Raw genomic sequence first — 72089 nt, forward strand, 5'->3', positions numbered from 1 at the left:
GTATGGCCCCTTTGCATTTCAATTATAGCCAAATCAAACCCCCTTTTAGGTCCTAACTCCCAAATTTAGCTAACAGGCTGGTCAGGGGTGTGCCAGCATCTTGATTTCTGGGCATGACCATTAGCCTGTCATGGCCTTCCCTAATTTCCCCTCTATTGCACTCACACTTACTCCTAGTCTCTAAGTTCTGCCCCCCTTCTATGAGCCTTGCCTTGGGACCTTGAGTTCCCTCTGAACTTGGACATTTGAGGGCTGGCCCTTCCACACTGCACTATAATCTGTTTCATCAATGATATTCGGGGTGTAAGCATTGCCTGGAACTCTTGAAGTTCCTTAGAACTTTGACACATCCCAAATAAGGGAAAGGCTTTGAAGAATCCGATCCTGGAAGTTGGTTTATCTCATATTATTAGACTTTGAGTCTGGATTAGGCTGATTAGATGTAGATGTAATCACTGATGTATTTTTTTTTATTTCTTCTGATTTGTTTGGTCTGTAATGAACTTTGTAATAACTGCTGGGGTATAGTGAAAAAGGGATGGGATTGAATGCATGCCAAAGGGGTAGATACCATGTCTATAGGATATTTACTCTGTCAACTTCTGCATTTTCACATAGAAATCCTGTTCATAGGATTATTACTTCAAATTCTGCATTTTTCACATAGAAATCATGTTCATAGGATTATTCCCTTCAGTTCTGCATTTTTCACATAGAAATCATGTTCATAGGATTATTACTTTCTGATTCTGCATTTTCATATAGATATCATGTCTATAGGATATTTACACTTTCAAATTCTGCATTTTTTTCACATAGATACCATGCTCATAGGTTTTTTTCTGCACTTTAATACCATGTCAATAAATCGATGATGAAGCTCTGCATATTGTATAGGTAATATGCCTACAGGACTTCCTGCATTTTGCAAGTGCATCTGTCACTAGGCAAATCTGCTTATAGGAATTAAAATTACTAATTACATATAGATGACCTGCCTATAGGATCTCTGCATGGCAAAAAACAACGGTAAAATCAGTAGCACCTAGAAAGCATGCCTATAGGAACTATCAACTAACCTGAATCGCCCACTCGCTCCTAAGTCTAAAATCATTGGTAATTTGTCTAACACTCGCAGAGCTTATGATCTTGTAACCAACAATTCTTTTCTGCAATCAGTTTATTCCTCCCATCTCTGAATTAATAGATATCATGCCTATAGGTCTCGTTTAACACACATGCAATAGTTAAGCAATTAATTAATTGTCAGTTTTCGACAACTACATCTAAGCAGGACTAATTTGGACTCCTTATCTGGGAAATATGTGGTAAATCAACTTATCAGGCGCGCTAATTTAATTCAGGACCTAATCAGTATGTGTAAGGCATGCTAAACTACGTGCTTCTCTTCAATTTTAGGAGGTTTATTTGGGCCATATTTGCTTACTTGCTCTCCCTAATTTGCTGTATATGTTTTGAATGTCGCCTTAGAATTTTATCCTTTGAAACTCTCAAAATCCCCCCAGCCTCCTTCCCTTTAGGCTTAGTAGTCCTGTATGCCTCCGGGACTGATAGGATTGGGACGGGTAATAGCATGCAATAAGTAACGATACCATTCCGTGCTTAATACCTTAACGGGGTGGGAAGGGTAGACATGGAGATGGCGATCACACGATAACACCATGCGTACGATTGGCTACCGGTGTTGTGTGGATGATCCATGTGTTTTACAAACCTAGAACCCCCCTTCCTTTGTGTAACTTCATTAATATCAATAGATTCATGTCTTTGTTTTAGCTACTTAAAACTTCTCCTCAATTTTACTACATTATTCTTTTCTCTGTTTATTCATGTCTTGATTAATTTTCTGCACTTAGACCCTCCCTCAAACAAATTGTGAGACCATCTAGACCTTAATTTCAACATGCGTGTTACATACCTATTTGCAACCCTTATGTGTGAAATTATTTGTATACTTGTTTGCATTAAAGTCACAACATAGCATGGCCGGGAACCACACTAGTGGATCTTGAGGGGTGCCTAACACCTTCCCTTCGACATAATTTCTAGCCCTTACCCGAACTCTGGTTTTGAAATTCAAAACTCTTGGTGTCCTAATGCACTTAATCATTAGGTGGCGACTCTTCAATTCCAAAAAAAAAAACTCAACTCCCAAACGGGAATAGAGTTGTCTTCCCAAATGTCGTAAACCCGATTTCGCGAGAAAAAGGGGGCGTCGCCAACAGTCTTAGACTCTTCCCCCTGAATCTCAAACCCATCCTCACCTCCTTCGATAATAACCCTTCATTATCTATGGAAAGCATGTTCTCTATTGCTTCTTTCTCTTGTACACCCACGGAAAACTCAGGAGAGGAAGGAGGGTTACCTGTGGACACAAGATCAGGAGTAGTCTTTGTTGAGTCAACATTCTCGGAACCATTAGTTTGATATACCTTTGACCCTTTTTCCATAGGAGAAATTGAAATTTCCTGATTTTCTTCTTTGTCAGCAGTACTCTTCTCATCCCCTTTTTTTGGCGAAATAGGAGGAGAGCTCGGGGCTACAAACCTTTTAGGAGTCGAGATTTTGCGACTCCTATAAGAACCAAAACTTGATTGTGTAGGAGAGGAGACGGAATGTAGGGGTGACTCTTCCCTAGGGTTTTGTCTAGTGGTGGTGTTAAAGGAGGAGTCTAATATCGGCATTTGAACGGCTGAGGACCCAATGGGGGTGTCACTAGGGACACTGGAAGTTTCATGATTTTCAGCCAAGGAGAGGAGTGATGAGTTGAGGAGAAGAGATGGGTAGTTTGAAAGAGAGAAAGAAGAAGGAAGGTTTTAGCATTTGATGTGAGGAGATGTGATAGTGATGGAAGCATTTAAGATTGATGAGGGACCGGTTAGGAAAAGGCGCTAGTTTTGGGAGTCGGGTCGATTTCTAATGGGTGAGACGTTTGGGTTCAGAAAATGCAAGGAAAAGAAACTCACACATTGATGGCGGGCACTTATTTTAACCGTCCAAAAATTATGCATGTGAGAACAGAGAAACTACTAACCTGGTCAGGAGAACCAGGATCCCTGACTAATCTTGCATCTGTAAACTTTGCCCTTTTTACTAGCGCGTATTGCATCAACTGCCTATTTGCTCTGTAATCATCATGCGTGTCTACCTGTAACGGTATAGATATGAGTTAGACTTTGACAGAAAACACTTTTTAGCTAATTTTACCTGAACATTTCTTTCATAGCCAATCATCGAGGGACCAGGTTCTCAGTTGGGTTTTATCGACCCTAGTGCCAGGTGATTTTTCTCAAAGTGTTCTCTGCTTAGAGCTTTGGTGAATATATCATCAATCTGATCTTCTATGCTGTAGGATTTCAGTCATATGAGCCCCTTTTAAACATTGTCTCTAAGGAAATGATGGTGTACATCAATGTGCTTGGTCCTCTTATGTTGGACTGGATTTTTGACCATGTTGAGTGCTTTTGTATTGTCATATAAGAAAGGCACACAATCTGAGAACACTCCAAAGTCTTCCAACTGCTGCTTGATCCACAGCAATTGAGCACAACAAGAAGTAGCTGCTACATATTATGCTTCTGTAGTTGAGAGTTCTACTGTGTTTTACTTCTTCGTACCCCATGAGATTAGGCAAGAACCCAGAAAATGTGCCAGTCCAGACGTGCTTTTCCTGTCCACCAGATATCATGCATAATCAGTGTCAGCAAACCCAATAAGATCAAAGTTGTCACCTGAGGGTTAGTAGAGAACTAGGTCCTGCGTTCCTTTGAGATATCTCAATATTCTCTAAGCAGCCTTCAGATGAGATTCCTTTGGATTGGACAGAAACCTTGCAAAAAGACGCACGCTGAAACAATGTCCGGTCTGCTTGCAGTGAGATACAAGAGTGACCCTATGATCCCTCTATACATGGTCTGGTTTACAGGGGAACCGGGTTCATCCATGTCTAGACGAGTGGCTGTGGCAATAGGAGTGTCAATAACTTTTGATGCTTCCATGTCAAACCTTTTCAGCAGCTCCTTGATGTACTTCTGCTGGCTTATCAATGTTCCCTTTTGAGATTGCTTCACTTTAAGTCTTAGGGAAAAATTTAATTCTCCCATCATGCTCATCTCGAACTCACTCCCCATGAGTTTTGCAAATTCTTCACAAAGAGAGTCAGTTATGGCTCCAAAAATGATATCATCAACATATACCTGAACAATGAGCGGGTTCCTCCTTCGTTTCTTCAGAAAAAGAGTGTTTGTCAATTTTCCCTCTTGTAAAGCCATTTTCTAGAAGGAATTTTGACAACCTTTCATACCAAGCCCGGGGATCCTGCTTTAGCCCATACAATGCCTTGTCCAGTTTGAACACATGCTCAGGATGGTCACACTCAAATCCAGGAGGCTGCTTGACATAGACTTCTTCTTTTAGGTAGCCATTTAGAAATTCAATTCTGACATCCATTTGGAACAGTGTGAACTCCATATGAGATGCAAAGGCAATAAGAATTCTAATGGCTTCCATTCGAGCAACTAGAGAAAATGTTTCATCATAGTCAATCCCTTCTTCTTGATTGTAGCCTTGAACTACAAGCCTTGCCTTGTTTCTTATTGTATTTCCAAACTCATCAAGTTTGTTCCTGAATACCCACCTGGTCCATATGATAGTTTGATCTGCAGGTCAAGGAACAAGGTGCCATACCTTGTAACTTTCAAATTGATGCAGCTCCTCTTGCATTGTTGTGATCCAGTCTGCATCTTTCAGTGCTTCTTTGATATTTTTGGGCTCTATTTGGGAAAGAAAGGCTGAAAAGGCAAGTGAGTTTCTTGCTTTTGATCTGGTTTGAATTCTTGAGTCAAGAGGGGTGATTATGTTGCAAGAGGATGTGAGCTTTTGTGCTTCCAATTTGGTACCTGAATCTCATCGGCAGAGGACCCAGGTATGTTTGATTGAGGTTCTTAGGCGCTTCTTACTTCAGCAAGTGGAGTACCTTGGACTGCATCAAAACTCTATTTTAAGCTTCAGTTGGTGTGATCATGGGACCAGGTTCCTCTCCAATAGATGGAGGTGTACTTGCATCATCTTTATTGGATTCTTTCATATCACTCATCATGTCTGCTTTTCCGATTGCCATGCCAATAACTTCTCCTGGAATAGATAAGGGTTCTCCATCTTGATCAACATGTATGTCCTTTTCACAAGCGAGGTGATATTCATTAAAGATCACGTGTATAATTTCCTCAACACATTGAGTCCTTTTGTTGTATACTTTGTAAGCTTTGCTTTGAGATGAGTATCCCAAAAAGATTCCTTCATCACTTTTGGCATCGAATTTTTCAAGAGCTTCCTTTCCATTGTTGAGAACAAAGCATTTACAACCAAAAGTCCATATATGTGTCAGCTTGGGCTTTCTTCCATTCAACAGTTCATATGGAGTTTTGTTTAGAAGGGACCTGATCATGCACCTGTTCACCAAGTAGCAAGTAGTGTTGACAACTTCTGCCCAGAAATTCTTTGCAATCCTACTATCAATCAACATTGTCCTTGCCATGTCTTCAAGAGTTCTATTCTTCCTCTCCACAATACCATTTTGTTGAGGTGTTCTTGGAGCTGATTGTGAGTGATACCATTTTCAGAACAGAACTCATCAAACTTGGCATTATCAAACTCTATCCCATGACCAGACCTGATGCAAGCTACCTTATTACCCATCTTCACTTGGATCTTTTTGACAAAAGGAACGAACACTTCAAAAGTTCCATCCTTGTGTTTACCGTGAAAATGGTAACGACAATTAAATTTATGAAATGGGACTCTAAAAATACGTGATCTATTCCCAAGCTAGTTTGTTTGAGCAGATGATGCTAGTATTATGAATTTTAGCGGGGGGGGGGGGGGGGGATAAAGGAGATAACGACCAAACCGAGGGGCCTGCTGCCCGGGCGTAAGCTTGGTCGATTAGGACTTCGAGGTCGACCTCGAGTTTGAGCTCGGGTTGTCGGGGACACTCGGGAGTAGTATAACAACTAGAGATATAATCAAAAGAAGCTAGTTATAACCGAGATTGAGTCTGTACGATGAAGAACACATATAAAATGAAGAACATGTATAGAGGCAAAGGATATCGAGGTATCCTAAGTATCAATGAGAGTTAATAAGTTTTAGCAAGAAGAGAGAGAGAGAGAGAGAGAGAGAGAGAGAGAGAGATATTATTTCACTTTGTAGAATTGTGGGAGCAACCTCAGTCCCTTACAAGGTAGGGCGAATCCCCTTTATATCGGAGAGGAAACATAGTTACGCATACATGTATATCTAATTTACAAAATATGGAGATGTGATGGCTTGAATCGACACCCCAGCATAGGCTAGGGATAGGCCGGTCCTATCAGACTCAACCGCGTGTCTTGAGGTCTTCCCCCATTTGTCTTTCTCTCGGCCTTGAATCGGACCTCGACAAGCCTTGAAGGAGTGGAATAAGTTGTGACTTCATATCATCGAGGTCTCGAGATATCTTCCCGAGGTGGCTTCATGCTCTGGGGTCTCGAGGTACCTCCACGAGATGTCTTCATGGTGGGAAATCGGGCGCTCTGATTTCACCACGTACAGATAGTCTCTGCGTTTCTCAGAACAAAGCGATGGGAAATGGTTATGACCATTAACTCCTCGAATTCCTCATGGCGATAGTGCATTGGCGATCCGTGTCGTGGCGCAATCTTTTGTGATAGATGGAATATCCCATGGACTCCTGCTCAATACTCTGCCACTTCCGTTCTTCAAGGTAAAAGGTGCTGCCGTCGATTTGGTTTTTTAAGGATGCAATAATTGCATTCGTCGGTCAGTTTTCCAGAGCCTCGACGACCGTGTTGCTGCCCCTATAAATGGGGTGCCTTGGAGTTGTTTTTCCTATCCCGGTATCTTCATCAGCATGCTTTGCCTATTCCTTCTTGTCATCTTCTTCTACCTTTGAATATCATGCTTTGGGCTTATAGCCTCAAGACCGTTAGGAGGAGTTCCCTTAAGCTGTGCTATGGCCCTTCGTCGGGACGTCCCTTTGTCGAGCATAGTCGCGTTGTCCCGCTATGGTCGTTGGCCTGTTGGAATTTTCTGCTGCCTTTGGCCCGAGGTGGCGATGGACGGGGAATTGGCCTTCCCCTTATGTAGACAGTCGTTCGATTTATGCACCGCTACTCACTCTCCTACCCGAGCATGGTGTGGCACCTCCTCCTTACGGATTTTTCTTTCCCGAGGGATAAGGTGGCCCTCTCGATCGTTGAGGTTGAAGCCCGTCGAATTCCAACTTTTGTGATGGATTTTTAGTATTTTATGTTTTGATGATCTAACAAACTTGTCATGAAGAACCAGATAGAGCACCTGGCGCACAGGACATACATTTCATGTAAACTAATCTAAGCCTGAAAATCAGCAAAGGGAGAAACACAACAGGGACCTGATGATCTGGCTCTTTAGGGTTCTCCGACATAAGCAAGTCAGTGACAGTACGCGATCAAGATAAAGAGGAACACAACAGGGACCTACTGCTTCAGGGTTCTCTGACAAAAAGTACAAGTCAAGTACACAACTGGAACTTGAGAAGAGAAAGTGACCATCTGGCAACAGTGCAACATACTAAGGATTTTTCTGACAATCTTGTTTCTTGGAATAATTTCACCAAGAGAGTGAAGCTCATTAATTATAGAGGTGAACCGAGTTTACATATCTTGGATGGATTCATCATCTTTCATTCTGAAGAGCTTGTATTCAATTGTGAGCATGTCGATATTGGATTGCCTAACCTGTGTTGTTCCTTCGTGAGCTGTCTGGAGAGCCTCCCAGATTTCTTTTGCTGATTGACATGCCGATATCCTGTTATATTCACCAGGATCAATGCCACAAACAAGAATTTTCTTTGCACGAAATTCTTTTCTATGGCCTTTTGATCAGCGTCATTGAATTCCTTCATCGTCTTGGAAATGGCTATACCCTTGTAGGATTTCAACTCCACTACTGAGCAACTTTCATATTACAACCTATGTGAATTAACCTCTTAAGCCCTCACTAACTTGTAACACTCTATTACAAGCCACTTTGTAATAACTCTATTACAAAGACTTTACAACTCGACTAACTCTAGTCAAGACACAAACACAAGGGTTTATGATTTACAAAGGGTTTCCTATGTAATGCATCTAAATAAGCTAAGTAGGAATTATTATTGAAGAACTATCACAAGTTACAACTAAACTAAGGCCATACAATAACTTGATATGGGGAATTGGTCCGTAGCAGTGTTGTTCTTTGTTCTTGATGCACTTGAAAATCGTCTGATTGATGATCAATGAGCGTGAGAGTGCTTGAGTGAATTCTCTAAGTGTTCAAGTGATTTGTTTTACCTTCCTTGATGTTAATAATACATTTTTGACATCACTTGGGATGATTTAATCAAGGTAGGTAAAAGATACTCCCCATTAAGTTGACCGTTGCACTATTTCTGCAGTATAGCGTGTGTAGGCAGCAACTTTATAGCTGGGGCAGTTGACTTGTGCAGTTTCCTAGGGAAATGGTAGCTTTATGTTCCCTCTGCTTTTCCTCTGACTTTGAAGAGTTGAACCATATCCCAAGTTGGAACCTTTTGATCTTAAGGTCTTGAGAATATGTAACAGATTCCTTACCTGGTTCTTGACAGTAAGTTTGTTTGATCTTTAAAACATATATAAGGTACTTGTAACCTATCAGTACGCAATTAATGCAAGAAAAAATAAGTAACAAATAAGCGTGGATTCATGAAAGGAACGGATAAATTAAGTCAAAAGAATGATTAAATGACAAGTAACAACTATGGCATAGAAGTCAAATAAAGGCATGTAGCAGTTAAGGCATATAAGTCAAATAAAGGCATGCAACAATTAAGGCATGAAACAAAATATCATCAAATAAATGAAAATATGAAAATAAATATAATGACGGCGTGTATACACTCGACACCTCACATATACGCTGTTTTTCCACATAGTTGACATGACACCTAGTTCAAGAATTCCCTATTCCCTCAAGGTTAGACCCAACACTTACCTCACTCCACAAATCAAGTAATCAATCAACCGCGGCCTTGACTTTTGAACAAGCCTCTAAACCAACCGAATCTAGCAAATTATCGATCGAATGATTCAAAACATGCTTTAGGAACTATCTATTATTGAAAGAGGTTCAATTTTGATCATTTTTAAAAAGTCAAGCACGGACCCGCTTGGTCAAAACCCGAGGTTTGGACTAAAATCCGGTTACTCATTCACCCCCGAGCCCGGTTATGTGGTTTTTTCGAAATCTTACCCATATTCGAGGTCTAAATCTCAAATTTACAAAATTCTCAATTTCTACCAAAATCCCTAATTTCTACCATGAAAATCCTAAGTTTGATGTTGAAATCTCATGAAATGTAATAGGTAATTGAAAAGAAATGAATTAAAGTTACTTACCAATAAATTTGGGAAGAAAAGCCTCTTAGAGTGTTTAGGGTTGACAAATGGTGTAAATGAGCTAAGTCCCTATTTTTTCCTCTTTTACCCAGCTGCAGATGTCGCAATTGCGAAGTCATGTCTGCAATTGCGAACGTTGCAAATGCGAGACAAGAGTCAAAAATGCGAACCATGCCTCAGAAGAACAGAATTCGCAAATCCGACAAATTGATCGCAAATGCAAATAACCATCCTTCGCAAATGAGGCCAATATCTTCGCAATTGCGAACAAATCCTAGTTTGCCAGGCATCGCAAATGCGACCAAGTGATCGCAAAAGCGATCATGTGTTATTCGCAATTGCGAAATATTTCCTCGCAAATCGAGGTTAACCAATCCCGGGCCCTGCTCGCAAATGCAAACTTTTGCCCGCAAAAGCGAGGCTCGCAAATGCGAGCCAGATCTTGCAAATTCGAGCCAAACCTCGCAAATGCAAGCTAGACCTTGAAAATGCAAGATCTGAATCAAAACACCAGAGATGGAAGGACACCAGCCAACTTCAAACCATCTAAATTCATACAAACGTGTCCGAAATTACCCAAGCCCCTCGAGCTCCAAACCAAACATGCACACTAGGGTAATAACATCATACAAACATGCTCGCACAATTAAATCACTAAAATAATATCTAAATCTACAAATCAACCCTAAAAAAGAAAGTAATTTCAAAGTAAACTCAAGAACAACTAGAATCACATCTAGGTGCCTGAATCATGTCAAAACAATTACAAATTGCACCTAATTATGCAAACAAGGTTCAAAATAAATACAGACCTATTTCAAGTTTCAACATCAAATCCAAACCCGATTGCCATGAAGTCATCTTATAGTCAAACTTAGGATATTTCCAAACTTTCAAAATATTAGCTTTCGGCAAAATGAGTCAAATCAACCTATGGACCTCCAATTTCAATTTCGGGCATATGCCCAAGTCTAAAAAGCGATACGAACCACGCATGCAAAACAAGAAATATTAATTGAAGCTAACGGTGGTCTAGAAACACAAAATAAGGGCTAGTGCTCAAAACGACCTATCGGATCGTCACAGTAATATTATACACACTTTTTCAGAAAAGAGTCCTTATTTAAAGTTTAAGCCCGAACCAGGTAACCCTTCAGGGGGAATGCACCTTGGTAGCTTTGACTATCCTATCCGCTCTTTGGTTTATCACCGGTCTAATTAAATTAATTGCACATGAGTATGATCTTCTCGGGGTCAGGGTTCCTTTTACCGGGACCCCTTAGAGGAAGAGCCAAACAGGGGGGAGAACGAGTAGGAGAAATAGAGGTTTGGGCTCCAGAAGGATTTGGGGTTGCTCATATGTTACATGAGATGCTTACTTATTAATCAAATCATATTAGAGCTCGCCAGGAAGTAATTAGTGCTACTACATCACTGGGGGAACAATACCTAATCCCGAATATGCTCCAGAATCTTTTCGATTGCTCGTTCAAGAACTACGATATTTAGTTCTGGAACTGAATCATTTTCTTGCATCTTAGAATCAACCGTATGAATTTTTTTTTGGTCGAACGAACCACATTTTATAGATACCCCAGCAAAAAAAGCTCCTATTACAACTTCAAGGCGATCCTCCTAAGTAGAAAAAGCCTACTCAAGAAACTAGAGAAAGAAAAAACACATACTTTAGTATCTTTAGCCTCCTATTCTCTTTTTCTATACATCTTATACCTCATTTCTATACCTCATTTCTCTCTAATAAGTGTTCTATCCAAATCCTGTCTTCCTTTCCTTTCTTTTTCTACGTGAATTCACTCATTCTATACTTTGTCTACATTCTTATCAGCTGCTGAACAACTTGTGGTCCTGGGACTCTTTGATTCCATAATGCATCATTCCTTGCTAACTATATGTGATAGATAACTGCTGGAATTGCAGCGTAGATTATGGACCTGCTCATTTTTCCCTGTGCTCTTCTCGCTGCTTTTGTCCATATACTCTCTATTTCAAGCTGTTGTATTTTGATTTTCATCCACTTGAGTACTTCTGTAATACATTTTCTGGAGAAATCACATTCAAAGTATAAATGTTTCATTGTTTCTCTGCATTCTCCACATAGTAGACATGTATCATCTTGACATATTCCCATTGTTTCTAGCCTCTCCCTATTCAGTGATCTTTGATGCATTGCCACCCAGCTCATAAATTGATGCTTAGGTACATTCACTCTATTCCATACCTCCCTCACATATTTCCATTCTTCCCCCTCTCCTTTCTCCACCAGTACCCACTATTTGTAGTATATATCCCTGGTTTGCAATCCAACAATTATGTATATACCCCCGATTTGAATTTGTTCTTGATTACACACAATTTCTTCCAATACCAGCAGCTATTTGTTGGGGGTTCATATTGCCACCATTCTTGGTCTTTTAAATATACATTACTCACCCACTTAACCCATAGGTTATCCGCTATATTTGTCACATTCCATACATATTTGGCCACTGCTGCTTCATGCCATATGATGTACTCTGTCATCCCCAGACTACTTTCCTTCTTTGGTCGACATACTACGTCGCATGCAATTAGTGGAGTCTTGTTTGTGTTTTCTTGTCCAGTCCATAGAAAATTTCTGCATATGGCCATCATCCGCTTCATCATTTTTCTGGGCAGGAGAAACATTAATGCCTAGTAGGTCTTTACATGTCGCAGGACTAAGTTTATTAATTGAACTCTTCCAGCATACGACAGGTTCTTTGAGCCCCATGTTTTCACCCTACTTGTCATCTTCTCCATCAGTATTTCATATTCTAATGCTAGAATTTTCTTTGATGAGATTGGGACCCCTAGATATCTGAATTGTAACTCTCCTTTCTCAACCTGTAATCTCACATATGTCTGGAGAAAACCATACACTGTACTTTACAATGAATTATTTGTTCTTCAACAAAACAAACATTTACATTGAAAGCCATTGGCTTCCAAACTAATCAAATTCTCCCTCCTGGATGTGCAGTTACATTTGTTGTAAACGACCAACCATTACAAAGATTAAGAGCTGCTTTGTGAGCCTTTTTTTCTCTTAATATTTATTTTTAGGAGTCCAAATAGGCTGACATTGGAGTTATGAATGAACGCCTGCATCTCCTTCTGCTTATCGGTTCTATTTAGACCCCTCGTGTTCCAGAATCCAATCCTATCCATTGGGGTAAAGGTTTCCCTCGCCCCTACCATATCCAGGGCATGTACCATTCTTATTCATGTCTTGAACAACTAGTCTATTGAGCTCAAGACTCTCCCATGCTTCTTCTGTGTTTAAACTAGCTAAAGTGTTACTTGTTGATGTACCACCTTTCTCAACTCTACTTTTCTGTAGATTTGGTAATTGCTTGTTATTCCTTCCTTCCACTTTTCATGTTTTGCATTTTGCCCAACTTTTGTTCCTTGCCCATGTGTTGTCTGATTTTTTGATTTAGTTTCATGATTTGTCTTCTCCCTTATTGGTTTTTGATGGTTAGTCCCATGTTAGTAGGGCACTGCTGCTGGTTCTCTTGTTTCTCTTCTCTACTCCCTTGGATTGTCTTTGCCATTTCTTCTCTTTGTTGCTTTCTGCAATTCATTATGTCATGCCCAACATTCTTGCATTTTGTACATAACACAGGCTTCCATTCATACTCTACCCTTTGCTCAACAACCCTTCCATATTCATTTTCAAACATCACCCCCGTAGGGTATTCTTAGTTCCGAGGAATTTTGACTAATACTCTTGCAAATGTCATTTTATCCCTGTTAGTCGTTGCTTTGTCTGCCCTCAATGGAGTCCTAATAAGACTTGCAATTTTAGCCAAGGCACTCTTCCCCCAGTATTTGATGTCTAGTCCTACAGCCTTATCCATATTGGTACCCTGTCTACCTTCTCTTTTGTAACATCATAGTCTGCTTTCCATAGCTTCACCACAATAGGTTTCGTATCAACATTTGCACTCAATCTCACTAGGAACTCCCCACGATTCACTTGGGCAATCTTAGCAATTCCCTTTCCTTTCCAAGTTCTTTTGAAATATCTTTCCATAACCATTTGTGGAGGATTAGGCTTCATAACATAGCATATTACAGCAGTGGACCAATATTCAATTTTATCCTTGACATCATCATACATAATTTTAACATTTATTTTGGAACTAGAACAAGCATTCACTGTTAGATTGTATCATTCTATCGGAATTGGTGATCCTACTACATGACTTTATGAATTAGGCAAATTAGGGCCTAGGGTTTGAACTTTACCACTTATAGGATATTCACACTTTTCATCTTTTTCGCATCTGCCGATTGGGGAATTCCCATCCTCCCTTCCAAATTGCTTTGATTCAGTCCTCCAGCTTGTTGGCTTCGTCCTCCAGTTTTCGATTTTCTTGTCATATTCAGTTATGGCTGAGAAAAAATCTTATCCTAGGGAGAGAAAGTCCCTCCTCCCCCCGACACCAATATTACTTTATAGTATTATATAATATTATATTCGGGTATTTCTAGTGAAGTTTATCCTTTTAAGGAGCTTCAACCGTATCAAACTTCTACGATAGTTTTATACATAAAATTTCAATTAAGTGAAGAGAAAAAGTAATTTTATTTATTGCACTTAATTTTCTTTTTTAAATCACGCTTGGATAGCCAATAAATTCTATTGGATTAGTTAGTAACTCTCATGATAGTGATATATGAAAAAACTGACTAAATGCATAAAAGGGACAAGGACATAGAAAAAGATAAGAAACCCAGCATTAATTAGTCTTGTGGAATAAACGAAAAATCTGATTGTAAGTACCAATAATTTTTCTATTCAGATTGAACTTAAAAAATAGTAGAAAGGTCATTGGCATGACTATATCTTGTGTTAAGTCAATTGTAATTAGAAAATTTTGTATGGTCATAAAATGTGACAGCTCCTATGTACAATTTCCTCAAGTGACAAATGATGACGAAGAAATTACAAATATCAGTGGGTTAAATTTATAGCTATAATATTGAAAGCAAATTATGCCTCATCCGAGATTTTTCTTTATAATAGATGTGCTTTTTGTCTGATATTAATAATTCTATGTTTAGTTTTCTTTTTACTGCAAAAGTTGATCTTATTGATCATATTGTATGATTTTCCCTTACCATCTATAATAAAATTCTGCATTTTGCCATTTCTAAGTAATTTCCGCATCAAATCATGCAAGTTTACCATCATCTTTTTATTTAATCATTTAAATCGAATTACGAGTATTGGTGTGGGAACTTTAATATTTTTCTTTTTGTTGGTCAAAGCGAACTATTGTATATTAACCAGTAAGGCCATTACAGACATAATTAGTGCTATCAAAAGCACTTAATTAAGTTGTCAAGTTTACAAATACTAGTCGATCTCATATTTATCTAGCAATATTTGTTCCATCTTATCTTTTACTCATATGCATAATAGTATTAAGTTGTCAAGTTGGGCCAAGTATTTACAAATACTAGTCGATCTCATATTTATCTAGCAATATTTTTTCCATCTTTATCTTTTACTCATCATATGAATAATAGTAACACAAAGGTGGAACTGGAAGATACATAAATGTATAAAGAAACACAGTTCAGGAAATTAGAATATGCATGGTTCTTTCTAAAAGCCATCCCAAGTCGTAATTTTTTACTTAAATTTTTAGGTTTTTCATTAAATAATTTTAGATAATACACTAAATGTGTAAGAGCCAAACTTTTCTGATAGAACGATAATAACTAGTTTCATCATGGAAAATTTTGTAATTTTCGTGAACTCAATAAAAAACATAGGAAGTTTCTATAAATTAACGCAGTCCTCAAGTGAGACCTTACACAATTTATAAGAACTTTTCTCCTAGTTATTTCCAAGTTTTTTTTTTCTTTTCTTTTTTTCATAATTCTTTTTTATCTCGTGCAAATTGTATTTACTAGTGCTGTTCATAAAATAAGAGAAATTTTAAAGGTAGATATCACAATTTAATATTGAGCTTTTATTGAATGGCTAATACTGAAATTTCAAACGATCTAGCTTAGAAGTTATAACCTACGTAGTTTACCAAACGATTGTCTAGCTAATAGAATCCTTCAACAGAAAACTATAGTAATCGTTTATAAAATTTAGTTTGATAGGAAAATATGGAATATTTAAATATCTTATTACGTCATTACCATACATATAATAATAGGTGGCGTGGCTGCATTTAGAACTGTCAAATCTGTAGGCTCAAACAAGTTGCTCAGAAAAACCAAAAAAACAAGTGCACAATTAACACGCTAAAGAACAGTTCTAAGTAATTCATTTGTTGACTGTTGACTCAGACAAAGTCTCTCTTGACACCTCCTTCATAGTACTTGTATTATATTCTCAGTATAAGTACTTCCAATATCTGAACGATAATTCGCATCTTTCACAACTACACAGTACTTTTAATCTTTCATTTTCCTCTCGTTGCTATCTTAAGTTTAAGAATATTCAAAAAAACATTCAAGTTTTTAAGTTATGAATCCCTCAGCTCCAAGTGATTATGTTTCAAAATCTCCACTGCCTGATTACGGCGAAAAACCGACAACTGGAATCCCTATGGCAGCAGCGAGCTATGCCCCTCAGTTTCAAGCTAATCATAATCCTGGAACTTGGTCCACTGGACTCTGTGACTGTTTCTCTGATGTCTCTAACTGTACGTTTTTTTTTTTTTTTTTTTTTTTTTTTTTTTTTTTGTGCATATTTGCGTGATTTTTTTCCATGTATGATGATGATATTATTATTGGAATTCTTTTCCTTAGTTTCTGATTATTTTTTCCAGGTTGCATAACTTGCTGGTGTCCCTGTATTACATTTGGACAGATTGCAGAGATCGTTGATAAAGGAACAACTTGTAAGCAACAATAAATTAAACCATTAGAGTAGGAGTAACAATTATTTTGTTTGTCGTTTTTCCGCCCAAAAAAATGGGCAATATGAATTTATTATTTGTCATTATTATTAATTTCCAAGTTACGTGCCGGGTTATACTTGAATTCTATGCACGGATAATACGAAATATCTACATAGCCATTTAAAAGACAATTACATGTCACACTCTATAATACACATTGATTGATAACTTAAAAATTGATAAATAATCTGCTATTGTTGACCGTGCATATAAACTAAATGCTTCTAAATTATTGCACAATATAAAAGTGCTTCGCTAGCATGTTTTGTTTTATTGTATATATGGTACTAAAATTCATTCAATTATTTAACCTTACTATGTCATGGATTAACAAAAATCGATTGAAGAGAGCTCTCCAATTCTAGGGAATGATGCGAAAGAGAATGAAAACGTTAGTAGAAAAAAATAGAAGAAAAATAAACCAAAAGAATAAATAATTGAGTATGATATCTTCTTCTGCTCTCCTTTTTGTTTTTCTGACAAAAATGATGCTGTTTAGTGGGAAAATTTTATTTTGTATCTCATACAACTGACACTAGTCGTATGAGGCATCTGTTTTATTTCACAATTTTGTGGACCCAAGTTTTTGTGAATCCAGAAGTGTAAGATTGGGGTCTACCAATTTGTGAAACAAAAAGGAGCCTCACACAACTAATGTCAATTGTATGAGACACACAATAAAACTTCTCCTGTCTAGTGGGGGAGCTATCCTTGTCAATGGGCAGTCAATCAATTGACATCTCTTCACTGAAAAAATTTCCTGCGTAAATAGATACTCCCTCCGTTTCATATTATTTGAGGTAGTTTGACTCGGCACGGAGTTTGGAAAAAAGAAGAAGACTTTTGAAACTTGTGGTCTTAAAAGCTTAAGGGGTAAAAGGTTGGTGGAGCCATGCCATCTGTAAGGGTAAAATGAAAAGTTTAAAGTTGAATTATTATCAAATTTAGAATTGTGTCATTTGTTTTGGAACAGACTAAAAAGGAAAGTATCTTATCTAATATGAAACGGAGGGAGTAAAAAATATACACTAATTCTCTTAACTTCATGGTGTATTTACTTTTTATATTTCAACTCCTGTTATTAAACTTTGACTCCGCCACTAATTGTGATGGTGTTGGTTGCAGCTTGTGGGGCAAGTGGAGCTCTTTATTGCCTAATAGAAGCATTCACAGGGTGTGGATGCATATATTCATGCTTCTATCGCACAAAGATGAGGAAACAATACATGTTGCCAGAGGGCAGTTGTGGAGACTGTATGCTTCATTTCTGCTGTGAATGGTGTGCTTTGTGCCAAGAGTACCGTGAGCTTAAACACCGTGGCTTTGACATGTCTATTGGTAAATATTCCTCCACCAAAACAAATTCTGTATTTCATTTTATTTGACTTTTTCTTCTTTTTACTTTCTTCAAGAAGATGAAATGTATTTTAGTTTCTTTAGTGACATGATCTTATATCCATAGATTCATTTCTTTCTTATACTTTGTAGCCGGCGAGTCAAACAACCACTATATCTTCTTATTAAAAAAAGAATGACACTGTATCAAATTTCAATTTTTTTTTTTTTTTTTAATTTAAACTTCTCACTTCACATGTAGTGGTTTAGCTTGTTCATATATTCATAGAAAATATCACGGTAAGTTTAAGACTATATGTTTTAAGAATATACTTTTGGTATGTATCAAAAACAATTTTCCTTTTTTTTTCTTAAACAACACATTCAGTCAAACAACTACTCTATCTTCTTATTTTTATCTAAAATTGATGAGATACTTATCGTTCTTGTTTTACAACATACAGGTTGGCAGGCAAATATGGAGAACCAAAACAAAGGAATCGGAATGGCTCCCGTAGTTCAAGGAGGAATGACTCGATAAATGGATGACTTCCTTTGACTTGTTCAGTGTGATATATTGCTCTCTTTTATTTCGTTTTTCTTTTACTTATTGGGGGAGGATATCAGTTGCAAGATGTAATATTGGTTGTCGAGTGATGTATAATATGAATATTTTCTTTACTGTTCTTCTTTTTCCTGTTGTCTTTTATATTCTTTTCCACTTTCTATGATAATCTTCTTTACTGAATACTTGTAAGACTTGTACTAATACCAATCTTTTGGTGTGGATGAACAATGCAGGAATGTAAAAATAAACGTTGGAAAATTTCCTTTTCTGTATTGATTGAATTGATTTTGCTGTACAGGGATGATGTATAAATACAAGGAAAAAGAATCTAGGGTAAAACAGAAGAGCCAAATGGCATTCTCTAATTGACTACTCTATAACTAACTTTTATTCTCTATAACTAAAAAGAAGATAAATACAAAAGGTAAAATAATTACAATATCTTATCTTCTAGAAGAGTTGGGCTTCTAGTTGTTTTTCAGCGGTAGTCCAGTAATGAGCCCAAATAGAATAAGGCCCAGTAGAAATGAGGCCCAAGTCCAAATCTTCTTTGCAGATCAAAACATAAGTTTTTCGGACAAAACAAAGCAAGGCTATCCTTAGAATCATCGAACACTTCATCGTCTTCTCTAAGTTGTCTCAGAAATTAGGGTAACATCAACACCCCCCCCCCCCCAAGTTGGAGGGGGAGGTACGAACACCCAACTTGCCCAATAGATTCCGATGGAGAGGACCTGTGAGGGGTTTAGTGAAGAGATCTGCAAGCTGAGAGTTAGATCGAACAAAGGAAAGAGAGATAAGTCCAGCAAGAAACTGTTGTCGCACAAAGTGGCAGTCGATTTCGACATGCTTGGTGCGTTCATGGAAGACTGGGTTCTTCGCGATGTGAAGTGCAGCTTGGCTATCAGAATGAAGAGGAACAGGTAAAGAAATGGGGATAGAGAGATCCTCAAAAAGACGAACCAACCAAGTGAGTTCAGCTACTACCTGTCTCATGGAACGATATTCTGCCTCAGCAGAACTAAGAGAAATGGAAGTTTGTTTCTTGGACTTCCAAGAAATGGGGGAAGAACCCAGCGAAATGTAGAAGCCACTGACTGACCGGCGAGTTTCAGGGCAAGTACCCCAATCAGAGTCACAAAAGGCGAGAAGCTGGAATGAAGGTGAGGCAGACATAAAAAGTCCAAGACTTGGGTCTTTTAAGAGATAACGGAGGACTCGATAAGCAGCATCGAGATGTGGTTGGCGTGGGTCTTGCATGTATTGACTGAGATGCTGGACAGTGAAAGACAAATCAGGCCTGGTGTGGGTAAGATAATTAAGCTTACCCAGAAGATGACGATATAGAGTCGGATCCGGCACAGGATCCCCTGTTTTGGCTAGAAATTTGATAGAAGAATCAAGAGGTGAGGAGGCAGGAGTCAAGTGCAAAGACGAAAATTCCTGCAAGAGATCCAAAGTGAACTTCCGCTGGGATAAAATCAATCCTTCAGGTTCTCGAATGACTTCCATCCCAAGAAAAAAATGTAAGAAACCAAGATCCTTAATTTTGAATTCCTGATGTATGTAGTTCAGCTTCATCATTACCTGTGAATAAAATGTCGTCTACATACACCGCAACAATAGAGATAGAACAACCTGTCCTTTTGAAAAATAATGAATAACCATTCAAAGAATGAGTGAAACCTTTAAAACGCAAGGCTGTAGTGAGCTTGTAGGATAAATTCTTGTTATTTTTATATAATTGAGCCGTAGTATTTTCTCTATTTGTTCAACTACGTGTTTGTTGTAGTTAATTGACAGGATCCTCAATTAGTTGTGCCTATTTAGTGTGCATAACTCGGGAGAGAGTGCATATTTAGGTAGTTGTTGAACAACATCACTCCCAAAGTATAAGAGGGATCTATAACTGCGGGTTTAAAGGCGGGATTAGGGATAACGAAGCCTTGGGTGCAATCTAAAGTGAGCTGTAATAAACAAAGCCAGCTAGCGTAACTCGGGAGAGTGCGTCTAGTAAATTGTGGTAATTACTCGGGAGAGAGTTACGACAGTCAGAGCGCTCATGATCAGTAGAGAATACTTAGGCGAATTTATAAAAAATGTAGCAGGAAGGATTCCGACAATTGGGGAAATCATAACTCTAGACCTCCTTAATCTTGACTCCAATCCTTATCCTTGTTAATTGATAGTTTTACGGCTTTCTAGATTTGTTAGTTAATTAGATAAAAATAAACATTATAATCTTTATAATTAGAAAATTGTTTGGACTTGTGTTTCTTAGCGATATTGAACAACTATAGCTAAGCCTTAGTTCTCTGTGGGATTCGACTCCGGACTTGTAAACCGGATTATATTTGCAACGATCGCTTAGTCCTTTTTATAAGGCATAGTTGGGCGTGATCAGCCAACATTTCCAGCAATTGTGGAATATGAAAGTATCATCATAACAAAACATGCCCCAAATGTTATTGAAGTAGGCAAAGTTTTCCAAGACAAGCAAACAATTGTCAGTAATGACCGCAGAAGCTGTAATGCTTCAATAATTCTCACAAGTCCAATTATAGTTCGTTAGCCACCCGAAATCCATACGAGGCCCTTCGGACCTCAATTAAATATACCAACAAGTCCTCAAATACGATACGAACTTAGTCGAACCTTCAAATCACATCAAATAGCGCTCAAAACACGAATCGCATCCCAATTTAAGCTTAATGAACTTTAAAACTTCAAACTTCTACAACTGATGCCGAAACTTATTAAAACACGTCCGTTTGAAGCCAAATTTTGTACACAAGTCACATTTGATATTACAGACCTACTCCAACTTTCAAAATCGAAATCGGACCCCCGATATCAAAAAGTCCACTCCCGGTCAAACTTCCCAAAAATCCAAATTTCGCCATTTCAAGCCAAATTCAACTACAGACCTCCAATTCACAATCCGGACGCACTATCAAGCCCAAAATCACCCACGGAGCTAACGAAACCGACGAAACTCCATTCCAACCACGGTCAAATTCCTAGAACTTAAGCTTTCATTTTAGGCACTAAGTGTCCCATTTCACTCCAAAACTAAAAATAAACTCTCCCCGCAAGTCACATAAGCATAAAATGAAACATAGGAAACAATAGATAGGATATCGCGGCTAATATTTTCAAATCTATCGGGCGGGTCGTTACACTAGACTCTCCAAATAGTGATTGTGTCACATATTACGGAACAAGTAGATTAGTTGACTAGAAAAACAAGTCACAGTGCGTAATTACACTCAAATCAAATTTCTAATCAGGTGGCTTTCCAAATACAAACTAAATCCTCGACATAAACAGACATGTAAGGCAAAATCCTGAAGTACTGTTTTGAAAATACCCCTATAAATAATTGAGGCAAGTATAGTAGGAGCTTGAGTAAAATGGAGGCAAGTTCCGGAAAAAGCAATAGTCACAAAACTACATAGTATTAAATTTTGTTCTCCAATGCCGTACCTAACGTTCCTGGTCTACAATCTACTCTCAAATGGCGCATTAAAAGATACGAAAACTCTTGAGAAAAAGCCAAATAAAAACCCCAAAAAGTAAAAAGTATATCAGAAACCAAAACACTACACACAGTCACAGGGTCCTTCTTTTTCTTTACTTTTCTTGATAAAGGCAGCACTACCCATTTGTCTGCTGGAAATGATGATGTGAAAGGGAAAATGGAGAAAGCAGAGGAGGAGCTAGAGAGAAGGAGCAAGTTCTTGAACAGTTTGATACTGAAAAAGAAGGCAATAGTAGTTGAGGAGAAACAGGAGCATGAGCATTTGAATGTGCGAGTGAGAGCCTCAGATATGCCTCTTTCTCTCCAAAATCATGCCTTTAGGTGTGCAAGAGATAATCTTGATGCTACTATGGCTTCGGGGTCGAAGCTCGACAGTAAACGCCTTGCTCTCCTTCTCAAAAAGGTACTTCTACTTGGCTTCTCAATTCTCAAGTTTGTGGTTTTCTTGGATTTTACATTCTGGGTTTTCGTTTGGTTTGCCAATTTCCACTGAATGTGTGTTTAAAGTTTCTATGTTGATAGTTGTATGTTGGATGGAGAAAGCTTGTTCAGGTTGCTCACTTGATCTATGGCTGTTTTTTCTTCCGCTGCGATAAATAAAAATGATAATCTTTTTAAGGTTCAATGTTTTTTAAAAAGGATAAGTTACTATTAGGATCTTCTGCAATTATACCCAAAGTGGTCTTCAGTGTCAGCTTTTGCTATCTGAGGTTGCTGACTCCACTAGGGAATTCGAAAATTTTGATAGGATTAAGTATGAGTTAATTTTCTGTGGTGTGGCTAATAATTTTCAAAGTTTGTTTACGAAATAATGACCGATTTATTGTTTAATTAACGAAATGAGAGTTGAAAAAGAACCAAGAAGACCCGATTTTCTTCTGAATGTCGATTGATCGATAAGTCTAAAGTTGTTCTAGTCAGCTCTGGGTGAGTTAGATTTAATTTTCAAAATGAAAAAGCTAAGGTTAGAGATTTCGTGTTCCCAAATTAGATTTGAGGAAACAGACATGCATTTTCTACTAGATCTTTGAACTGATTGCATATTGGCTCGGTGATCTGCAGAGCTTATGTCCATCTATCAACAAGCTTGATTAGGAAAAATTGTAGTAGTAGGATACATCACATGAATATATAATAGGATAGTGCAAATGACCTAATACACCATCTTAATTTGGACAGGAAGATGCAACAGATAAACTGTCATAAAAAACATAAAATGAGAACAAAATAAGCATTTCTATACAAATCTCAGCAAAGAATAAATGAGCGGGAGCAGCCCTATACTCGGTCAAGTTCAAACAGAATATGACAAATTCAAGATATCTCAGCTACATTATAGGCAACAACCCTATACTTCGCCTCTGCTGAGAATTTAGAAATTGTTTCTTGTTCTTCAGACACAAAGATATAAGATTGGAGCCCAGAAACACTGCAAAACACAGTACCAGAACATTGACTAATAGGATATCCGACTCAGTTTTCATCTGAATAAATGACAACCTAGAAACTGGATGGGAAAGCACTATGGAAAGACCAAAGGTGATGGTTCCTTTTCCCTATAAGCACGTCGAAATACACTTCTCGCATGCAGAGAAGTTCAATGAGAACCATGCATAACAAACTAGAGACAAGATTCACAGTATATGCAATATCAGGACAAGTCAAATATTGTTGGTGCTATGATATTAATTGGAGTAGGATATATCATATACATGCATAATAGATTAGTCTAATTAATTAGGTGGCCTAACATATACTCCCTTTGTTTCAATTTATGTGACACTTTTCGCTTTTCGAGATTCAAACTATGTGCACTTTGACCAACATTTCAAATTACATTTTTTCATCATATTGATACAAGAAGAGCAAATTACAACACTTTTTGTATAGTTTTTTTATATCTAAGTTTTACCTTTAATATATTGAGTTAATCTTATCCAATTTTGCTTCAAATATTAGTCAAATTGACTCTCAATAAACAAAAAGTGTCACATAAATTGAAACGGAGGGAGTAGTTGTTTGAGGGTGCCTCCTTGTTGGGTTATTTGATAGAGAACAGAGAGCAAAGTTCATGATAAACTGATACATATTATTTCTGTCATTCAAGGTCGGATATTTATAAGAAGAAAACTACAGCTTCCTTCTTTTTATTGCTAACTTTTGGACTTGTTACAACTGAATTTTGAAAAATACAAAATAACAGCTAATGTTAAATTATTCAAAGAATTGAGCTAACTTCATGCTGAATGATCTCCATTGCTGGAACAAATATGCTTACTCTTCACAACTATCGGCATACCGTTAGAATTTTACTTCATTATTAGGTATAAAGGAAGGCAAGGGTAGCTGGGAATTTGAAAACAAAGAGCAATATTCCTGAGAAACTGATATTCTCTATCTATTCAAAGTCAGAAATTTATAGGAAGAAAAACACTCTTTCTGTTTTTTGTTGTCATCTTGTGGACTTGTTTCGACTGATTCTGCAAAAAAGTTCGAAATGATTGTGCTAACTTTTTCCACGTATCGAGCTAAGCTTGTTCCAAAGTGTGAGCTCCTGGTAAAAAATTCACTATTGGAACTGTATCCCTGCTGTTCGATCCTCCTTTTCAGCTTATTTGCTTGGACGAAAACTGTGATTTCAAGGGCTTATCTGCTGTAGGTTGCACATTGACCCATTTCTTGAACCACCTTGATCCAACTCATCATACAAAGCAAGTTTCAGATTTGTTGGATCGTGTCCTTTTCATTGATTCAGCCTATTTAACCCTCCCGAATGTGATCTGACCTGCACATTTTTCACCAACTTCATATGAAGGGATCTGAAAACATGATTCTTGAAAGGTTGTTTTTTAGTTTCATTGCCATAAAATAGGTTAATATCACATGAGCTAATCAATTCAAAACACTATATCTGACCAAATAAATAGGAAAATTTTGCTTTAAACATGTTTAATTGTACTTGCTTTCATGATATATAATATTCCACATATTTATTCATTCTTTTTAGAAATTCATCATCCCGATATTCCATAAATGTGTGATATAAGTCTAAAAACAATTTGCACCTTAGCAAAAAGAAACAGAAAGTATATTGATAAAAACTTGCGTAAGCTGCAGTTTTGGCAAAACTTAGCGTTGGCCGGATTTTAGACATAGCCGTATCCAATGCCAAAGACATAGCGTTGGCCGGATTTTAGCGTTGGCATTGGCATTGGATACGGCTATGTACTATCCCCAAATACAAAGGATTTTTTTTGGGGATAGTACATAGCCGTATCCAATGCCAAAGACATAATAGTAAAAGCCTCCTGGTTTATATTTCGTCGTGTGTTCTACAGGATCCAATATTTTATGTTTTGGGTGATCAAAGAAGGATTTAAAGAAGTGCTCTACTTCTGGGAAACACTGAGGAAGCACTAGCAGTTGGACGTGGGAGTTCATGATATACACCAATTTCAGCCGAAAATGTTCCAAATCTACTAATAAATGTTAATAACTTGTTGTAACGAGCAATCTTGATTTTTGCCAGAGAAATTAATGTGAAATGACCTCTCCTGAATAAGTTTGCGCCTTTGCGGTAGTAGTCTTAATGGAACATAAGTTTGTCGACTTATCCAAGTACTCTCTCCATTCCAATTTGTGTGACATTATTTCCTTGTTAGTCCATTTGAAGAAGAATGACACATTTATATATTTGGAAACATAACTTTAAACTTCCGTTTTAGCCTTAATGAGAATGTTATGACATATTTAAGACTTTAAGTTTCAAAAGTCTTAAAGCCGTTAATGTTATGGCATGTTTAAGACCATAAGTTTCAAAATTTCTTTTTTCATTTATTTATTAAACTCCGTCTTGAAATGGAGGTGTACGAAAAGTAAGCACTTGATGACGGATTATAAACTAAAACATCATGTGAAGGTTTTGGAATCCTTTTTCTTTTACCGTCACACAAAGTTATGGCATGTTTAAGACCACAAGTTTCAAATGTCTTTCTTTCTTTATTAACCTCCGTCTAGAAACGGAGGGTGTACAAAATAAGAATGATGACAGATAATAAGCTCAACATCATGTGAAGGCTAGTTCCGAAACCCCTCTACAGGTCTTAATTAACATATAGTTGTATGCGAAAGTATTATTAGGCTATTTGGGCATAGCAAGCTTTTAGAAGGGTGTTTCTTCAATCAAGAGCTGGTAGATGACACTCAGTGAAGAGAAATATTCCTATTTTATTCTTTAGTGATCTGTGCTTGTTCTTAATACAAGTTATCCATCTATGAGACAACTTCACAATTTTTGCTTATGATGGCATGGAAATTGTCAGTTTATATGCTTTCTATTCTTGTTCGTCATTAATTCATTATATTTGCAACACCTGAAGGCTAATGAACTAAGATGTCAAAACAGACTTCTACACTCTCATGTAACATTTGTACAAAGTAAATGGAGTGAATCATGTAAAATCTTACAACTTAAGCTAAGTCCAACTTAAAAAGGTCCAAAAATGACTTATTTAGGATTTCTCCTTGATGTTTTAAACCTCACCGATTAAACGGCTTCACAAATTAAAGAATTCAAGTTTTTCATGGACCTGCAGGACTGAAATACGACAGTGTAGCATCAGTAACTAAACTGTTGTCACTGAACTTAATCTTCCCAGCAGAAGGGAGGAGAGGCAATGAAATGATTATTTCATAAATTCAGAGTGATGATGATAATCTCATAACTGATGCAGTAATTCCCTGAAAAATGGTTCTTTTATTCTGCTATTTGCTTGCTTTTAGTAACTTCGTTCATTAGGAATAATTTTATCCATGATTCAACTTAAAATACATTGGCTTCAATATCATCCTCTCTGTTACAATGTCCCACATTGGTTGAGGAATGAGCTGTTATCTCTGTAAATGATATTGGACAATACTCACCTCACGAGCTAGCTTTGGGGTAAGTTAGACCCAAGATCCATTCTTTGTATCAGAGTCAGACCCATCCTTATTCTTGATTTACCCAATATTGGAACTCCTATTTAATATTGATCATGCTCCAAATGTCCCACTTTTGTGTATGGGCTATTAGAATGTCTCACATTGGTTGATGAATCGCTGTCTCTTTATATGATCTTAGTCGTTGTCTCTTTATGAGCTAGTTTGTGGGGTTGAATTAGGTCGTACAAGGCACCTGAGGCATCTAAGTCTTGTTTTTGAAATCATCTTTAATTCTTAATTGATGGTCAGTCCTATTTGTTCGTTTGAGGCTTCTTCTTATCTGTCAATGAAGTTTCAATCTTCTTTCATTGTAAGATAGTTGACACCAATTATTTGTTAAGCATTGAATGCTAATCAAAACTCACTTGTTGTTGGCTTTGCAGGAATTTGACTCATCATATGGTCCAGCTTGGCATTGTATCGTGGGAACTAGCTTTGGTTCGTATGTCACACATTCCATAGGAGGTTTCTTGTACTTCTCCATCGATAAGGTCTATGTTCTTCTATTCAGGACTGCTGTCGAACCTTTAGATCATTGACAGTACAGTGCTTGAATTCTACTTTGTGATTTCTGAAACGCCAATTTAGAAGTTTCGCCTGGAAATGCGCATGTTAAATGCATTCTTTGTTATTGTGTTTGGTGAGTGCCTTATAAACGTGTGAAGAGTTATATGGACTAGCACAGGCGGTTAAAAAGAGTATTTCCTATTTCTATGGAGTAAGAAGCAGCACCAGGACAAGGGTCATATTTCCAGAAGACCACAAGTATTTACCACGCCAAAATCCTTAACTTGTCCTTAATATTTATGAGTTTAATTTTATACATCGAGCGAGTGAGTGCTTTTACGCTATCAGGCTATTTAAAAGTAAGTTACTCCATAATAAACGTGAACTGATAACATAGAAAGATGCTATAAAACAGTTGAATAGTGTTTGGTCGTTTGGTTTACCACATCAACAGTAGGAATTCCTCGATAAAATTCCTGCGCAGGTGATACAATGTTTGACTGGTTTGTACCGAAAAAAAAAAAAAATCGTCACATAACTTAATTCAGGGTTTAGTTGGCCTTATTAAACTGTATCGGAAATTTTTGTATTAACTATTGTTGGGCTAAAACGGCGCAATGACACTCTTAACATGGTGTGATATTGTCCGCTTTGGGCCAAACCCGCACGGTTTTTCCTAAAAGGCCTCACACCATTAAGTGATACCTACACCTTATGTGTAGACTCCCAATCTTTTCAGCTACCAATGTTGGACTAAGTTCCACGTGGTCCGGTACCACGATTCACGGGTCAATTTTCGAGATTTACTGTGTGCCACCCACATTGTTAGAGTATTATGGCAACCGAAGCCCGCAATTAGCTTCTTCTTGTGTGTGCACAATGTTAGAGTATTATGGCAACCGAAGCCCGCAACTAGCTTCTTCTTGTGTGTGCATCGCCCTGCAGCATCACTCCGCCATCTCCATACTCGTACTGCTAAACCCGGGCTCTGATACTAGTTGTTGGGCTAAAACGGCGCAATGACACTTTTAACATGATCTCCATACTCGTTCTGCTGAATCTGGGCTCTGATACCAGTTGTTGGGCTAAAACGGCCCAATGACAATCTTAACATGATGTGATATTGTCTGCTTTAGGCCAAGCCCGCACGATTTCCCTAAATGGCCTCACACTATTAAGAGATCTCTACACCTTATATGTAGACTCCTAATCTTTTTAGCTACCAATGTGAGACTTTGTTCGCACACCCAACAACTATAATTGTCATTGTCATCGAGAAATTCCTTAACCGTGTAATAATTTTGACATAATTATGCATAAATAAAGAATCCAACGAAAAATCCCTTAACGTACACAATTTAAACAAATAAATTTATCAAATATCCCTCAATTACATCTCTAATGAGACGCAGGACATTTAAATTGGTATTGACATGTCGCCGACCCACAAGTTTCAATTGGTGTACATGATGACAAGTATATCCAAGTTAACGTGTGAAAATATTTCTCTTTTCTCATTCTAGCAAATATCAACACACAACTTGCTTCCTCCATATATCGCCCTTTCACTTAAGCTTCATTCCTAGAAATTAAATATCTTCAAAACCAACACTTATTTTTAGCATACATACCATGGACATGCAAATTTCACAACCTATACCAGAGGGGGAAGAACACAACACAGCAATGATAAAAAATCCTTTAGAATCAGGGGAATCACCCCATGAAGCTATGTTCTTGGTGTTGGCCTATCTCCCTTTATTTGAACTTCTGTCTATGACTCAAGTTTGCAGGTCATTAAGAGATGCTTTAAGAGATGACATACTGCCATGGCTGAATATCGTTGTCGAAAAGCCATTAAATACTCATCTTTCTGATGATTTTCTGGTAAAAATGACGTCCAAGGCAAATAGCCGTCTGAAAATTCTTGCTCTCATAAATTGCTTTAAGATAACGGATGATGGGCTGCTACAAGTCATTGCCAGTAATCCTCATATCAGCAAGGTATGTTAGTTTGTTTGTAAGGAAATGGTAATGGATAAGATATGGTTGGTGGAGTCTTTTTTAATATCTTCCCCTTTTCTCCTTGTTTTTTAAAAAAAATTAAAAAAAACAAAAATAGAGTAGTAGTTAACTAATCAAGTGTGCTGAATAATGAATTTCAGTTGCAATTTCTGTTATATTGTAAAAACTCGTCTTTTTAAATCTTGATTCTTGAAGTGCACACAGTTTTCTTGAAATTCTTTGATGAGTCAGAACCATATCCATGCTTGAATGATGTCAACTCTAGATTTTCCCGGCCGACGAAAGGAAAAAAAATCTCCATTCCAGTCTTCATTTTTTTCCCAAACTCGGTTCTAGTCAATCCACGTCACATAAATTGAATGTGAGGCAGTAAGAAAGAAGGTAGTATAAATTACATCTGCCCTGAATTCTATGTTCTTTTCCACCTTTTTCCCAGCTCTACTTACGAGGGTGCACAGGCTTAACCATTGAGGGAGTACTTGGAGCGGTGAAGTTACTTACCAAGGGTAACCACAAGTTAAAGAGCTTAAGTATTTCTGGCATCTATAATGTGAAGAGAGAGGACTTCGAAACACTTGGTCATCTAATGGGAATAAACCAGATGCAAGAGAAAGAAGGAACAAAGAACTTGTACCACAGGCGAAACAAATCATCCACTTTTAGACAAGAATCTCAGCCTTCAATCGACGTAGATATCTGTCCGAAATGTGGCGAAGTAAGAGAAATCTTTGACTGTCCTAGAAATTCTTGTATAAGGAGAAAGCAGCTTATAGAGTGCAGGGGCTGCTTCCTGTGTGTCCCGAGGTGTGAAGAGTGTGGTGTATGCACCAAAGATGAAGAAGAAGTAGGTGAAGCAGCTTGTGCAGATATACTGTGCTTGGATTGTTGGCTTCAGCTTCCAAAATGTAGTTTCTGTAACAAGGCATACTGCAATCAACATGCTTACCAGCAGTCTCTACATCCCGACTCTTCAGGTTTTCTGTGCAGTGATTGTAAATTTCATGCAACACAAACTTCACATGATTGAGATTTTTTATAATGCTGCAGAGGTGACGAGACGTATTCTTTTTTTTTTTTTTTTTGGTAAATAAAAGTTTTTGTCTGCAATCTGTACAAGTAAAAAAAAGAAAAAAACTGCGGAGTGACATCTCCTGTCTGCAGCAACTATAAAGTTACTTCCAATCACTACTACAACGTCTGTGCTGCCAGAGTGCTACTAGAAAGGGTAAGAATTTAGCTAATCTAGACTCTTATCTAGCCTACTCTTCATAGATAAAAGACAGGGTATAAAAGACTTCCTGTATGACTTTCCTAGCTATTATCCTTGCTTCACTTTTCTTAGCATGAAATATTTTGGCATTTCTTTCAGTCCAAATCTGGTTAACACAAGCGGCTAGTGACATTTTGTATATAGCTGCATTTGAGCTCCTTCCTCTAGCATAGTCCTCGGCCCATTTCAACTCCTCAGGCCATGACATTGCTACTCTATGAACCCCCTGCCATGACATGTATTATTATAGTAATTTATGCATTTCACTAATGGCTGTTTATTATTACCTACAGGCTACAACTCTGCACTTCATCCCTTGTAGAAAATCTATCCACAATTTTACAACAAGTAGGAACACAACAAATGAAACGAAGAGACTTTCAAGCACAAGTTTAACAAAAAGGCTTGGATTTTTCAAGCATCTAACAAAGTTTGCAGCCCGAGAAAAGTGCTGGTAGTTACAAACTTACAATGCAGAAACCACTCTAATCAAGGGCAAACAGAAAAAATAGCTTTCCTTCATATGTATGAATCAAATGATCAAGAATAACCTATAATAAGCAATGTGAATCCTGTTCCAAGACAAAGGAATATCAACTTCAGAAAGAAAACAATGAATTGACTTTTAAGATAATTATTATAGCAATCATAAAAAACTCTCTGCCTTGATCACAGATCAATCCGGAACATTCACCCTAGCATCACTTGCTGTGTAGATTTTAGAAGATCTTGCTACCACTTAATCCTTAGAGGAACAAAATTGCTTCTCATACTTGGGGGGCGGATACACCTTGCTCATACTTGGGGGGGGGGGGGGGGGGGGGTCGACACCTTGCAACAAGCGGAGTCACGTGACACCGCTTCGTCCGGATTTTTATTAAATATGCATATATAAATGGTATACAAAATAAAAATATCGGATATAAATATATAAAAAAAAATGACATTGTTTTTCATTATAGTGATTTATTCATTAAATTCATTTTTTCAAATTTTGATACCACTTACCAAAAATCATGCGTACGCCTTCTCTTTCCACCACTCTGCATAACAACAACCAAAAACTACACAACAATTCACAAATGCTAACATCACAATAACACGACGTATCGACTCGTAACACAAGTGTCCATACGCCACAACCTTTTCAAAGATCCAACAATATCAATATTTTCACAACAAATAGCTCATGGCTCAAACACAATGTGTATAAAATCTCAGTATGAACAAAAGGAATGGGAAACTAACTCAACAAGGAACGACACCCCCTTTTTAACTCAACTTTAATTAAAATAGATTTAATGACTTTCGATAACCTCAATTCTGATTAACTGTTTAAGGATAAACTCAATAATGAAAGTATTTCCGTGAAATAGCAAACTTCGGCAACCAGTAGGCTAACAGTGAAAGAGATGACACGAACTAGTACTACGTCTAAATGCAAAACAATAACCTGGCAACTGTTACACCCCATATTTTCGTAAGTGAAAGTACGCCATAAGTAAATTGATGGAAGCTCGGAAATGAGATGTTACGCCCCGTATTTTCGTACGTTAAAGTTTCGACATAAGTTAATCGACGTAAGTTCGGGTATGAGATTATTTTTGGGATTATAAGTATTATGCTATTTCAAACAAGTGATGAGTAAATTCGTGAAGGTGAGAGGGTAAGCGAATCGAAGAAAATGAGTTTCGTCGAAAGTTGTCATTTTCAGATAAATTAAAATACGATCCGAGCTATAATACCCGGTGTTTATGGAATAGTGCCATACAAGGTCACATGGCCATGATAGTAAGGTATATAAGGTGTGTTAAAAGTGAATAGCATTTTAAGTAATTTGAGATAGTTCTTAATTATGTGGGTAATTGGTTAATTATTGAATTAGTGGGAAATTACCAAGTTAATCAAGAAATTGATAATTAATTAAGACATTTTGGATAGATTTTTGAACCCCAACGTCGCAGCAACACAACATCAACTAAATGACTCTTAACTCTCATTACAAGGCATTTTAAGAGAGTATTTGTGGCCAAGTCATCATCAAAGTGGGGCCCACAACATGTAACTTTAAGACTTGATCTCTTACCTTATTAAAAGAGTATGCTAAGACTTTCTAAGAGATCTTCTTACGGATGGAGTTCAAGCACAACATTTTAAAGATTTCTTACCTTATTAAGGTAAAATGCTAGGTGTGCCAAGTGACGGATGAAGCTTCAATAAAATTTCACATGAAGTTATACTGTATAGCAACGAGATTTGCAATTCTAAGAGAGCAGGGTATAATCTTTCTCAAGAACATCATACGGATTTTTTCCTACTTCGATCCGCCATTACGTGTTGTCACAATTGGCAGGTGTTAGAGAGATTGTCAAAAGAACCGGTTCAGGTATGTTAAGGCCATCCCTTCTTTCCTTTTGACATGATCCATACGATACAAACGAAACGAGCAAATGCACAACTTCTATAAATGACTCTATTCAAAGAAATGCTAGAGATGCTTATGTTCTTGATTTCCAATTTTCCTATTATTCTATCATCTGTTCATGGGTCTCAGAAAAATACGTAAGTTGATAAAGTTTATTTCATGATATTAATTAAAGGTATAATGGTCTTATGACGTTTCGAGAGATTTTATTGACGTACTTTCTCATGCATTGCATTCATTTATACATGTACATTGACCCATGACTAGATGACGTTATATATATATATATATATATATATATATATATATATATATATATATATTATAAAAAGTGGGAACCCCAAAAGTTAAAAGCTGAATTACTAAAATATCTATCTAAATAACCTAAATTTTTAATTCTAAATAAGTACTATTTAATAATAATTTTTAAATAATATTAATATTTAAATTTATTTTGTCTTTCTAGAAAAGTTGTGACCCTCCTATTTTGCAACTAACCGTTTTAGTTCAAAAATTAATTATTAGTGACTTATAATGAAAAGTCACGTTCTTATACAGAAGTTCTTGTCAGCCAATGAATTGTGAAAAAGAATCACATTTTATCTGCATTAAGAAAACCACAATGTCACGTTTTTAAGAAACTCAAAATTAATTTATTATCGTAATCTTAATTACGATGACCTTTTTCACAGAATACTTCATGATGGATAATTAAGTCAAACGTTCATATAGAACATGATCATAGGTGCAAGAAGGTGGCCAGGTAATTATGTTCTGACTTTTATGAATCACTTTTTCTGAATTGGCAAAGAATTGTTGAAGAATACATATCTTGTCATTTATTATTGTATATTTACTTTCCATAGATGTAGAGAAAATTCCATTAATTGGGGATCAAGATTTCTTGGTCTGAAAGTTAGGCTTGATTGATTTGTATTCTTGTGTATATATATTTGATCATCTGTGAATAAAGAAAAACACTTCACCCAACTACTTTGTTCTTTTTACTTCATAAGATGGTATCAGAGCAAGATAATTCCAAAAACCCAAACACCATCAATAACAGTCACGGTATGGATTCATCAAATCCATATTTTCTTCAACATTCAAACCATCCCAGCCACATGCTTGTTCCAATCAAATTGAATGGCATCAATTATCCTTCTTGGAGCAAATCCATGATACATGCTCTCACAGCCAAAAAGAAAATAGGCTTTATCGATGGATCAATTGAAACTCCATCAGAAACAAATAAGCCTACAGAGTTTGCACTGTGAAATCAGTGCAACAACATAATTTTGTTATGGCTTGCACATTCAGTGAAACCCGATCTAGCTAAAGGAGTCATTCACGCCAAGACTGCTCACCAAGTATGGCAAGATCTCAAAGATCAGTTTTCACAAAAGAACGCGCCAGTAGTATATCAGATTCAAAAATCATTGGCTTCACTCTCACAAGGTAACATGATTGTTTCTTCCTTTTTTACAAAACTCAAAGGCCTTTGGGATGAATTAGATGCGTTTCGAGCCCTTCCCGCATGCAACCAAATGAAAGTGCATAATGATCAAATTGAAGAAGATCGTTTAATGCAATTTCTTATGGGTCTAAATGATGTCTATAACGTTGTTCGATCAAATATTCTCATGATGTCTCCGCTGCCCAATGTTCGTCAAGCCAATTCACTTGTTATTCAAGAGGAAACGCAGAGACAAATGACACTAGAATCAACAGAAAGTTTCTCTATCGCAGCTGCAGTTCATAGACGTGCCAATAGTTCAACAAATTCAAGGATAAGCAGTGTGAGCATTGCAATCGAAAAGGCCACACAATTGAGAATTGTCGCACTCTGATATTTCATTGCAAATGATGTAATAGAAAAGGTCATATAGAGGATAGATGCAAGTTTAAAAATGGAACTTGGGTCAACAACATAGGAAGCCAAAATAATCGACAACAACGCGGATCACAGGGAAATCCTTCTAATGCTGTTAATGCAATAGAATCTTCTCAATCTAAGCACAAGGTTTGTAGACATGTGATTTTTGACTCTCCCCAAGATTTTTGTATTTTTTAGCATGTAAATATTTAATTTAGGCCTAATATAGCTATTTTAACTATTTTGTGACTTCTTTACTTTATTTTCGTCATAAAAATGGAAAATTACAAAAATATTTTAGTTTTACATATTTTTCATAATTTTAAAAAAATAAACAAAAATAGTACCTTGTTTTTATCTTTATATAATTTCGAAAACACAAAAATAGTTCATGTTTAGTTTAATTAATTAGGATTAGCTTTGACATTGTGTAGTATTTTTATCCTATTTTGAAAGGAGTCAATTAAGGTATTGAATTACAACTTTAAGAGTTTTAGAGCCCAATCTTGGCCCAATTCAGATTAATCCATTAAGCCTAAGGACCCTTCTAGACTCTTGTTTGGAACAAAAAATAAATAAAAAGACCCTAAGAACTTAACACAAAAAGACCTAGGGACTAATTGGCAAAATACACAAAATAATAACCTAAACCTAGACTCTACATATACTAATGCCTACAATGAGCTGAAAATATACTAAGACCCCAAGAGCAACCTAACGCCTAAGAAAAAGAAGGAGCAGCAGCCGCAATACAGGAGACCCCACCAACCCAACCTTCATCTTCTCCAGACCAAGACTTCAAAAGGATTCAACGATTTTGCTGAGCCTGAGCAACCTAAACGACCCCTTCTACTTAAGACCTAAGAAGCAGCGACACCACCAGAAATGGCCGGAAACCGACAACCATTCACGCACGCACAGTAAGAGGAGGGGTACAAAACGGACAGAAATCAAATAAGAAGTCTAGGACCTGAAAGTTTTATTTGTTTTCTCTGAATTTTCAGAACATATACATGTAAACAATATCTGTTTTTAAAAGTTGACTGGTTTGAGCTTAAGCAAAACGGAAATATCTCCTGTTTCCTCTTTACGATGCCGAATTCTTGGTTTCAATTTTGAGTTCGATTGAGGTTGAGCTGAGGTCGAGTTTGTCGACGAGATTCGAGTTCCTCCGGCGATTTCCGAGTTCGTTGAAGATGCGTTAGTCTGAGATTTCGAACAGATTCGCGAGTCTGTCACGATGTTATTTCGGAACTCTGTTCTTATCATTCCAGGTCCACCTCTCATTTTCTTCTTGGATCCTTATTTTCCTATTTTTGTTGTGGCTGTCTGATTTGTTTAAGCATGTGAATGATTTCACTTAATTTCTGTTTGTTTAAGCATGTGGATGATTTCACTTAATTTCTGTTTTTTTGAGTTATTTTAAAGATTTTGTTAGTCAATGATAAAAATACCAAAGGGGTCGATCTCTATTGTAAAAAAAAAAAAAAAAAATCTGTTACAGAGAATGACAGTTTCAGCGTCTCCCTTCTCTCTACTTTCTCTCTCTAGGATTTGGCGTGTTTTTTGAGAGCTTGGCAGCCATGGCTGCTGCGAGCTCTCCCCAGCCATTGGCTGTGGGAGAGACAATCCATAATGTAATAGAACCAGCAACAAACGTTAATACAAAACAAACTTATGCTGCCCAGGTGCGTTCAAAACAGTCTGCTGCACCTGCATCCAAGTTGGAATTAATTCCAGTGATTATCGAACATGGAGAACCAACAATCCAATTTTCTTGGGATGAGGTTAATGAATTCACAAGAGAAGAAGGCTTGCATCAAGCAGTAGTTATGAAGTTTTCATACGGAAAACCTGATTTACAGGAGTTTAGAAAAATATTTTCGTCGTAATTCGATATACAAGGTTGCTGCAATATTGGATTGCTTGAATTCCGTCATCTACTGATCAGGTTTGATCTTTACACTGATTATGTTAAGTTTATATCAAGATCAACTGGTTATGTCAAGGCAAAAGGAGATGAATTCTTCTTTCGAACATTCCCATGGACGTTAGGATTCAATCCAAAGGAGGAAACTTCAATGGCAGTTGTATGGATTTCGTTCCCAGGTCTGCCGCCAAGTTTTTTCGCTAAAAGAGCCTTAATGTCGATTGCTTCAGCTGTGGGTAAAGCCCTTTCTGTGGACAAGGCAACACAAGAGAGAACTCGACCTAGTGCCGCAAGAGTTAAGGTTATTCTTGATCTTGTGGACAAACATCCAAAAAAGTCAAAATCGTTATGACGGACAGAATTACAGGAAAAACCATCGTTCATGATCAAGAAATTGTTTATGACAATCTCCCAAGCTATTGCACGTACTGCAAACACCAAGGGCATGAGGAAAAATCGTGTCGAGTAATGAAGAGGATTTTACTATACTTGCCTTACCATGTTAGAAATCATGTTTAGTAGGATTTTACTATACTTGCCTTACCATGTTAGAAATCATGTTTAATAGGTTTCAAAATCAGTTTCACAAATAAATGCCATACCTATAGGATATAATTTAATCCAGCTTCTGTTATAACAAGTGTTACATGTTTTCTTTCATTGGTCATCATGCCTGCAAAGTTTCTGAAATCAGTGTTAAACAACTAGATGTCATGCCTATAGGGAATAACTCTAGAAATTCTGCCTATAGATCTTAACTAGTTTAGTTAAAAAAAATCAACCCAGTCCATGTTTTAGTTCGTTTTGAAACTGTTTTTAATTAATGGTTTATTTCCTCTAAAACAAGTTCTTTCAAAAACTGCCTTGATTTGTCATTAGATATCATGCCTATAAGGATTCAAGAGTACGCTTTAAAAAACCTGCCTTGTTTCACTATATAACATGTAGTCATCTGTATTCCACGCCTAGGCAAGCATTAGGCAAACGACTTTAAATAAAACCAGAACCGTCTTTGTGATTAGTGTTTAACTGTCAACGTGTTAAAATCAGTAGGCAAGCCTGATTCGGACTTCTTTTCTGAGTCATGCAATAAATCTGGTCCTACTGTTATCACTTAAATACCTTGTTAGGATATGAATTTAGACCTTAATTGCGCATGAGTCATGTTGCTTATGTGCATTACTTGTGGAGGTATATCTGAGCCTTCTATCTGATTTCTGTGATTTACCCCCTAAATGCAGTCCTATGTGTTTTTTATTTGTCGCCTAGTATTTTTCCCTTTAAACATGAGGGTCTGCCTAGAACCCCCCCCTCTTTATAGGATATGAGTCCTAAATTCCTCCGGGACTGATAGGAATGGACGGGTAACAGCATGCAATAGGGGTCGAGACCAACCCTCGCTTTAATTACCTTTACGGGGCGGGAAAGGGTAGATATGGATATGATGACCGGTGCGCTAATGCCACGTGTAGCCCCTTTTTATGGAGTGATTACCGAGCATTGTATTGATGTGATCCTATAGGCTAACCAACCTAGGACACTCCTTTACATTCACAAATACGCTTAGATTGTACTTCTTTTAATTAACTTGTTTTTTTTCAAGCGTCCGTGTATTTAAACATAAATCCCCTACTATTTGAGCCATACTTGTTTATTTGCTAATTGTACAAATTCACACAAAACTGTCTGGCCGGGAACCACACTAGTGGATCCTGAGGGGTGCCTAACACCTTCCCCTTAGGATAATTTCAAGCCCTTACCCTGTCTCTGGTTATCAAACGTAGTTATAAATGAACCCTATAGGTGCCCTAACGCACCTTAAATCGTTAGGTGGCGACTCTTCAAAAATGCAAACCCCTTTCCCAAAAGGAATGAGTTGTCTCAACCAAAATGTCATAAACCCGATTTCGCGAGAAAAAGGGGGCACGACAGGAAGCCTTGAAGGATGCTTACTGGATTATAACAATGCAAGAGGAACTGCATCAATTTGAAGGAAACAAGATTATCTGATGGTCAAGAAGAGCACATCTGGAATGGCTCATTCTATTGGATCATGCTTAATCTCATAGGGTACAAGGAATCACAACCCAGTGGTTCTCTCAACAGTTGAAGTAGACGCTCTTAACATGGCAAAGAACCCAGTCCAGCACAAGAGAACCAAACACATTAATGTCATATACCATTGTCTCAGGAATAATGTGGAAAAAAGGACTCATTTTTATGAGAATTTGCTGCACAGAGATCAAATCATAGTCACCTTCACAAAAGCTGTGAGCAGGGAACACCTTGAGAGAAATAGGATGGCACTTAGGTTATTTAAACCAACATGAAAACCTGATTCTGCTCACATGATCATGAAAGTCTCATTCAGGTAAAATGGCTAAAGTGTTTTCTGACTAGGCCTAACTCACATATATACCGTTGCAGGTAAACATGTATGACGATCATAGTGTTGAACTGCGAATGAGAGCTGCAAAAATCTTCTTCAAAAACTGGTCAGGAAACAGGTTCCTGTACCACGGGTTAGCAGTAATGTGTTTGTTTTTTGCATGCTTTCTCAAAAGGGTTAACAAAATTAATTCAACTGCCACATCATCCGACTTTTCAGAGTCTGCATCTCACGTCTTATCTTTCATATCCTTTGATCTCTTCTGCACGTTACGTATTCCCACAAACCTACCGCCGTTTCAAAACCTTTCAGAACCCGTTTCTCTCCTTTCTCATTATTGGCCCCTTTTCCCATAAAATCCCCTCTCTCTTACAGCAGTCGTGAACCTTCATCTCCTCTGTATCTCTGTGATCCCCTTTTCCCTTCTCTCTCACTAAAATATCTCTACCAAACTCTTCTATAATGGAAAACAAACAGTCTCCCTCTTCTCCTGCCATACAACAGCACTCCCACTTCTCCATCTTCCTTAACGTCACCCCCAGAAACCCACTCTTCCACCATTCCCAATACTACTGCACTGACACCTGTTTCCTCCTTATCTCCTATCAACTCTCCTTCTCCGTCAAACTCTGTCTCCCTTCCACGTGTTGAAAACCCTATTTCTCTTCCTTCCTCTGATCTCACCAAAGAACGCTTAGAAAGTGTTACCCCTCAATTATCAGAAGTCTCTGAGGATGATCCTGATCAATATTTGAACTCCTCCATTTTAGATTCAGTGGCTCCCATGGAGTCACTAGAATAGGAAGCAACACACAGTATCATGGCTATTGCTGTTGAGAGTCTTCTGAATGAAGGAGCCTTCCTTGTGTCTGACTCTCAGGGGGAAGAAACTCCATTCCTAGGGGATGAAAGAACTTTTGTACTCTTCGAGTCTCCAGTCTATGATAAGGTCACAGAAAAACCTGTTGGAGAACCTGACTCTCTTCCAGTTGAAACAACCCAGGAACCTTTTGTCTATCCTAAGCCCTTGGAATCCATTCCATCCAGTGAGGTCCCTGTTGATGAAAATGATATGGTTCTCAGTGTGCGGTTTAAGATACGCAAACCACCAGTGACTCCTGAATCCTCTTCCAAGCGACCCACTACCAGGTTGCAGCACAAAGAGGCTTTCAAGTCTGCCTTGCAGAAAAGTAAGAGGAGTATAAAGAAAAAAAAGAAGAGGTCGATGAAACAAGGGGAATGTGTGACTGACAAAAGCATTCCAGTGGTTGAGGTTGATGAAGATGCTGTAGAGGAACCTAATTCCTTAGTGAAACGATCTACAAAAATCCAGAAGTCTGTGGTTGGAGCTTCCGATGAAGCTATTGAAAAACAAAGTAGAACATCTGTGAAGGGTAGCGGTAAGTCTAAGAAGGTTGTAGTTGAGCAAGCTATGTATGAAGGAGATACTGTGGGAGTTGCAAGCCGGAAAGGGAAGTCTGTTGAAGGGTATAGAAAACGAAAACGGGAAATTGTAGGGGGACGTGTTTCTGCAAAGACCATACCCAGTGACAGTGGTCTTTGGCAGGAGAGATTGAGAACTCAGAAAGTCTTGTGGGGTTGTATGTTTGACCCAGCCATCTCAGAGATAGCAGGTATGAGGCAAGTCCTGAAGATGGTGGAATTTCAGCAATGGAAGCATCTGTTTCAAGAGGATGTACCTAGGGTGTTTGAAGATGCGGTACAAAACTTCTACGCATCTCTCTTCACTGTTGAGGGGGACCACATCTGTGTGCTTGTAAATGGAATAGACATTGCGCTCGATGCTTCAGCTTTGGGGAAAGTTCTTCAAGTTCCATGTGAAGGGATGTCCGCAGTTAAGGGTGCTTGTGGAGTTAACTTCAGGAGAGCTATTATGAAAAAGCAAGCTATTCAGCAGGGGGATCGGGTACATAAGATGGCACTACTTCCTGAGTATCAGCTTCTCTTTGAGCTGGTTAATAAGGTGCTCCTACCTCGTGTTGAGAGGCGATCTATTGCTTCCAAGTCTGATCTGGCCTTAATGGAAGCTCTAGATGAATTTGCTCCGATCAATCTGCCAGCAATCATGATAGAACATATGCAAAAGGTGGCAAACTTTAAAGGTGGCAATCATGGGCTGCCATAGAGCTTTCTCCTCATTCGAGTGTTTTAGTTCTACAAGATTCCTTTGGCCAATCCTAAAGTGGGCACCCGCAAGCAAACGTTCTCCAAAACTACTTTGGAAGAATATGAATGTGTCGAAATGGTTGGTGGAAGCACCTCGACTATTTCTCAACTGATCAATTCTCAAAATGATGCCACTGAAGAGATCAAGAGGTTGAGGGCTCAAAATGCCATACTGGAAACTCAGCTCAGTCAAGCTGTTGGGGGACCTGGTTCTGTTAATTCTTCCCATGAAGAAGTTGACCGCTTGACCAAGGAAAATGATGAGCTTCGCGCAAAACTGCTTGAAAAACAGCTATCTACAAATGCCCGTATAGACCTGGTTCTCAAAACCCTTGCTGCCTCTCTCTCCAAGCCTTCCTCTTCTAGTGCCCCTTAGATACCTCTCAGTGCCCAGTTGTCTTCTGTTATGATGTTTTGTGGCTGTTGTTCTTCTTTTTGTTTGTTTTTTTATTGATGGCATGTTGGATTTTACCGTTACTTCTCCTGTTTTGCTCAGTCCATTGTTCATATCAATGAAACAACTCTTCTTTTTGCTTGTACAATGTTGTTTTCCTTTTGCTTCTCTTTTCTGTCATGTTGTGTGCACATATGTGGCATGAGTTAACTATGTTAGACTTCTTTATGCTATTTGCATGCTTGTGTATTTTTATTGATTCCAAAAGGGGGAAGTATACTTGAAACAGGGATCTGATTAAGCGGTAAGCATAAAGTCAGGGGGAACTTGTGAAGTTCCTGTTACCTCATCTGGTTATTTATGCTCTAAATACATGTCATCAATGTCTTAGTTTGCCATCATCAAAAAGGAGGAAATTGATAGGTTTTCAATGTCTTTGCCTTATGTTTTGATGATCTAACAAACTTATTGTCAAGAACCAGATAGGGAACCTGACACTTGGTACACATTGCAAATGAACGAATTCTAGCCTGAACTCAAGCTAATGCGAACTGCTGCAAGTAAAGAAAATAGAGGAACAAGACAGGGACCTGATCCCTTGGTGTTCTCTGACAGAAGTACAAGTCAACTATACAGCTGGAAAGCAACTGCAAAAAGCAACTGCCTGCAACTGTACACGCAACAGTGCAGCAGTCACTTCCCATTGGGAAGAGGCGTATACCTACCAAGACTTGACATCGTCCTTGGGATGTCTTTGGTAGTATAACAATATGGTGCAAGGCACAAGATACTCACTTGAGCATTTAGTGATGTTCTCTCAAGCACAAAAAGATCTGATCCAGCATTGAAGTCACAAGTGTGTCAAGACCAAGAAGACAACTCCACTAAGGATCTGTTCCACAATGAGTCTATGTGTGTCCGTAGTTGAGTTGTAATCTTGTTGTTTGTTCTTCATTGTAACTCCTATCTTGCTTTCTTAGAAGCTTTGTTTTAGGAAACTCAAAATCATAAACCTTCCGAGTTTGTGTTGTGACTAGAGTTAGTCATAAGTTAAAAGTCTTTGTAACTAGTGAGTGACAAAGTGGCTTGTGGTAAGTGTATCACAAGTTAGTTGAGTTGAAGTCTTTGTAACTAGTGAGTGACAAAGTGACTTGTGGTAAGTGTATCACAAGTTAATTGAGTTGAAGTCTTTGTAACTAGTGAGTGACAAAGTGGCTTGTGGTAAGTGTATCACAAGTTAGTTGAGTTGAAATCTTTGTAATAGAGTCATTACAAAGTGGCTTGTAATAGTATATTTACAAGTTAGTGAAGTTGAAAGCCTATAGGTGTAGGTCGTGGTTTTTGTCCCCTTGAGTTGGGATTTTTCCACGTAAAAATTCCGTGTCTCATTTACTTACTACTTCATTAGTATTCTCAGTGGAAACTCATAGAGGACCAGCTACTCTATAGTTTGCTGGACTCATATAAACTAACACATATGAATACAAACTGTAGAATATAATTCATAATTTTTATGTCTTGTCAAAGTCAGAAGGAAACAAAGACTTTGCTGGAGAACTATTAGTGACTCTTGTTGATGCAAGGAAACTCTCTTAAATCATCTGTGGTATGAATTTGTTCATCTATCATTGGTGGTAAAGAAACTCTATTATACATATATCTCTCAATTTTGAAACTTGAGAGAGAGAATGGATATGAATTTGTTGATAATGGTGGTTGTATTCGTGGGGAAGATACTGGATTGGGAGACAAATAGTGGAGAGAGAACGTGGGTTTAACAAAATTGTATACAATACCGGTGTTATTGGGAGAGAGAGAATAGAAAGTATGAGAGAGAAAAATATTTCACAGCGTATTTAATGGCTTAACAGTAGGAAGTAACCATAAATACATAATTTGCTATAAAACATAAAAGGTAGATATAGAATACAATTTTATAAAAAGGTATTTATTTATAATAAATAAGGTGTAAAGATTTGCTATTAGGTAACTATGTTCGTCTTCGATTTTCAGCTGAAAGATTCGATCTCAATCACCTCAAATCAACTTCAAATGTGATTAAATTTCAGTATGAACTTTCAGAAGGTATTATAAGCAATATTTAATAACACCCACTTTGAGTCAAATAAGAAATCTCAAAAATAAAAATTGAGCTTTCCAACAATCGTGGATATCAAACACACATAAAAATTCAGATTTGGGAAGCTTACTCGATCGAAGGTACTACAAGCAATATTTTATAGCACCCACATCGAGTCAAACAATAAATCTTCAAAATAAAATTTCAAATTTAGGAGCTTCAAGCTCAAAAATGGTAGGTCTTCAAACACATACAAAAATCATAAGGAAAGGAGGTAGAGCAATAGCTTGAGTTGACCATCTTAATGAAGATCGATCTAGCAGAGAAGAAGTAGATCCATTCAAGTCCACTACCAGGTAATCTTGCAAAAGCCGAATGTTTTTAACGTTCTGTACTTCAAATGAGAAGATGGATGGGTCGGGTAAATAGTTTGGGCTGCATAAGTAGGAAAAGTAAAAGGTAGATAGTTTAGGCTTAATGGGCATAAAGTGAGATTTTCCCTTAATTATACTGGAAATGGAAGTACTCAAGCTAAATCAAATGCACCTAGAGAATGGCTATAAACCAGTGATATTGCAAGACCCTAGACTCACTCCGAGTCCCTCCATCTAATGCCCTAACTCTCAGTCTCAATCAAGCAAGAAAAAAAATTCTTTTACCTACTATAATGAGTATAGACCTCCTCCCGCTGCTCCTTACCCAATAGATCACTTAAAATAGACCGGATCAAAGTCGTTAAGCATTATGTAATCATCCCAGACACCACGGCATGGCCCTTTTATCAAGTTCGCACTGCGCAAGATTTCGGCAGCCATTGGGCAAGATTTATTCACTGTTTAACTTCGGTCAACTTTGTTTCAAGCGTATATTGATCCCAACTAACTTAGTGTTATTTCTTAATGGGTGTAGGACCTTAAGATCACTGTAAATAGTCTTTTTTGGTTATTAGGGAAATATTTTGTAGATGTTGAGACTTCTGAAAATCTTTGAGGTTATCTTTGGGGATCAGATTTGCCCTTTTTGTTCTACTTTGAACTAAAGCTGGACTTTTTTAAATGATGAAATTCCTTGTTTGAGTTTCTTCCTTCCTATTCTTCTTCTTTTACTTTGAGTTTATTCGGTCCTTCTATTTAGTTCGCCATCATTTGCGACATTGAGCAACTAGCTTCTTCTTGTGTATGCACCGCCCTGCACCATCATTCCACCATCTCCATACTCGTTCCGCTGAACCTGGGTTCTGATACCAGTTGTTGGGCTGCTCAATGACACTCTTAACATGGTGTGATATTGTCCGCTTTGGGCCAAGCCCACACGGTTTTCCCCAAAAGGCCTCACACCATTAAGAGATCCCTACACCTTATATGTAGACTCCCAATCTTTTCAGCTACCAATGTGGGACTTTGTTCGCACACCCAACAGTTACCAAATTTTTTGGTAATCCTTTCGTGTTGCAAACAACAAATACGACAATCATATTTTCAAAATGAAACATGTTATTACAACCGAATTCGAATGTGAGAATACCTCCACGAAGTAAGCTTGTGCAGAGGAAAAACGAGCTGGAATAGGAAGTTGAAGCTTTACAATTATCACACAACTTTACTTAATTGAGCTACATAAATTGAACAAGACATAGAATGATTTCAACTGTCATTGATATCTTCGAAAACTCAAATATAACCAGCTGCTTAGCATAAAATATTTAGAGATAGCAATTGGGGCGGGGCGGGTGTTTAACCAAAAAGTACTAAACTCTTTGCTAAACTAATTAATGATGAATAGATGATGAATCCTAGTTAAATATAATCACATCTAGATAAAGAGCTTGGACTAACAGTGGAGTCAGGCCACTTTTAAGAATAACAAGAACAAACACGTGCTCAACGTTTATCAATGAATATTGTAATAAGAACATGCAATAAATGTAGACAATGGAAATAAATGTAATAAAGAGGAATTTATCACCCAAATGTTAGACGGTTTGGGTGAATCTCCTTCCTGACAGCGACATGGAACTAAGATAGATGTAGATAGATAAGGAATCTCTGGATCTTAAGAACAAGGAATGAATAACGTGAGTAAAATCTATAGAGTCAGTGAACAAGACAATATTTATATATTCTCTCAAGTCAACTCTTTACAAAGTGCTCTTATCAAGAAGTGAAGATCCCCCTTTTGTTCTATATCTCTTCTTATTTATAAGGGATATCCCCAAGAAACCCTAAAAACTATAACATAAGGAATATTCAAAGGAATATTCTTTATAGCTATTTCTAAATCTATCCTACCGTTACTTCTTTACTTTAATTGCTCGTCCTTAGCGATAATCCTTCTGAAGATGACCCCTCGCTATTATGCCGTAGTCGACCTCGTCCTCGACCTTGTTTATCTACAGTTATCAAGCCGTCAAAGTTTAGACCAATACAGTTAGTCCCTTCGCTTGTTGAGGTCGTGATCTTGCACGTCCTCGATAAAACGGACCCGGTCTGCGTCCGTTTAGAAGATATTTGGTAGTGTTGATTAAATCGAATCGGCCGAGATCAAAAAAGCGGCGTGGCCAGTGTGGCTGCAGTTGTTGTGGCTAACGTGGGGTGACGTCATGGTCACGCGCATCATCATTACACGTCTTCCCAATGCAGTGTCTGTGCTTCTGTCGTTTCGATTTCGGCGCCATTGACGGTCTGCTGCTTCGATTCTGGTGCCACCCAACCCTATAAATAGATTGGGGGGGGGGGGGGCTTCATTTTTGAAAATTTTAATCATTTCTCATTTCGCCTGTGCATTGCTCTTCTTTTGATCTTCTTCTCCGATCTCCGCTTTGAATTCCTTGCAGCTTCTTCAATTCTAATCCCTGACTTCTCACCCAATCAATACCTTCTCCAGATTTTGTTGCGTACGTTTTCTACGGAAATATGTCAGAATCCCCTCACATCCATGACGAGGTCTCCGATGCCACTCCTTTATCGGTAGCTCTTCCTCCCGGTGGCGAGGAATTCATGATCGAGGATGATGATAGGTTCCCCACTGTGGAGGAGATAGTCCCCAAAAATCCTTTGGTCAGACATGACTTCCCAAAGGAACCTGCTCTTGCTCCTGCTCAGAGACTTTCTGAGACGGGGCCGCCTCAGATAAACGACCTCCGGTCTGAATATCGCATTCCTCCTCATGTCGAAATTGTTCCGACTGGGGGCGACATCGTAGAGGTTCAGCGACCCAGATACTATTCTTTCTACATTTACCCATTATTAATTGGTTATTTCCGCTCCCCTACTAGCGGAAGATTTTTGCCGATTTTATAACGTCTGCCCGGCTTAGCTTTCCCCTTATTTGTATAAAGTATTTCCCCTTACTCAAGTACTGTTGCATGCGCTCCTCCTTAGTGTCGAAAATTCCATATAGCTTGTTCACTAACACCTGAGAGTCGCACTTTATTTCAATTACCTAGGAGCCTAGTCCCCGGACCAACTGAAGTCCTACAACCAAAGCCTCGTACTCGACTTCATTGTTAGTTAATGGTACAATTATAATGGCCTGTCTCAGGGTTTCTCTCGAAGGAGTAATTAATACTATCCCAAGACCGGACCCTTTTACGTAGGAAGCTCCATCCGTAAACAAGGTCCAAACACCGGAGACAATTCCAGACACTAGCACTACTTCTTTAGAAGCTAAAGGAATCAATCCCGGACTAAAGTAAGCCATGAAGTCGGACAAAACTTTTGACTTAGTAGCTGTCCGAGGTTTATATTCTATATCAAATTCACTAATTTCTACTGCCCATTAAAGCAACCTGACAATTCAGGTTTATGAATGATGTTCCTCAAGGGAAAAATCGTCACAACGGCTATTGGGTGGCACAAAAAATAAGGTCTAAGCTTTCGATAAGCGACTATGAGAGATAGATCCAATTTTTCTAGTGCGGATAGCGTGTCTTCGACCCCGATAAAATTTTACAACCACAATAAATAGGAAATTGCATACCTTCCTCCTCTCAGATCAGGTTATTATTTATTTATTTGATTTTGTTTTGAAATGATTAATTTAGAGGGTTTTTGCTAATGAAGAGAGCTGGGGGGTTTGGTGGGGAAACGGGCTGGGCAATGTGTGGTTGGTATGGGTGAAGCGGGTAAGAGAAGGTGTGGGGCGGGTTAGGGTTAAAAAAAATAAAATAAAAACTTACCTGGGAGGCACCTTCAACTGCGCCTACTGCCAACTAAGCCGCGTTTGTCCGTTTTTCTTTTCTCTCGGTCTAAGGCGCTTTGTTTAGCACTTGGCACCCAACTGGGCGCTGAACTCCTTTTTTATAAAGAAATTTAGGTCCCGAGCCATCGTCCACCACATTGAAATACCCTCGCCAACACCTACCTTCAGTTATACGACACAACAACTACACAAAATTGTTAAAACATTAGTCTAACTAAAAAAACTAATAAATCTACCAAAAGTAATAAAAATTTAGTTGGCTCCCAACGAGCGTCTGATTAACGTCGCAGCAGTTACTCACGATAATGATTTGCTCAACACTTGGGGTTCATTCAGATATATAACCGATACCACTTTTTCTTAATTGCCCATACAAAGATAATGTTTCAACCTTTGCCCATTGACTGTGAACTTGTGAGTTCCATCTTCTGACTCAATTGCAACTGCTCCCCTAGCAATAGGATAGGCTCAAAGTGCATCATCTAACTTTCTCGCTCAATTTGTTCTTGTAGAATTAACGGTCTTTGTCAAAACACTCTTTATCTCTATGTTCGACACCTCTACTTGCCCGATTGTTTGTGGGTGATATGGAGTGGCCACCTTGGGGTGAATTCCATATTTCTCCAACAACTTTGTGAAGGCTTGATTGCAGAAGTGGGTGCCTCCGTCACTGATTATTTCCTTTGGTGTGCCAAATCAGGTGAAAATGTTCTTTCTCAAAAAACCAGTGACTCCCTTTGCATCTTTTGTAGGGAGTGCCACAACTTCCACCCATTTCGGCACATAGTCCATAGCTACAAGTATGTTTATTTTTCCATATGAGCTGACAAAAGGCCCCATGAAATCGATTCTCCATATATCAAACACCTCCACCTCCTAAATTGGGTTCATGGGCATCTCATATCGACGGAAAATATTCTCGGTCCATTGGCATTCATCGCAGCCCTTTACCTATAAGTGTGCATCTTTGAATAACGTAGGCTAGTAGAAGCCCGACTATAACACATTAACAGCTATCCTTACACCTCCAAAATGGCCACCATATAGTGAAGCGTGACATGCTTGCAATACACAACACTGATCTATCTTGGGGATACATCTCCAGATAATGATGTCAATACAATTCCTAAACAAATAAGGCTCATCCCATTAATACATGTGACAATCATGAAATAACTTTTTCTTTTGCACAGAGGACAAATCATAGGGAACAATACCGTTTGCTAGATAGTTTGCCATATCTGTATACCATGGCACTACCTCGAGTCTTGTCGCTAAGATTTGTTCATCAAGAAGGTCTCCATAATCTCTTCTATCTTAACCTTCTTTTCGGCTCTTCTAGCTTGGGTAGGGTGATCAACCACTTGGTTCTCCATCCTGTTTTGGTCACAAATTCCAAATCAAATTCTTGCAGTAGTAACACCTATCGAAACAGGTGCGACTTTGACTCCTTCTTCTCAATTAAGTACCCGAGAGCAGCATGGTCAGTATAAAGAACTACCTTCGAGCCTATCAGGTATGACCTAAATTTGTCGAATGCAAACACCACCGCTAGCATCTCCTTCTCGATCACTATGTAATTTAGTTGGGCACCGCTCAAGGTCCTACATTCATATTAGATTGGGTGCATGATCTTCTCTTTGCGGTGCCTTAGAACTACTCCCACAACATAGTCGCTCACTCATCCGCTCAAATGAGTGCTCCTAGTCAGGTGCAACTATGATCGGTGCAGCTGACAACCTCTTCTTTTATTCCTCAAAAGCTACCATGCAATCACCAGAAAACACAAAGCGGTTATCTTGTTCAAACAGTTTACACAAAGAGTTAGCAATTTTGAAAAAATATTTTATAAATCGCCTATACAAGTCAGCGTGACCAAGGGAACTCTTATTCTTTGACATAAGTGGATGGTGGAAACTTCTCTATCACATCAACTTTAGCATGACCTAATTCAATGCCCTTACTTGACATTAGGTGGCCCAAGACTATACCTTCATGTACCATAAATGACACTTTCCCAGTTTAGCACCAAGTTAGTCTCCATACACCTCTTGAGTACTCATTTCAGATTTACAAGAAAGTCATCGAACGAGCTCCACACCACCGAGAAATCATCCATAAAAAGCTCCATTATTTTCTCTACTATATCAGTAAAGATGGCCATCATGCACCTTTGGAATGTGGCGGGTGCAATGCATATGCCAAACGACATTCTTCGAAAATCATAGATGCCATATGGACAAGTGAACGATCTTTTCTCTCTATCCTTCGGGGAAATAAAGATCTGGTTATTTCCTGATACCCATCTAAGAAGCAAAAATGGAGCTTCCTTGCCAACCTATCTAACATCTAATTAATGAACGCTAGGGGAAAATGGTCTTTTTGGGTGGCCTTGTTCAATCTTCTGTAGTCCATATAAATTCGCCATCCTGTGACTGTTCTTGTTGAGATCAACTCGTTGTTCTTGTTTTGCACCACAACCATTGAAACTTTCTTTGGAACACGTTGAATTGGGATCACCCAGTTGCTGTCTCAGATGGGGAAAATGATTCGCACATCTAACCACTTGATTGCATCTTTCTTCACCTTTACTTCCATATTTGGGTTCAATATTCTTTGATGTTCTCTGGAAGGTTTTTGCCCATATTCTAGTCGAATCTTATGCATACAAAAGGTTGGGTTGATACCCTTTATATCTGGAATGGTCCACCCAATTGCAGTCTTGCACTCTTTCAGAACCCGTGAATGTTGTTCTACATGCATATCTAACAAACGAGATGAGATAATAACAGGTAAAGTCAAGTTAGGTCCTAAGAAAGCATACATGAGGTGAGATGGTAGCGGTTTCAGCTCCCACTATAGTGGCTCTTCAATCGATGGCTTAGTTGGACGGGTCTTTCTTTCTTCTCAGTGTAAAGGATCAAATTTGAGCTCTCTTTTCAGTACTCTTGGCCTTCAAGAGCCAAAATATGATCCATCAAGTCCTCACCATCCACCTCTTCTAGATTCATGAGGCAGGCTACTAGAGGGTCTTTTGCATTAAGTGTCTTATCTTCCTCCTCCATGATCACATCCACTGCTTTAATGAGAGAGTAATTGGCAAACTCACTAGGTCACCGTATGGACTTTTTCACATTTAATATTGTTTCTTCATTGTTCAGTATCATCTTCAGCTCCCAGTTTCACAATCAATCAGGGCTCTCCCTCTGGCCAAGAATGGCTTTCCCAATATTATGGGAATCTCCACATTAACCTAGCAGTCCAGAATGATAGAATCTGCAGGAAACAGAAACTTCCCAACCTGCACAAGTACATCGTCAAGTATACCTGATTACCTCTTCACCGTTCGGTCAGCTAGTTGTAGTAACATAGATGTGGTCCTTGGTCTTCCAATGCCTAACTTTTTATATATAGAAAAGGGCATCAAGTTTATTCTTTCCCCCAATCACATAATCTTTTAGCAAATGCATAGCTGCCTATGGTGCAAGGAATTGTGAAACTCCCTAGGTTGAATAGCTTCTCAGCTACAGGTCTTGTAACTACATCACTACAGGTCTGAGTCAAAGTCACAATAGCCAGGTCTTGCAAGTTGAACTTGCGAGACATCAAGTCCTTCATCATTTTTGCATATCCTGGTATCTCTCACAAGGCATCTATTAGTGGAATGTTCACCTGAATCTGCTTCACCATCTCTATGAATTTTTTGTACTGCTCATCCTTTTGATATTTAGCCAACCTCTGCGGGAAGGGTGTTAGACGCCATTTCCTTCTTGTGAATTGAGTCGATCCTGCTCGGGCACTTTTTCTGATACCTTCTCTTGTACTTGCTCGGTCTCCTTTACAACCTCTTTTTCTTTCCCCGTTTCCTCATGGGCCTATTGCACTATTACCTTGGTTAAATCAGTTGACTCATCTACCTCAAGTGGTACTGGCCGAAGTGTTTCAGTTGGTTAGCTTTCTCGAGCAATTTCTTGCTCTAGATCAAGATCTTTACCATTTCTCAAACTCACAAGCGTTAGCTGCTTCGAGCCCTGCTCCTTTGGGTTGATGTTTTTATTCGCATGCAATATCCCCTGAAGACGATTATTCAGAGCCATAGAGATCTGCCCTAGTTGAATTTCAGTCCCCTTGATAGCTGAGTCGTGTGATACTACCTTTTCTTGCATCTGGTTCACCCTTTCTTCCATCTTCCCGTTGGACCTAATGAATTATTGCAACATTCCTTTAATTTCGGGAAACCCATCATCTTATCTCGCTATCTGTTACTGTTGAGGTTGTTGATAAGCTTGCTGCTGATTCTACTAATTGTATCCATGTTGCCTTTGATAATGCACAACTTGACACCATGGTCTCAGATCTCCAAGATTATTATTATTATTGTTGTACTGGTGTTGTGCTGTTATGTACTGCTGATTCTACTGCCCCCGATTCTGCCCATCTTGTCTCTGGCCCCCAAAGTTGCTCACATAACTCATATTTTCATTTGAAGTTTTGGCTGTCACTTTCACCGCTCCACGAACACACATATGGTTGGTTAATGCATGGTGTGCATAATCCTCCATTAATCATATCAACTATGTGTAACAATTTTTGGCCCGATTCATCAATCTTCTTGGTGAGGATACTCATTTGAGCCATCAAAGTGGTCATATTCTCGGCAATAGAGTTTTTCAGGTCCAGAGCTACTGAGTGAATGATAGGGGTCACTGCAGTGTATCTTGTCATCGATCTTAAGTTTTGACCCATTTAATCAAGTAGGACCTTGCACTCTCTGAATGATTTGCTCAAAAATATTCCACATACTAAAGCATCAACGCAGGCCTTCCTGCTATCTGGCAATCCCATGTAAAACATATGTCTCAACATCAGATCTGGAATGCCATGGTGTGGACACTTAACCAGTATCCCTTTGAACCTCTCCCACGTTTATTGCAATGTTTCAACTGGTTTCTGCTTGAAGCTCAATATTTCATCAACTTGTTTTGCAATCTTATTAGGTGGGTAGAACTTGTTCAAAAATATCTTGACTAATTCCTCCCAGGTAGTGATGGGGTTTATTGGGAGCGAATTAAGCCAAGTCTGAACCTCTCTAGTCATTGAGAATGGAAACAATACTAGTATGATTGCTTCCGGTGTCATATTCAATTTCCTTTGAGTAACACAAATTGAAAGAAATTTTTTTGCGTGTAGCTGTGGATCTTCAATATGAGACCTGGAGAACAGTCTCTTTTTCTGTAGCATATGTAGCATGTTATTCATGATTTGAACTGATTCCGCTTATATATGAGATATTGCAATTGCGGTTGCCAGATTTTCAGTGGTGTGTTTTTCCCAATCATAAAGGGCTTCTTCTGGCACAAGAGGTTCCACACCTTGAATGTTTGGGTAGTTCCCATTGTTTCTGTTGTTTTGATTGTCTATGTTGTCACCCATGTCTGGTTCAGTTTATTTTGTTGGGATCTTTTGTCGTTTGTCCTTCTTGTTTGCATGATTTAACGCCTTGAAAGATTTCTCAGTGTCCAATAATGCTTCAAACAACTCAACATTTCTTTAGGAGTTTCTAGGCATGCACTTGTAACACACAAGACTACAAACGTTAGAATTTTAATATAATAAACTTAAAATCAAGAAAGTTGACTAAACTAAGAATCCTAGCAATTCTTCTCGCTGTAATTAGTAACACTATTAATTCTCCGGCAGTGACGCCAAAATTTAATCACACCCAATAATGCCTTCTAAAAGGTCTAGCGGTCGTTGCAAATATAATTCGGTTTACAAGTTCGAAGTCGAATCCCACAGGGAATTAACCCACTAGTCACAACTTCTAGTTTCACAAGAATTCAAGTAATCAACTTCAGAAATGTGAAATAATGAGTTGAGTGTTTTCTAACTAAGAGTGAAGTAATTAAAATGCTGTAACTTTATTGCTGTGAGCACGTGATTTTTGCCCGACCAAAATACTCCTACAAAATCACAAAATAGATTTGTTTTAGTTTATTTTAATTGTTTTTAGAACTTTTGGGAATATCTGCTTAAATTTTTGCATTTTAGTTGCATTTCTTATATTTAAAAGCATAGAAATTACCCGAAAAGATATTCAAGTTTCATGCATTGCATTTTTTAGGTTGATATTTGCATTTTAGGTTTAAGTTGTTAATTAATTGCATTAATAGACAAAAATCAAACAATATAGATTATTCCACATTTTAGCTTTAGTCTTATAAATTAGTACCTTTTGTTTTTATTAGTTTTAGATCAATTAATTATTTTAGTATTAGAAATAGATAATTAAGTCAATTTTACATTGCTAGATTTTGTTTAGGACTTAATTTAGGTTTAATTAAGTTTAGTAGTATTTAAATTTGTATTAAAAGAAATTAAATCAATTCAATTATAAAAAAAGAAAGAAGAAGAAGAAAGAAATTTGGTTTGGACCCGGAATTGGGCCAAACCATCTCTGAGCCCAACACCCTGATCCGCCCCAAGTCCAAGCCCACCCCAACCGGTCCAGTCTTCAGGCGCCAAAACGGCGTCGCTTCAGCAACGATCCATCCCAGTCGTTGTTCATCCATTGATCTAACGGTTAGGAACTAGCCTACCCCACCCCATATAAGTGTCCGAACCACCCCCTCAAACCCCTCAGAACCCCCCATTCCCCCCATCTCTCTATAAATCCTAACCCTAGCCGCCCCTAAAATCTTTCACCACCCGCCGCCGCCCGCCGCCTGCCGGAAATCGCCCCACGGCTGCGGCTCGTCACCAAATAACCCCAAATTAACAGCCCATACTCCTTACACCAGCCTAATCACCATCCTACCATTAATCTCACAAAAAAATCCCAATCGATTTCCCTCAATTTCAAATCTAGAATCCAGAAACCTAACTTCTTCCCCCTTTTCTGATTTTGTGCTTTTTCAACTCGATTTGGCCTAAAGCTCACGTTGATAGATTTCTCTCAACAAGAGCAATCGATTGACGTTAGTTTTGAGTCACTCCGAGGTCATCCGATATTGATTGACTCATCGGACTCCGGCCAGCCTTGTGGGACTTCGTTTTAGGTTTAATTTCCTTCCTCTTAGTACTTTCCATGCCAATTGTTGCTGTTTCATTTTATTTGTTTATTTTCTTTCATTTTTCTTAAATTTTGACAATAGTCTGTGATTAATCCTTAGTTTAATTGTTAGTGTAGTTGGTTTAATTGTTAATCGCTTATTTATTAGTTAATTTTAGGTGTTTAAGAAAATCGAATCAGTTTTCTTTATTAAGGCAGTAAATCAGCTAGGTTTCTTTTAGGATAATTGTTTGTTGCCATCTTTGTTTGTTCTGATGCTTGTCTTCATTGTGTGATTGGGAAGGTTTGAATGCTAATTACAAGTAAAAGGGGGGAGGGGGTTATTGGTAATAAATGAAACTTTAAGGGGTTCAATTGGGAAGTAAAAAGGGAAGAAGCTTCTAGACTTGGACAGCTGTCCATTTCTAGTCTTCAAAAGATGCTGAATTTGGATAAGGGGAGGGACATCTGTAAAAATTGGTTAGGAAAAGATTCTTTTTCCCCTGAAATTTAGGGAGAGCACATGGGAGAGGGGTTGAGTTTTTTCCCTTATAAAAAGCACTCCTAGCTCACAGATTACACACGGATTTTACACAGGAAAAACACCCAAAAAAGTTCAGAATTCCTCTATATTTCAGTCTTCGATTTTCTGGGTTTGAGGCTTTTGTTGTGGCTTTCATTCTTCTGTTGATTCATTACTGTGTGTTGCTGTTTATTGAGCTGTAGCTGGGTTTTTAGTTCTGTTGTGGTTTATTCTTCAGAAATCAGAGACTTATTTTTCTTATTCTTTGTTGTGTTGCTATCAAGGTATGAAGTTTCGATCTCTTTCTATGTATTAAGTGTGTTTATAACGACCCAACTGGCCGTTTTGCTTTTTTGAACCCCGTTTACTTAAATAAAACCTTCCGTGCTTGCATTAACTAATTTACGACTTGCGGGGATGGTTGGTTCGGGATTTGGAAGAGTTTGGGTTGAAATATGCTCATTTGACTCCTTAGGTTTTCTTAAAAGGCTAAGTTTGACTTTGGTCAACATTTTGAGCAAATGGATCCGGATTCGTGTTTTGACGGTCTCGGAGGGTCCGCAAGAAAATATGGGACCTGGGCGTATGCCTGGAATCGAATTCCGAGATCTCTAGCCCGAGTAATGAATTTTTTATTAGAAATTGTTAAACTGAAATTCTAAGGATTTAAAGAAATCAACTAATGATTGATCACGTTGGTATTGGGCTCGTATTTTGGTTCCGAAGCCCAGTACAGGTCCAATATAACATTTAAGACTTGCCCGCAAAATTTGGTATCAATCCGAGTAGTTTAAGGGCGTTTAGGCTCGTTAGAGGAAAATTAAGAACGTGAAGTTCATAAGTTTGATTCAATTGGTTTTAGGGGGTGATTCTTAGATTTAGCATTGTTTCGGGCGTTCCGGAGGTTCGAGTAGGTCCGTTTCAAGATTTCAGACTTGTCGGTATGTTTGGGCGGGGCCCGGGAGCCCCGAGCGTCAATTGGACGAGGCTCGAGTGAAGTTGAAATTTTTGAGAAGTGCTGAAGCATCTGCTTCTGTCATAACCGCACCTGTGGTAAGTCGACCGCAGGTGCGAGACCGCAGAAGCGGTCCTCCTATCGCAGATGCGGCCCAGGGTAGGCCAGGACAAAACCGCAGAAGCGGCTCCCAAGCGGCAGAAGCGGCTTCGAGACCGCAGAAGCGGTCACAGCCCGCTTGGCCGTTTCCGCAAGTGCGTCCGATTTCTCGCATAAGCGGGACCACAGATGCGGTCCCCTGACCGCAGATGTGGAAATCGCTGAAGCAGTGAGCTTCATTTAATACGGGTTCTAAGTCATTTTTGCCACGTTTCACTCCTCCATTGGCGATTTTGGGAGCTTCTGAGAGAAGACTTCCACCTAGAATCTTGAGGTAAGTCTATTCTACCTATTTCTAATTTAATACTTGTGTCTTAGGTAGATTAAACACTAGAATTTAGGTAAAATCAAGGGGGCTAGAGCAAAACCTAGGATTTTAACAAAAGTTAGATTTAACTACGAAATTTGTTATGAAATGGATTAGAAATCATATATTATTGATCCTTAGGTTATAGAGAACAACTTCCTTCGAAAAATTTCGGAATACGGGCACGTGGGCCCGGGGTCAGATTTTAGGATGTGTTAATGATTGGGAAATTACTTGAATATCTAGAATTCGATCTTGTGAGGTCATATTGAACAGTTCCTACCTCATTTAACTAGTTTGGGATCGTCCGGCTCCGAATTGAGGGTTTGGGCTCGTTCTTGGTATTGGAAGTGCACTTTGGAGCGAGGTGAGTCTCCTTTTTAATCTTGTAAGAGGGAATTGTCCCCATAGGTGTAATAATTGAGTAATTTGCTACTAAATGCGGGGGCTACGTATGCACTAGGTGACGAGAGTCCGTACGTAGCTACTATTGTGTTAATTGTCCGGGTAGTCTAGGACTCGTATCATGCTTTATTTGTGAATGTCTCTATATTTTCTTGCTAATGTGATCACTTAGGATATGCTAGAGACTTGGGAAGGAATATAAGCGAATGTGTACACTTGTTTGACGCTTGTATGAATTTACTTGGAAATAAATGCGCATTCATGTGTTTTCTTGATATTAACTGATGTTTGTGGATCGGGCCGATCGCCTCGGTAGGAAATAGATGCATCTATGGTTCGTGCCATTCGACCCTCTAGTAGTGCACAATTTATTTTCTGTTGGATCGGGCCATCAACCTCGGCATAATGTGCGCATGATATCTATGTGAAATCTTATCCATGACTTGTCCTGCTAAATACTTGAAATGTAATTGGTTGACTGCAAAATTGTTCAACACATGACTTATTATCTCTTGCTCCAAACTGTTGATTATCCATGACTCCCATGCTTAGCATAACCCCTTATTGTATTATTTGACCCTAGTAAGTATCAAGTCGACCTCTCGTCTCTACTTCTTCGAGATTAGACGGGATACTTACTCGGTACATATTGTTTATGTACTCATACTACACTTCTATACTTAATTGTACAGGATGTGAGGCAGGTACATCTGGCTATCAGTCTGGTGCGCGCCCCTGATTCATAGTTCGAGACTTCCACGGTGAGCTGCTCCCTTCCTGTGCCGTTCAGCAGCTTGATGGAGTCTTTCTTTACTTTTGCTGTCTATTCTATCTCGGACAGTAGGATAGTTTTATTCTTTTGTACATTCTACTAGCTGCCCATTACTTGTGACGCCAGGTCTTGGCACACACGTTAGTAGACTATTATTTTGGGGTTGTATAACTATTTTTGGCACATTACTGTTCATTCCTGGTGTGACTTTAACTTAATGAATTGCTGCACTTATTTTGGTAAAAGTAAAACTGAGTACTTAATTATATTTCCGCGTTGGCTTGCCTGACAATGGTGTTGGGTGCCATCACGATCCATTCTGGAAATGGGTCGTGACAACATGGTATCAGAGCACTAGGTTCACGTATGTCTCACAAGTCATGGGCAAACCTAATAGAGTCTTAGGGATCGGTATGGAGACGTCTGTATTTATCCTCGAGAGGCCATAGGGTGTTAGAAAAACTACTCTTTATTCATTTCCTATCGTGCAGTGGTTGGCATACTAAATTTCCCTCTTCTATTCTCTCACAGATGGTGAGGACACCCATGGCTGATGTTCCAGACCAGGGAGGAGCTGCCCCCCCCCCCGGTTGCCAGAGGCCAAGGCAGAGGTCGGGGGAGGGCACCAGCCCGAGGTAGGGGACGAGGGCGTCCCAGAGTTATCCCATTAGTACCACCAGCAGATCCTGCGGGAGATCCTATCATCGAGGAGCAGGGCGAGGTGCCCGCAGCTGAGCCTACCCCGGCAGACTTTATGACAGCACCAGGATTCTTGGAGGTCATGGGTCGTATGCTACGATTCATGGATACCATGACTCAGGCTGGTTTATTTCCAGCAGATCCAGCTACATCATAGGCGGAAGGAGGAGCACAAACCCCTACTGCTCAGGCTCACAGTCATACGACGGTAGTGTATCAGACTCCGGGTGCACTACCTGCAGATGGGGCTCAGCTAGTTGCTGCAGCGATACCCGAGCCCAGACCAACTGCGGATAGTGACCCGCAGAAGCTGTTGGATAGATGGACTAGACTTCACCCTCCTATCTTCGGGGGTGAGCGCCATGAGGATGCTCAGGACTTCATTGATAGGTGCAGGGACAGACTGCACAACATGAGGATATTGGAGTCGCATGGGTTGACTTCACTACTTTTCAGCTAGAGGGCAGGGCCCTCAGATGGTGGCAGTCTTATGTTCTGGGAAAACAAGCAGGTTCTCCACCTATCACTTGGAGTCAGTTCACGCAGTTATTTTTGGACAGGTATATTCCACCCTCTGAGAGGGAAGAGCTGCGGTATCAGTTTGAGCAGCTTGAGCAGGGTCAAATGTCTGTGACCGATTATGAGGCGAGGTTTTCTGAGCTATCCCGCCATGTATTAATCATACTTCCTACTGACACGGAGAGGGTGCAGAGGTTTGTTGCAGGGTTGCATTCTGGCATCAGGGCCAACATGGCCCGAGAGGTGGAGATGGGGACTCCTTATCAGTTAGTAGTGGAGATTGCTTGGAGGATTGAGGGCTATTGTCTAAGGGGTAGGGAGCAGATGCAGCAAGATAAGAGGGCTAGGTTCTCCGGAGAGTTCAGCGGTGCCCCGGCTAGGGGTAGAGGTCAGTTTGGGAGGGGACAGCCCAGCAGGCCCCCATATTCAGCACCACTACCTGCTCGGGATGCTCCAGCGCGTCCCTATTTCAGCGCCCTGCCAGAGAGTTCTTATCGCCCAGCAGCTATTCAGGGTTCCTCCGGTGGGTATTCAGGTCCTCAGGGTTCTTCTGATTCATACTTCAGTGCTATGCCGGAGGGTTCATACCGTCCACCGACTATTCAGGCTTCTTCTAGTGGGTCTACAGGCCATCAGGGTCAGCCATCGGGATAGCAGGCTGCCACACCCCGAGGTTGTTTTGAGTGCGGAGATCTTGGTCACATGAGGAGGTACTATCCCAGGCTTCGGGGCAAGTCAGTAAGCAGGGCCAGCAGCCTATGGGTTCAGCACCAGTTGCCCAGCCGCCTAGGGGCGGGGGACAAGGTGGTAGAGGCCGTCGTAGAGGTGGAGGTCAGACAGGGAGAGGTCAGCCAGCTACTACTCAGACAGGTAGAGGCCAGCCAGCCGGTGCTCCAGCCAGATTCTATGCTCTTCCGGCCAGACCAGATGCATTGGCCTCAGATGCCGTTATCAGAGGTATCATTTCCGTTTGCGGCAGAGATGCTTCGGTATTATTTGATCCAGGGTCCACCTATTCATATGTATCATCCCTGTTTGCTCGTTTTCTGGCTATTACTCCTATAGCCCTTGGGCACTCCTGTTCACGTGTCCACTCCTGTGGGCGATTCTGTGGTTGTGGATCGGATCTACCGGTCCTGTGTGGTCACATTCTGTGGTTTCGAGACTGGAGCAGATCTCCTGTTGCTTGACATAATCGACTTTGAGATCATCCTGGGCATGGATTGGTTATCTCGACATCACGCCGTCCTAGATTGCCATGCCAAGACTATTACTTTAGCGATGCCAGGGTTGCCAGGGTTGGAGTGGAAGGGTTCCACAGTTGATACGTCTAGTCGGGTTATCTCTTTCCTGAAGGCTCGGTAGATGGTCGAGAAGGGGTGTTTGGCGATTTGGCTTATGTTCGGGACACCACCGCAGAGTCTCCGATGATTGATTCAGTTCCAATAGTTCGAGAGTTTGCCGATGTGTTTCTTTCTGATCTTTTTGGCATGCCACCGGATCGTGATATTGATTTCTATATTGATTTGGCTCCAGGCACCCAGCCTATATCTATTCCACCGTACCGTATGGCTCCTAAAGAGTTGAAGGAGCGGCTTGAGGAGTTGTTAGCAAAGGGTTTGTTAGACCCAATGTATCGCCTTGGGGTGCACCAGTGTTATTCTTGAAGAAGAAGGATGGGACTATGCGGATGTGCATTGATTATCGCCAGCTGAACAAAGTCACCGTCAAGAACAAGTATCCACTGCCTCGCATTNATTAATTGTGGACACGTACGCGTGACATGATTCTTGACGCGCCAAACAAATGAGTACACGTACGCGTGACTCGTTTTATGATAATTTCTTAATTAAAAGAGGTGAAATGCACATAGGTTTTAAAACAGGTAATTAAACAATTTAATAAGCCAGGTATATGATTAAAGCGACCGTGCTAAAAATACGGAACCCGGGAGTGCCTAACACCTTCTCCCGGGTTAACAGAATTCCTTACCCGGATTTCTGTGTTTCGCGGACTGTAAAACAGAGTCAAACTTCCTCGATTTGGGATTTTAAACCGGTGACATGGGACACCATAAATTATCCCAAGTGGCGACTCTGAATTTGATATAAATAATCCCGTTTCGATTGTCACTTAAATTAGAAAAACTCCCTTATATCCCTTTCGGGTAAAAAAAGGAGGTGTGACAGCTCTGGCGACTCTACTGGGGAGAAGAACCCGGAATCTCTGGTTCAGGGTTCAAGAATTCGAGCTTATTAATGTGGTTTTTACTTGGCTTTATTAATTGTTGATATTACTGTGTTTGTGGGCCTAATGTGCTAATTGTTGCTCCTTTACCGCTTTGATATTATTTGAATTGTATTAAACTGTCTTCTTACGCCTCCCTTCTGAGTATTTTAAAATTATGGTGCACACGTTCGCGTGGCCCACTTTTTTTTGTTAGAAGTCATACCAAATAGAACGAGGCTGGGTCAGTAGCTAGGCCGGGTAGACCTTCGTTCTCCCGGTATGTTGCCCCCACCTCGGCTCGAGCTGTAAGCTCGGGTAAGCCAGGTCTAGAACACAACCCCAGGTTTAAACCTAGAATAACATAGCCTCATGCCGGATCCCTAGTAGGAACGTTTGTTCGCATCACGTGCATTTGACTTAGGGGACTCAACACAGGGGTTGGGTTCGTCTAGGACAGGTGTACCCAAAAAATAAAGACCATCCTGATGCATCTTATGTGCTACATCTTCCATTCTTCAAGGGTAAAAAGGGTCATTTGGCGGACCAATGATGGTTGAGGGTAAATGAGAGAGAAAAGAGGGTGAAGTGTGAAAATGAAGCGAAATGGGCTCAGTTATGTTTCTCTTCACATTTTTTTAAGAAAAAAAAAAACTGAAAAAATCCCGAAAAAAAAAAAGATAGTGTCACTTTACCACTTACTATTTTTTTTAAGAAAAAAAAACGGNGGTGAGGCTAAGTCATACGGTACAGTGTGCAAGATGCCTTGGACAAGGTAAAGTTGATTCAGGAGAGGCTTCGCACAGCTCAGTCCAGACAGAAGAGTTATGCGGATCAGAAGGCGTGTGATGAATCATTCATGGTTGGCGAGAAGGTTCTCTTGAAAGTCTCGCCAATGAAGGGTATTATGAGGTTCGGGAAGAAGGGCAAGTTGAGCCCAAGGTTTATTGGCCCCTTTGAGGTGTTGAGACGAGTTGGGGAGGTTGCTTTCGAGCTTGCTTTACCCCCCAGCTTATCGGGAGTTCATCCGGTTTTTCATGTATCGATGCTTCGGAAGTATCATGCCGACTTGCCCCACGTGTTAGACTTCAGTACCATTCAGCTGGATGAGAGTTTGGGTTACGAGGAATACAGTTGCCATTATTGATAGACAGGATCGCCAGTTGAGGTCCAAGAGGATTTCCGCGGTGAGGGTCCAGTGAAGGGGCCAACCAGTCGAGCAGGCGACCTGGGAGTCTGAGGAGGACATGCGGAGCAGATATCCACATTTATTCAGCAGCTCAGGTACTTTTCTATGTCCGTTCGAGGACAAACGTTTGTTTAAGAGGTGGAGAATGTAATGACCCGACTGGTCGTTTTGCTTTTTACAACCCCATTCACTTAAATAAAACCTTCCGCGCTTGCTTTAACTAATTTACGACCTGCGGGGATGGTTGGTTCGGGATTTGGAAGAGTTTGGGTTGAAATATTCTCATTTGACTCCTTAGGATTTTCTTAAAAGGCTAAGTTTGACTTTGGTCAATATTTTGAGCAAATGGACCCGGATTCGTGTTTTGACGGTCCCGGAGGGTCCGCATGAAAATATGGGACCTGGGCGTATGCCCGGAATCAAATTCCGAGGTCCCTAGCCCGAGTAATGAATTTTTTATTAGAGATTGTTAAACTGAAATTCTAAGGATTTAAAGAAACCAATTAATGATTGATCACGCTGGTATTGGGATCGTATGCTGGTTCCGAAGCCCAGTATAGGTCAAATATAACATTTAAGACTTGCCCGCAAAATTTGGTGTCAATATGAGTAGTTTAAGGGCATTTCGGCTCGTTAGAGGAAAATTAAGAACTTGGAGTTCGTAAGTTTGATTCAATTGGTTTTAGGGGGTGATTCTTAGATTTAGCGTTGTTTCGGGCGTTCCGAAGGTTCGAGTAGGTCCGTTTCATAATTTCAAACTTGTTGGTATGTTCGGGCGGGGCTCGGGAGCCCCGAGCGTCAATTGGACGAGGTTCGAGTGAAGTTGGAATTTTTGTAAAGTGCTGAAGCATCTGCTTCTGTCATAACCGCACCTGCGATTGGTCGACCGCAGGTGCGAGACCACAGAAGCGGTCCTCCTATCGCAGATGCAGCCCAGGGTAGGCCAGGCCAAAACCGCAGAAGCGGCTCCCAAGCTGCAGAAGCGGCTTCGAGACCGCAGAAGCGGTCGCAGCCCGCTTGGCCGTTTTCGCGGGTGCGTCCGATTTCTCGCAGAAGCGGCACCGCAGATGCGGTCCCCTGACCGCAGATGCGGAAATCGCTGAAGTAGTGAGCTTTATTTAATACAGGTTCTAAGTCATTTTTGCCACTTTTCACTCCTCCATTGGCGATTTTGGGAGTTTTTGAGAGAAGACTTCCACCTAGCATCTTGAGGTAAGTCTATTCTACCTATTTCTAGTTTAATACTTGTGTCTTAGGTAGATTAAACACTAGAATTTAGGTAAAATCAAGGAGGGCTAGAGCAAAACCTAGGGTTTTTAACAAAAGTTAGATTTAACTACGAAATTTGTTATGAAATGGATTAGAAATCATATATTATTGATCCTTAGGTTATAGAGAACAACTTCCTTCGAAAAATTTCGGAATCCGAGCACGTGGGCCCGGGGTCGGATTTTAGGAAACTTGTGTTAATGATTGGGAAATTGCTTGAATATCTAGAATTCGATCTTGTGAGGTCATATTGACTAGTTCCTACCTCATTTAACTAGTTTGGGATCGTCCGGCTCCGAATTGAGGGTTTGGGCTCGTTCTTGGTATTGGAAGTGCACTTTGGGGCGAGGTGAGTCTCCTTTCTAACCTTGTAAGAGGGAATTGTCCCCATACTCCATAGGTGTAATAATTGAGTAATTTGCTACTAAATGCGGGACGTACGCACTAGGTGACGAGAGTCCGTGCGTAGCTACTATTGTGTTAATTGTCCGGGTAGTCTAGGACTCGTGTCATGCTATATTTGTGAATGTCTCTATATTTTCTTGCTAATGTGATCACTTAGGATATGCTAGAGAATTGGAAAGGAATATAAGCGAATGTATACACTTGTTGGACGCTTGTATGAATTTACTTGGAAATAAATGCGCATTCATGTGTTTTCTTGATATTAATTGATGTTTGTGGATCGGGCTGATCGCCTCGGTAGGAAATAGATGCATCTATGGTTCGTGCCATTCGACCCTCTGGCAGTGCATAGTTTATTTTCTGTTGAATCGGGCCGTCGACCTCGGCATAATGTGCGCATGATATCTATGTGAAATCTTATCCATGACTTGTCCTGCTAAATACTTGAAATGTAATTGGTTGACTGCAAAATTGTTCAGAACATGACTTATTATCTCTTGCTCCAAACTGTTGATTATCCGTGACTCCCATGCTTAGCATAACCCCTTATTATATTATTTGACCCTAGTAAGTATCAAGTCGACCTCTCGTCTCTACTTCTTCGAGATTAGACGGGATACTTACTGGGTACGTATTGTTTATGTACTCATACTACACTTCTGTACTTAATTGTACAGGATCTGAGGCAGGTACATCTCGCTATCAGTCTGGTGCGCGCCCCTGATTCATAGTTCGAGACTTCCACGGTGAGCTGCTCCCTTCCTGTGCCGTTCAACAGCTTGATGGAGTCTTTCTTTACTTTTGCTGTCTATTCTATCTCGGACAGTAGGATAGTTTTATTCTTTTGTACATTCTACTAGCTGCCAATTACTTGGGACACCAGGTCTTGGCACACACATTAGTAGACTATTATTTTGGGGTTGTATAACTATTTTTGGCACATTACTGTTCATTCCTGGTGTGACTTTAACTTAATGAATTGCTGCACTTATTTTGGTAAAAGTAAAAATGAGTACTTAATTATATTTCTGTGTTGGCTTGCCTGACAATGGTGTTGGGTGCCATCACGATCCATTTTGAAAATGGGCCGTGACAGTGTTAAGAATGCTATAGTTTTGAGAACTTGCACTTATGGTCTACTTATAGGTTAATGAATTTCTCTTGTAGTAGTTTGCCATCTCTGAGTTCAAATGAATGTACATTTTTGTTTATTTGCCGCTTTTTAATCAATTTTCGACTAAGTAATTAAACACATAGAAGATACTGTGAATCTGGATGGAATTATACATGCTACGTTGATCTTGTTCTTTACAGCGGTTGTGATTTAAGAAGTTTGCCAGTATGTCAAAATATTCATTGATCATTAGTGAAAAATGGAAATAAGACTTGTCAGGATAAGTGAAGCAGAGAATGATGCTCAGTTCAAGCCTTCATGTTTCTGAATAACTGGATCTGTAAATTTGAAGGAGGACGTGAAATTGTGCACATGATTGGCCTAACTCAGTTGTTTTAAATTGAATCTCAGAATATGATGATGATATCTTTCTATAATTGTTATTCCGTGTACAGAAACACAGACTATTACATGTTCTAACTTATTCATTGTTGAAATCAATCAATATGTAAATAATTATGAATCTGTTTCTATTTTCTAAAAATCCAGAACTTCATTTGATTGAGTTTTATTTGGTTTATAGTCTATTATAGTATTAAACGCCCATAATTTTACATACTCATGTTTGACCATTTAACCCCTTCTCCTTCATCGATTAAATGTCAAATTGTATTTCTTTTTTAGAGTGTAATAAAACTATTTTGGTAGTATCATCACATGTGGATTGGTGGATTTCTCATAGTTGGTGTTGCCGCGCATGCAGTCATTTCTATGGTAAGAGATTATGATCCAACTATTCGGTACAACGATCTATTAGATCGTGTCCTTAGACATCGTGATGCAATCATATCCCATCTCAACTGGGCATGTATATTTCTAGGCTTTCACAGTTTTGGTTTGTATATTCATAATGATAACATGAGCGCTTTAGGGCGTCCTCAAGATATGTTTTCAGATACCGCTATACAATTACAACCTGTTTTTGCTCAATGGATACAAAACACCCATGCTTTAGCACCTGGTGCAACGGCTCCTGGCGCAACAGCAAGTACCAGTTTAACTTGGGGGGTTGGTGATTTAGTGGCAGTGGGTGGCAAGGTGGCTTTGTTGCCTATTCCATTAGGAACCGCGGATTTCTTGGTACATCACATTCATGCATTTACGATTCATGTGACGGTATTGATACTCTTGAAAGGTGTTCTATTTGCTTGCAGTTCCCGTTTGATACCGGATAAAGCAAATCTTGGTTTTCGTTTTCCTTGTGATGGACCTGGAAGAGGGGGTACATGTAGCTGACCGTAAATGGTTTAAAAATAACGCAAGCTTGGTTATCTTTTGGGCTGATTGATTAATTTAGTAAGTTACGTTAAAAAATGACAAGCTTTTGCTTATAGGTTAGCGTGAATCAACAGATTATAGAAATGAGCAGATTCTTACGCATGAAGGCTTCTAGTTTGAGATCCATACTCATTTGTGTTTTAATCGAGTCTCGTACCTCACCCAAATGGTGTCCTTGCTTAAAGACCTCACAGCAATCCCAAATGTAGTTGGTTAATTGAATATTCGGAAAAAAATGCTTTAGGCGCGACTTAATCTACCATTGTGATTGTGTACACGTTCGCTTGACATAATTATGATTCTAAAAATAAATCGAGGTATGCGTTCGCGCAACCTCGGCCAACTTTCTTTATATTAATAAAGCGTTATTAATTGTGGACACGTACGCGTGACATGATTCTTGACGCGCCAAACAAATGAGTACACGTACGCGTGACTCGTTTTATGATAATTTCTTAATTAAAAGAGGTGAAATGCACATAGGTTTTAAAACAGGTAATTAAACAATTTAATAAGCCAGGTATATGATTAAAGCGACCGTGCTAAAAATACGGAACCCGGGAGTGCCTAACACCTTCTCCCGGGTTAACAGAATTCCTTACCCGGATTTCTGTGTTTCGCGGACTGTAAAACAGAGTCAAACTTCCTCGATTTGGGATTTTAAACCGGTGACATGGGACACCATAAATTATCCCAAGTGGCGACTCTGAATTTGATATAAATAATCCCGTTTCGATTGTCACTTAAATTAGAAAAACTCCCTTATATCCCTTTCGGGTAAAAAAACGGAGGTGTGACAGCTCTGGCGACTCTACTGGGGAGAAGAACCCGGAATCTCTGGTTCAGGGTTCAAGAATTCGAGCTTATTAATGTGGTTTTTACTTGGCTTTATTAATTGTTGATATTACTGTGTTTGTGGGCCTAATGTGCTAATTGTTGCTCCTTTACCGCTTTGATATTATTTGAATTGTATTAAACTGTCTTCTTACGCCTCCCTTCTGAGTATTTTAAAATTATGGTGCACACGTTCGCGTGGCCCACTTTTTTTTGTTAGAAGTCATACCAAATAGAACGAGGCTGGGTCAGTAGCTAGGCCGGGTAGACCTTCGTTCTCCCGGTATGTTGCCCCCACCTCGGCTCGAGCTGTAAGCTCGGGTAAGCCAGGTCTAGAACACAACCCCAGGTTTAAACCTAGAATAACATAGCCTCATGCCGGATCCCTAGTAGGAACGTTTGTTCGCATCACGTGCATTTGACTTAGGGGACTCAACACAGGGGTTGGGTTCGTCTAGGACAGGTGTACCCAAAAAATAAAAGACCATCCTGATGCATCTTATGTGCTACATCTTCCATTCTTCAAGGGTAAAAAGGGTCATTTGGCGGACCAATGATGGTTGAGGGTAAATGAGAGAGAAAAGAGGGTGAAGTGTGAAAATGAAGCAAATAGGGCTCAGTTATGTTTCTCTTCACATTTTTTTAAGAAAAAAAAAATGAAAAATCCCAAAAAAAAAAGATGTTGCACTTTCCCATCATTTTTTTTAGAAAAAAAGGCAAAAAAATGTTTTCTCAAAATCAGTTGTTTTTTTTTATTATTATTCTCACCCATATCCAATCCTCCCGAACTACGCATACCTGATTCTCGTCTTTCGGGGCGGGATACATAGGCAGCCCACATAGGTTCCGGTCTTCTTAGTGAGTCTTAGGTTCTTGGCTTCGCGGGGTCTTAGCCAAATCTTGCATGTCTAGCCACTTTTGGCCACGCAGGCCGTTTTGCCAAAATAGCCTCAATCATGTCTTGCATATGTCCAACAGGAAGTGTTATTATCTCACATAGTGTTCTAGGTCATTAACTTTATTTGGTCTAAATTTTCTCATACAGGTGTGGATCTACTTACCAGAGTTTGAGCATGACAGACGCCCCAGGACCATCTAGTCAGGATCGCACATTCAGTAGTTGCCTAAGGAGATTTTTTTTTTTATGTTTTGAGTCTGTTTTTCTTTTTATGTCGTCTTTTACCTTCTAGTTTTGTACAGTAATATCGAGTCTTTTAGGTGATGTTAGAGTCTGACATAGTCTAGTTAAGTTTGTTGAGTCTTTTGTTATTGTACTTCCAATTTTGTATTTGAAAAAGATGTGTTATAAATCAGAAAAAAAAAAGAGATTTTGCGTTTTTATATTTCCATTAGAAGTTTTCTTTAGAATACTAATTCTAGAATTTTAAAAAAAAAATTCTTTTGAGGTGGTTTTCCGTTAGGAAATTAATATCTAGAACTCAAAATAAAATTTTGCTTTTATATTTCTTTTAGGATATTAGGACTAAAAATTCAAACAAAAAAAAAAAATTTTCTTTTGATATCTCTTTACAAGTTTTCTTTAAGATATTAAATCTCTTTTGAGGTTCTTATTTCAAAAATTAATAAAATACCAAAAAAAATCCTTATATTTTCACCAGAACTTTAGGACATTAAGATTAAAAAAAATATACTTTGTCTTTTGTTTATCCTTAGCGTTCCTCCCTTAGGTAATCAAAAACCGAAATCCAAAAATATTTTTTTTTCTTTTCTCATTTCTCCTTTCGAAACTTTTCTTTAGGATATCAAATGAAAACTCAAAATATTTTTCTTCGGTTTATTCTTTAGATTTCCTTCCTATAAAAGAAAATCAAAAAATATTTTTCTCTTCTATGGTTTTTTTTCCTTAATAATTTCTCATAGAGTATCTGTTTCAAAAAGAAAAGATATATGCTCGTTTAAGCTTGAGTTTAGAATAGGTTATAGAACATTAAGTCTAGAAAATTCAAAAAAAAATATTTGCTTCTTTTATTTCTCTTTTCTCATCAGAATAGTCATTAAGGTAAAAAAAAAAAAGAGAAAGTTAGTTTGTTTAGTCTATTCTCGATTTTCTAGAACTACGCTTGACCTGATTCATGAGGAACATGATACGTAGGCAACCTACATAGGGTTCGATCGAATCATCATTAAAAAAAACAAGCAAACAAACAAAAAAAAGGATGAAATTGTGGGATGTGAGAAATGAGAGAAAAGAAAAGAGTGATAATCAGAAAGAAAAGAGAGGAGAAGGATATAAAAAAACCAACCGGTGCTAGAAAAGAAAATCAAGAAGGAAACGGGGCAAGAAGAGTGAAATTGGGATGATGCCATATGACCTTCATACCCTCGAAGTCATTTTTGAACCGATAACTGTGACTATGTGCATTGCACATAATGTGAGATTATCGTATGTTAAATGCCCTAACACTAACATGATGATTTCATTTTTTTCATCTTTGTTATCTTCATAGTAGAAGGGTGGTTGGTTTGTGGTTCTTAAACTGGTAACTCTTCCCTACAACATAAAGTCGAACGGCAATGGCAGATGACAACAGAATTGAGTTGGTTGATACTGGTGCCCAAAAGCAATTGGTTGAACAGGACAATGGGTTGGTTGAAGAGGTAAGGATGTTAAGACAACACATGACGGACATGTATCAGGCTTGGACGACTCGGAAGGCACCACCCCCGCCACCACCTAGCTTCCTAGATGCTACCCTTATCCAAACTCCGATCATAGTGCCAGATGACCCTCCATACTCTCCAGATTCTCCCGCTTATCATAGCCTTCCCAACCACCCTAGTAGCTCCATCACTCATCCTCCAACTACCTTTCCCGAAAATTGCCCTCCTGTCATATCCACTATCCCCACGATCACAACTTCTCAAAAATCTTTCCTTCATAGATCCGACAATGAACACCCACTAAAAACTCATGATGCCCAATACTACCCTCCAGAGTTGGCCCACAAGGTCCCTGACTCATATAATCATAGCCCTCGGAATGGGCCTCGTGTTGAAAATGAAAAGTTCACAGGAAAAGAAGGGCGAGATGAGATATCCAGGAAGCTGAAAGGTATAGAACAGTCCTTAAGGAGCATGCAAGGGATGGGAAATCAGATTAACATGTCTTACAATGACTTGTGAATGTTCCCTGATGTTCATCTACCCGCGGGGTTTAAAATGCCAAAGTTGAACTTGTATGATGGGCGTGGAGATCCAGTAGCCCATCTGAGGGGTTATTGCAGTGAAATGAGAAGTGTTGGCAGGAAAGATGATTTATTGATGGTGTATTTCAGTGAGAGCCTGACTGGGGCAGCCTTGGAATGGTATACTTGTCAAGATGTCAATAAGTGGCATGCATGGGATGACATGGCTCAAGATTATGTTCGACACTTTCAGTACAATCTAGACATTATACCAGACCGCTCCTCCCTGTCTAAGATGAAAAAGAAACCGGTGGAAAGTTTTAGGGAGTTTGGGCTCAGATGGAGGGAACAAGCTGCTTGGGTCAGTCCCCCGATTGGTGAAGAAGAAATGGTTGAGCTTTTCCTACAAGCCCAGGGGCCCACCTACTTCAGTCATTTGATCCCGGCCTTGGGTAAACCTTTCAATGATGTGGTAAAAATGGGGGAGATGGTAGAAGAGGGAATAAAGTCACACAAAATCATGAGTTATTCTGCATTGAAAGATCATACAGAAGACATTCAAAACTTCTCAGTAAGTTTGGTGGAAGAAAGAGAAATAGAAAAGATGTTGTCGAGCCCCGCCGACGACAAGATCCAATGGGCATTCCTTCTCAACGCTTTTTGCCTCAATATCGACCCTATGGATATCCCTATACTCCAGATAATCCTCCCCAATTCTACTTCTCTCCACAAAATTCCCAAAGTCATACCTCATCTTCCCAGTACTCCATCCACAATGCACCACCATATGCTCCATATCCACAGGACCCGTGATGGCCTGCACCATTTCCGCAAATGTCTTACCCGCCTCCTCAAGCATATTAACCACCTACCCGCAAAAGGTTCCAACCGAGGCCAGAGTACAAAATTAAAAGTCAACAGGAAAAAGAAAAGACTTTCACTCCTATTGGATAATCATATGCTAGTTTGTTCTAAAGGTTGAGGCAATTGGACATGTTGAAGCCGATTCAGATAAAAA

At 39.1% G+C, this 72089-nt stretch overlaps 5 protein-coding genes across 6 annotated transcripts; 4 read left to right on the forward strand and 1 right to left on the reverse strand.

Annotated features, from left to right (window-relative positions):
- On the forward strand, positions 15902-18621 carry LOC109234057 (protein PLANT CADMIUM RESISTANCE 2-like). Its single transcript, XM_019399900.1, has 4 exons — positions 15902-16192; positions 16319-16390; positions 17576-17788; positions 18250-18621. The coding sequence occupies exons 1-4, from the start codon at positions 16015-16017 to the stop codon at positions 18324-18326; spliced, it is 540 nt and encodes a 179-aa protein (XP_019255445.1). The 5' UTR covers positions 15902-16014; the 3' UTR covers positions 18327-18621.
- Positions 18804-19937, reverse strand: LOC109234670 (uncharacterized mitochondrial protein AtMg00810-like). Its single transcript, XM_019400738.1, has 2 exons — positions 19088-19937; positions 18804-18898 (listed from the first exon to the last, which is right to left on the reverse strand). Exons 1-2 carry the CDS (start codon positions 19935-19937, stop codon positions 18804-18806), a joined length of 945 nt encoding a protein of 314 aa, XP_019256283.1.
- On the forward strand, positions 21752-27634 carry LOC109234058 (dynein light chain, cytoplasmic). Its single transcript, XM_019399901.1, has 2 exons — positions 21752-22297; positions 27261-27634. Exons 1-2 carry the CDS (start codon positions 22052-22054, stop codon positions 27414-27416), a joined length of 402 nt encoding a protein of 133 aa, XP_019255446.1. The 5' UTR covers positions 21752-22051; the 3' UTR covers positions 27417-27634.
- Positions 28720-31270, forward strand: LOC109234059 (F-box protein SKIP28-like). Of its 2 annotated transcripts, XR_002069124.1 has the most exons (3): positions 28720-29388; positions 29846-30634; positions 30973-31270. XR_002069124.1 is itself a non-coding variant. In XM_019399902.1 (2 exons), exons 1-2 carry the CDS (start codon positions 29017-29019, stop codon positions 30434-30436), a joined length of 963 nt encoding a protein of 320 aa, XP_019255447.1. In that variant the 5' UTR covers positions 28720-29016; the 3' UTR covers positions 30437-30771. The 2 variants fall into 2 exon arrangements, 1 of the variants encoding a protein (XP_019255447.1); XM_019399902.1 differs by lacking the exon at positions 30973-31270 and having other exon boundaries at positions 29846-30771.
- LOC109234671 lies at positions 34121-34954 on the forward strand. The gene is made up of 2 exons (XM_019400739.1): positions 34121-34175; positions 34425-34954. Exons 1-2 carry the CDS (start codon positions 34121-34123, stop codon positions 34952-34954), a joined length of 585 nt encoding a protein of 194 aa, XP_019256284.1.

The sequence above is a fragment of the Nicotiana attenuata genome, chromosome 11, assembly GCF_001879085.1.
Source record: "Nicotiana attenuata strain UT chromosome 11, NIATTr2, whole genome shotgun sequence".
Taxonomy (NCBI): Eukaryota; Viridiplantae; Streptophyta; class Magnoliopsida; order Solanales; family Solanaceae; genus Nicotiana; species Nicotiana attenuata.

What these genes read in the sequence shown, in the direction of transcription:
- LOC109234057 (XM_019399900.1), top strand. Translation starts at nt 16,015, where the DNA reads ATGAATCCCTCAGCTCCAAGTGATTATGTTTCAAAATCTCCACTGCCT. An exon ending in TTTCTCTGATGTCTCTAACT is followed by an intron (nt 16,193 to 16,318) that starts GTACGTTTTTTT and finishes TATTTTTTCCAG; the next exon opens with GTTGCATAACTTGCTGGTGT. An exon ending in CGTTGATAAAGGAACAACTT is followed by an intron (nt 16,391 to 17,575) that starts GTAAGCAACAAT and finishes TGTTGGTTGCAG; the next exon opens with CTTGTGGGGCAAGTGGAGCT.
- LOC109234670 (XM_019400738.1), bottom strand. Translation starts at nt 19,937, where the DNA reads ATGATGAAGCTGAACTACATACATCAGGAATTCAAAATTAAGGATCTT. An exon ending in CTTCACTAAACCCCTCACAG is followed by an intron (nt 18,899 to 19,087) that starts GTCCTCTCCATC and finishes TCTGCAAAGAAG; the next exon opens with ATTTGGACTTGGGCCTCATT.
- LOC109234058 (XM_019399901.1), top strand. Translation starts at nt 22,052, where the DNA reads ATGGAGAAAGCAGAGGAGGAGCTAGAGAGAAGGAGCAAGTTCTTGAAC. An exon ending in TTGCTCTCCTTCTCAAAAAG is followed by an intron (nt 22,298 to 27,260) that starts GTACTTCTACTT and finishes TTGGCTTTGCAG; the next exon opens with GAATTTGACTCATCATATGG.
- LOC109234059 (XM_019399902.1), top strand. Translation starts at nt 29,017, where the DNA reads ATGGACATGCAAATTTCACAACCTATACCAGAGGGGGAAGAACACAAC. An exon ending in GTAATCCTCATATCAGCAAG is followed by an intron (nt 29,389 to 29,845) that starts GTATGTTAGTTT and finishes CCTTTTTCCCAG; the next exon opens with CTCTACTTACGAGGGTGCAC.
- LOC109234671 (XM_019400739.1), top strand. Translation starts at nt 34,121, where the DNA reads ATGGTATCAGAGCAAGATAATTCCAAAAACCCAAACACCATCAATAAC. An exon ending in CACCATCAATAACAGTCACG is followed by an intron (nt 34,176 to 34,424) that starts GTATGGATTCAT and finishes TTGCACATTCAG; the next exon opens with TGAAACCCGATCTAGCTAAA.